The following is a 60,948-nucleotide window of genomic DNA, read 5'->3' as shown; positions in this document are numbered from 1 at the left end:
GGAAATCTGTCACATAAGTGCAGAGATACAACCAGAAGCGGCCTCCTGTGTTGTGTGTACAAAGAGTCTGTTTAAGACTCTCCAGTGTGGTTGTCGGTCTGCCCACGGTCAGGTTGAACAGTTAAGGAGATGAGGCAGTACTGGGAGCTACAGGGCAAACAGGCTCTGCCTCTCGCTGGAGACTCTCCGGAGTTACTGTGCTGGGAACAGAACAATACAGACACATGATTGCTGGGCTAAGGCATCCGCAATGAGCAGCCAATGCATCATGCTGGGCAGGAGGCCATAGACCAAAGTTTATAAAGCTTTATTAAACGTTTTGAACAGCTGTGCAATGAACAAACAATACTCTGGAAGTTTCACAACCTCATAGCTTGAACTTCCTCGGGACAGCAACAGCCACTTCTGCTGCTCTCCACTACCAGGCTGAAGTAAAGACAAACAGATGGCAAAGGGGAGGGAACCCTTTAAAGTTTAGAGACAGGATTTTGCATTAACCTCTAAGGTTTCTCACAAACCAACCTCTGCCCCAGGTCAGGCTCCCCGAGAGCCACGGCTGCCCAGACTAACGTATGCAGCACGGAGCTCTGCACAGCTGTGGCATGCAAGACTGCCCCCCCACCACCTCGGCTTCGTGACATCCTTCTGCCAGAGGAGATGGAGACACCAGGTGTTCCTCTAGCCTCCTCTTCTCCAGTCAGTAGCACCAGCACCTTGTCACCCCTGGCCCAAAACCACCACCACTGAAACGGCTGAAGCATTTACTGCTTCACGCCATGCCTCCACCTCGGGATCCTCTCCTGCCCTGCCCACACGCGGCCTTTTGGGCTAGCATGAGTTTTACAGGGTGAGGTTCACAGTGGCTTTCAAAACCCCCCATCTTGCAGCATTATCAGTTCTTTATCCCAACAGTCAATACCTTGGTAAACCCTGGAAATCTAGGAGGAAGGGAAGAGACAGTCTCCACTACCTGTGAGGCTTTATAAAAGCAGCAGCATAACTGAGGCTTTCAGGCTATGATCTCGGAGCATAAGTAGTTCAGAAAGCACTTGGGCAGTGCACACATCTCTTTGGCAGGCTGAGCAGGAGGACATGACTCAACTGCCTCTGGCTCCAGCAGCTTTTGGCCAAGTGCATCTGTGAGCTGTCGAGCTTGCCCTTCATCAGCAAGGTGGGAAGGCTGGCTCCCCACAAGGAGAAAGATGGAGAGAATCCTGTAGGTACTCGAGCAGAATCAGCGGGCCGAGAGCCCTGAGTTAGACCACCGCGGCCTAATGCAGATGAGTGAGTGACACACAACTCCACCATCGCGCAAACAGCTGGGCAGAGGCCAGCAGCTCGGTCCTCCACCAGTTCTGAGTTAGGAGGGCTGGTGTCCGCTCCCGGTCATACGGGAAGGAGAAAAAACCCAAATGATTTCTGCTTCTAAAAAAGCAGGTGGCGCTGCCAGAGTTCACACAGTAAACAAATCGAATTTCACAGGCAGAGTGGGAGGAACTTACCACTCTAGTCCACACACAGTTACAGGAAACAGGCTGGTTTTACTCCAGTCACATGCCTAACACCCCCTCCCTCCTCCCTAGCCCACCCCCTTTTTAAAAGCAAAACAAGAGCCCTCAGCAGACTGGAAGATTATTGTTCTCTAGGTGCCCACTATGCTGGGATCGTGAGCTGATTCCGGTAACTGGGATCCTGTGCAGTGATACAAGAAGCAGTTCCCCCAGCAGCTGTAGCAGATGAGGAATAGAGCTGCTAGGAAGACCAAGGCACAAATCGTGCAAGGTTTCCGTTCCAGGAGGAAACTGAGCAGGTAGAAGCCCATGAACATCGAGTGACTGAACCACAACGCTGGGTTGAGGGGCTTGGGTATGAGCAGGACAGGTAGCAACCACTGAAGGCAGTACATGGTGGCTGGCTGGCTGGGGCCTTGTGGCAGCAGCAATCAGATGTGCTCCAGAACAGTCTCCAGAAACTCCTCCAGCGGGCAGGCTGTTCTGTAGGGAGGGGTAAAAGGTCAGATTGTCAGAGAAACACAGCAAAACCAATCAGTAGACATTCTTCTCATACAGCTTCATTTACTCCCAAGCATCGTATACTGATGTTTGAACTCCCAGTACTAAATTCCGGTGTATCTCATAGTTAGTGGAAAGTTTCTTGCTTTCTGAACCCCTCAGCTGGGGACAGGATTATCTGTTGCTGGTGTAGAAGTGTATCCCTTATGTGCTCAGTTTCTCAGGCTTTTACCCAGTTAACAGTTGTGAGACCCTTTACTTTAGCACAGTGCAGGAACAGAAAGGGAGAGGGGAAAACAAGCTGCCACAGCCTTCCCTACACACATATTTATCCAAAGACTTGAGTGCTGGTATCAAGAAATGTAATTGAGAGGTGAACTCTTACGTGCTACAAAGAAGTATTAAGGAAGAATAAGTGTAAGAAGTGTCTAGGAAGTGTTAAGCGCACAAACCCATTATAAAGTCTTCCAGCAGGACAGCATAAATTTCAAGCTATACATGTAGCTACCCAGGAAAGCCCCGACAGCGTCCAGACTGCAAAACAAAGGGGAGGAGAGTCTCTGCTTAAGGGATTTATAATCCTTGCCAATCAGCTAAAGTCATCTGAGATAAAGTCTGTGAACAGAACAAAGAGGGGACAGTCTCAAAATGGTAATTTTCATAAGTGCTATAAACACAGGATTTCCTCACTTGAATTATTATAAACCCCTGTGGAAACGATGAGCTTTAAAGGCTTCTCTAGCCGGGGATGGCAGCGCACTACAAGTCCAGAAAACATACCACTACCCTTAGCAACCACATCAACTACGTTAAGTGTGAAGTTTTCTTCTTTCTAAGCAGTTAATCCATGAATTTCAAATGGCTTTAAAAATAATAAATGCCTTACAGGTGTTTTTACAGAGCCAGAACCATTGAAAGGGGGCAGAAGAGTGGAGTTCAGCAGTCTGGGATAGCAACAGCAGGTCAGGCTAGGAGATACCAGTATTGTTGGGAGGGAATAACTCAAGTTTTCCTTCAGTTCGTGCAGCAGGGAAACCATGAGAAGAAGGTACTCCTAGCTTATTACCCTCAAATGGCAAAACCAGGCTAGAAAAGGGAAGAGCCTGGGGAAGCGTGCTCTTCCCTGCTGTCCTGTAGGACACCATGAGGACATGCAGCAGCCCTGAAGGAAGTAGCTGCCAGCCAGGGCACAGACAGACAGGCGGGAGGACAGCCCCAGCCTTGCAGAATGCCGTGGCCTCCCCCCACTAAGCAGAGCCTGGTCAGAACAGCTTCTTGCAGCAATCCTTTTATCTGAAAATACTCAACCTAGTGCTCCGTCAGAAGGATGAAGAGCTGAGCCGAGCCTGTTAGGATTACAACTCAGGGGGTGGGAAGGTTAGTAGGATGAAGGAGTGAGAAGGTAAACAAACAGCACATTCCACTGGCTCCTGTTGGCAGGAGAAGGGATTTCCTGGCAAGGGGAGGGAAAATGAGGGATCGCACAGAAAAGCCAAGAGAAAACCGCACATGGTTCTCTTCCAAAAAAACACTGAGGTCAGACTTGTCTTACAGCTCTGTAAGCTCGTAGGTACCAACCGGCTCCGCTGTCAGAAGCAGGAAGCACGCTGCCATCCGCTGTGTTCTTAGCAGCAAGGTCTATTTTAATATTAGTGAGAGAGAACGCAAGCCAAAATCTCCACCAGGGCAAACAGATTAAGAGTATTTGTGGAAAGTATGTTGTGCTGGTGCTCCTGCAAGAGAGTGTTCTCCAGCAGAGAGAGGGCAGCTGGGGTTGAAAGAGTAAAACTAAGCTGCAGTTAGGAAGCTGAAGAATAAGGGAGAGGTTATTTTACGTTGCTCAGTTTTATCTCTTGGCTTTAATAAGGCCGCGTATTGCTATTGAGCCTTTAGCCCCCAAACTTTAGAACTGATTACAGTTTAAGAGTATAATTACAACTTGTGACATAGCTGCATTTAACTCCAATCTGGCTTCACCACGGCAAAGACTTAAGCAATAATGTTCTAAACAGTGAGTTGATTCTAAGTGTGTAGGCATTACCTAAACACAGACCTATCTGAGAACAAGTTACCCATTTTAAAATATTGATATTTCCAGGAAGAGCCAGTTGCTCGTAGCAATCAATGCAACTACTTTGCAGAATAAAGAACCATTTAATAGCGGTTATTTTTACTATGAAGTTTCAATGTCAGTGCCCTTTAGTCTGCAGACCTCTTGGACTTTTAATAAATGCAGATGTTCCAACAGTTATTCTTGAATCTGTAGTCAGTTTGCTTGTATTTTCATGTGCGCCTTTGCTATCCACCAGTTAAAGGTTGAAAACCCTTTGTCTGCCGCATCTTACAGCGGATAATGTACCTACTATTAGAGATTTCTGCAGCTCTATCTTTCTCAAGGGACTTTTCACTAGTAAGATACATACTCTTCACCGGAGTTCCCTTTATACAGCTGGCAACGAACTGAGTTCTCTTTCCATGCTATCAATCAAAGAGAAACAGCGTCTCCTACTACCAGCTCGTTACTGAGCAGGGAACTATCACTCTCCTTGGTGCCCAGGACGCCTTCTTGAAGCCGTAACAATACTCAGTTTTGCCTACATTCTCAAGCAAGGTGAAGCTTGCAAATGAAAAATTCCTACCTTGTTGTCTTTGTCCCCTCCTCACGATCCAAGCTAAAGATTACCATGTCCTGAAGCAAATAAGAACCCGTCACCCAACAGCACTTCTACCAGTTCCCTGTTTCACAACCGCATCCTGCTTTTCCTTAACCAGTTGCTCTTGTTCTTCCCTGCCTGACTCATCTCTTTCCTTAGCCAGCCCGGTGTCCTGCTACCCTCAAGACTGCTCTCAAGTTCCTGCTCAAGTCATCTGACTTGGCGGCCACTCGTGTTTACCAGATGGCTCCTTTTCATCACACCACCGCTGCCTCCTCTTGCTCTTTCGCAGCTCTTAGAGCCACTTGAACTTGCTTCAGGCCCCTCAGCAGCAGAGAGCAGGCAATGCTCCGGCTGCTCTCCCTGCAGTCAGCACTCGGCGGCTCCGTGTGCTGACGGAGCCTCCTCCCTGCCGGTTCCTGCAGGCAGAGGAGCAGCCTGGGGAGGTTCCCTGGGTACCTCATTAGTAAGCAAACACCAATACTTTTCCACATGCTTATTAATTGGCTTCCATCGTGTTCACAGCCCTTCCTTCTGTCATCTTCCCTCCCAAGACCATTGAAAACCAGCAGGTCCTACTGGCACATGTTTGTGGGGACGATTTTCAAATTCCGAGGCGAGCGTAGCAGCACACCTTTTCCAGCCAGAAACAAAATTTGAATTACGACAAGTCAAAAGCGAGTAGCACAGCACAAATCTGTAGTGCTTTGTGATCGATCAGTTACAGAATAAATCCATCTGAGGAGCTATCTGTTCTGGATATTCTACAAGCTAATTCAGCAATTAGGAGAGTGAGAGGTGTTTCTACACTATAGGTTTTACACATCAGTATGCCAACACAAAGTCTGTACCTTTCTCAAGAATGTCTTAATTCCTTAACAGTCCGTTTACGCTGACAGGGGAGAATAATCAGCCGGCTTTCACTAAGCACTTAAATGGTAAGCTTGTTCAGGCCTTACTAAGCCAGCTATTAAGCCAGTGCTGTCCGCAAGGAACTTCCCCAGCAGATGCTACAGAAACAGTCACCCAGGCTGGCAGCTGAAAGGTCTGCAATAAAAGACTGAATAACCTTTTTATTGGGGGGGGTGGTGCTGATCTCTCCCTTTCTCAGAAGCCAAAGTTTCTTCTTGGGAATGAAAAGCAACATGGTCTAGATAAAAATCTCTGCAGTTAAACAGTGCACACAAGGTTAGAGTAAGCCTCAGGGACTTGCACTAAGTTTCTTGCTTATAAGGCTCACCTGTAGTACAGTTTGCTGAAAACTGTTTAAATCAAAAACCCTGTCGCAGCCACATAACTTGAACTGAGGGGTGTGGGTGGTGCTTCATGCTGCCAGCATGTGTTCGAAACCAACTCTCAAACACCACGTAGCACTCAAAACCGCCGCTAAAAAATACAGACTATCCAAAGCACTGGCGGGGGGAAAGTGAAAGAGCTAAGGAGTAATGAGTTTGAGGAGTTCAGCTAAGAAAAGCAACAGCAGACCAGCTTTCTAGATGCCAACCCTCTCTCTTAAAAAACCCAAGAACCATAACTGTTCAAACTTTAAGACCTATTTCCAGTATCAGGGATTTAATTTCTTCAGGGATTTTTTTGGCCTTGCCACTATTTCTTCTATTTTTTAAAAGCTTTATCTGCCAGTATGACTCAGCTGGAAAAAGTGAGTCTTCAATTTTTGGCAAAGGCCTTACCCCAGTCTTTGATAAGTTCGTGCCTCTAACATTGATGTAGGCTCAGAAATGGTGCAATATAATTGCAAACAGTTTCCAAAAGAGCAGCAAATCCTTGACTGACCAAGCCTCGGGGTTACGAAGTGTTCTGATTTCTCAAGCTAGAGACAAGCCAAAGCAACTCCATGGAAAGCGGAGGCTCTCTGTGGAGCCACTCTTTTCGCCACTGCCATAACTGCCCTCTGAGGTTTGTTACTGACTGGGGATTGATTAGCCTGTATCCGCAGGTCTTGCAGTGCACTCACAGCACCAGAGTGAATAAACCTCCACCTGTGAGCAGGAAGGCAGCAGCATGATCTGTGTTTCTCTGCACACCAAATCACAGGAGCAGAATCTTAAGTCTAGTGGGAAGAGATGTCAACATCGACAGTTGTCATCTGAAGTATTGCTACTTTCATTTGTACTAATTTATTAATTCTCAGTGGTCCTCATTCCCGCCCCCTGCCTTTGTTTAACTGCCAAAGATCATGAATTCCAGGACCATTCCCTGAGTTCCCTCAAAAACATAATTATTTTTAGTTTTAATTTGTATCTCTTCTCTACCTTTTGTGCCTTCGACAGGCTTCAGAAATCTGAATACACCCTGATAAAGTCCAATTTTCTGTGTCCCAGGTAGAGAGAGGCAAAAAAGCAGTATTGGCAAAGGGTTCTGGGACGTTATGACACATGGATTGGAAAAGCAAAGGATACTCCACTATGAAAGCATTGGCAAGATAATTTATAATGTTTCAGTGCAGGGGTAATGATGTATAGGAGAGTTCAGTGAGTTGTGGACTGCATTTAAGAGATCTGTTTTTTGCCTTCACTTGCGTGTTTGGGATGCAACGATGTTCGTACAACAGATCAGCTTTTAAACTCGCTTTGCAGCTGGCCGAAGGCTTCGGTGGGGTGGTGCGAAGGGTGCCTGGCCGGGCAAAGCAGTGCTGTGGAGGGATGTGTTCTGGGCTGGACAAAAGGGTGTCAGAGAGCTGCCTTGCTCTGGGGGGAAGCAGGCCTGGTTTTGCTTTTGGAAGGTGCTAGGGACGTGCCTGGCTGAGAACAGAGGCATAGAGGGGAGGGAAAAGGGTCTTGGGGGGAAGCACACGGTGTGTTATCCCCATGTCAGGCTGGCATTACCCTAAACACAGCGAGGCTCGGCTGAAACCGGCTCCGTTGTAACCTACGTCCGGGTGGCTACGACAGCACGGCGCTACCGCCCCGGGGACACCCCCCCGAGCGCTTCCTCCGCTCCCCGGAGTCAGCGAACGGTCATCGCTATCCCGCTCCGGCAGCCTGCGATCGCTTCACGGGGCCCCGGAGCCTGCCTGGGACACGGCGGCCCCCTGGGCTCCGGAGCCTGCCTGGGCTACGGTGGCCTCCCGGAGCCTCCGTGGTCCGCAGTAGCATCCCCCCGCCTCGGGCCTCGGAGCCTGCTCGGGCTCCAGAGCCTGCGTGGGCCCCGGCGGTCGCTCGCCCCGGCCCGCTCCCCTCCGCCCCCCGTACTCACGGCGCGGTGCCTCCGCCTCACGCCGCTATCCCGGTGCCGCCTCCGCCGCGGGCCCGTCCGCGGCGCACCCTGAGGAGGGAAGGGAGAGGCCGCCCTCGGAACCGGCCGCGCCGCCCGGGGGACGCGCCCCCCCCCAAAGCCCCCGCCTCGCTCGCCGCCTGCGCCGCCGTCCCGACAGGACCCCGCCGCGGCTGCCCGCCGACCGCCTGCCCCGGGCTCGCACCGGACCGGCTCGGCCCGAGGCCGCCGCGCAGCAGCTCTGGCGCGGGGCCGCGCTCCGGAGGGGTCAGCGGGCGCCGCGCCGTCAGGCAGCGCTGCGGGCAGCCCCGCCGGACGGGCAGCGCGCATGCGCGGCGGTGGAGAAGGCCCTCCTGGCAGTGCGCATGCGGAAGTGGGGCGAGCGCCTGGTCTGGTGTATTTTGAGCGTTTTCTTGGTTTTTAAACAATTTCACGTATTTCTGTGTTGGTGGGCTTCTTGCAGGCTCGTGTTGCGTGGCGTTGCACGGGGTTTGCCTGCGGGGTTCTCTGCCTGTGGCGGCGGTTCCAGGCCTGCGTACCCGTGGGGGCCTGCTGTCCCCTGGGTTTTCTTGGCCTGCAGTTGGTGTAGAGTCATAGGACGGTTTGGGTTGGAAGGGACCTTAAAGAACATCCAATTCCACCCCCCTGCCATGGGCAGGGACACCTCCCACTAGACCAGGCTGCTCAAAGCCCCGTCCAGCCTGGCCTCGAACACCTCCAGGGATGGGGCAGCCACAGCTTCCCTGGGCAACCTGGGACAGTGTCTCGCTACCCTCAGGGTGAAAAATTTCTTCCTTAATCTAATGTAAATCTCCCCTGTTTCAGTTTAAAACCCTTCCCCCTCATCCTATCACTCCACTCCCTGATCCAGAGTCCCTCCCAATTTCTCCTGTAGCCCCTTTAGGGACTGGAAGGGGCTCTAACGTCTCCCTGGAGCCTTCTCTTCCCCAGGCTGAACACCCCCAATTCAGCCTGTCCTCACAGCAGAGGGGCTCCAGCCCTCGCAGCATCTCCCTGGCCTCCAACAGGTCCGTGTGCTGATATTCATGGCCCCAGAGCTGGAGGCAGCACTGCAGGGGGGTCTCCTCAGAGCAGAGCAGAGGGGCAGAATCCCCCCCCTCGCCCTGCTGGCTATGCTGCTGGGGATGCAGCGTGGGATGCAGGTAGCTTGTGTCCTTGTGCACCATTGCACGGTGCTCGCACTCTGTGGTACACTGTGGTGGGCTAACCCTGGCTGGATGCCCGGTGACCACCAAAGCCACTCTGTCACTGCGCTCTGCTCTGGCGCCTGGACCACCTCCTCCCCTTCCTTCTTCACTGACCCTGGTGTTTGCAGGGTGGTTTCTCTCACATACTCCTCTTTACAGCATCAGTTGTGAGTTGGGCTTTTTTTCTACTTCTTAAATATGTTATCACAGAGGCACTGTCGCTGATGGACTAAGCCTTGGCCAGCAGTGGGTCCATCTTGGCGCCGGTTGGCATGAGCTCTATCAGACATGGGAGAAGCTTCTAGCAGCTTCTCACAGAAGCCATGCATGTAGCGCCCTCACTACCAAAAGCTTGCCAAGCAAACCCAATATGCACACTGAGTCCATGCTTTCTTGTGTCCCTTTGCATACTATTTTTAGGCTTGCTTGCGTGCTGCCTCCTTGTCGCTCATGGCAGTGCACTTTTGTTGCTGACTTAGCCCCATCCAGACCCAAGAGGCCCCACTTTTCTGTGCTGCAGGAGGGTGGGCAGCCCTGCGCACCTCTCATTACCCACTCCCTTCCTGGCGCTACAGCTCAGATGTAGCGCAGAGATGGCTCCATGGCCTCTCCCCTTAAACACTTTTATTTTTGGCAACCCTCACTGGGCTGGCAGCAAAGCCCAAGCTGCTGCGAGCACTTCAGCCCCAGCCCTTCTCTCTGCAGACATCCAACAGCAAGTTACCAAGCACAGCTCAGTCGTGCCCAGCTCTGGCTGGGTTCCCAAGGAGGCAGCCCAGGGAAGGGAGAGAAATAGCCCAGGAAAAAAACCCCAAACACTAAGATCTTGGGTTTTCCCGGCTGTTTAAAACCCATGCAGCCGTGGTTGCAGGGCCGCCTGGAAAACCACAGGGTTTTCTGCTTGGCTGGCCCATGCATTTGATGGATGTGATAAGACCGACTCCCTTGATGGCCCCGCGGGTTTGAATCCAGCCCAGGATAGTTTCCCTCCTGCTCTGCCATTTTTCTGGGCTGACCTCTTCATGGACTGTTTAAATTCCTGGTTTATGGCACCACGTGGGAATGGCCCTGAAGCCATGATGCCATCTCCAGCACCCTTTGCCCATGGCGACTGCCGGTTGGCCCTGGCAGAGGCTGCCCTCATCATCCTCAGCACAGGGACCTTTTTTCCTGCAGAAGCGATGGTTGGGTTTGCAGCAGTGCTATGTTTCTTGTACTATTTTTGTCTGCTTTGGCTTGTGGTGCCAGCTGCATCCATGGGTGCTGGCCTCAGTGCTCGGAGGGCTTTATGGGATCCCACCTAATGCCTGTGGCACGCAGGCTTCGCCTGGGGAGCTGGGCTGGGGGCACCTTGGCCGTTCTGAGCTGCTCCAGCATGTGCTGATGGTTGCAGTCTGCAGGATTTATCCTGAAACAACTTGAGGTCTCCAAATTCTTTTGTAAACTGCAACATAGACCCTCGTGCCCGAGACTCCTGGCTGTGTCCCCCTGCCCCTGCGCTGCTGCGGGAGCTGTGCGCTTGCTCGGGTTTTGTTTGGTTGTAGTTCTAGCTTTCTGTAAAGAAATTCCGTTTTGCACTTGAAGCCTGGCTGGTGGAGCTGTAGCAGCAGTCCTGTGGCTGGAAGCAGCATGAGCTCCCAGCCTTGTGGTGTCCTCAGCAAGCAGGGATTGTCCCAAACTCACGTATTTGGGCAGCTCTGCAGGCTGCATGGAGCCATCCAGTGGAGTGGATCCGTAAGGAGCTGCAGGGAGAAGGGCATCTCCAGTAGGGAAGGGAAAGGTGATCCCAGGCCAGTGGGAACAGACTGTTCTGTGGAGGACAGGAGGAAACGGGGGGTTTATGGTCTTTCTGTTCAAGCAAAAGCTTTTGAAAGACCTCTGGCTGTGCTTTGCTTTGATTCTGGGGAATATTTCTTCTAATGGTTTCCTTCTGCTTTGTTTAGCTGCTTGTAGGCAGTTGTCTGTTCCTATCACAAAAGCCACATCTGAGATGCAAAGGCCATACCCCAGAAAACGGCACTGCTGGGGGCCGAGCAGCATCACCAGCGGCCTCTCGCTGCTCTGTGAATCGCAAGGCAGTACCTTGAACTGTATGGAAAGAACCGAAGAGCACAGTGGTGTCAGTGTTCCTGCATTCCCAGCCCAGGGAGGACTGAGGCTGCTGCCCACCAGCAGAACCCGGCCAGTCACAGCCCTGTGCTTGGGGTCTGCTGAGCCTGGGGGCTCCCCGAAGCTTTGGGGACACCGTGGGTGCATGGAAGCCATCGGGCAGACATTCAGAAATGATACCAGGGAGGCAAAAGGAGAATCTTGTGCTGCAGCAGAGGGGGGAGCTGCAGCATTTCAAAATGCTGCAAATAGAAGCTGGGAGCAAGAAAAGCTTTTTCTTGAGAAAGAAAATAAACCCTTGGTATGGCTGAGGTATGCCCAAACCCTTGGTATGCCCCAAAATTAATTTGCAAACTGGCTCAAATGTGGGGAAGCGTGGCAGGAGGGGGCCATGAAATGTGGCAGTTGTAGAAGGCGAGATAGTAGAGCAGATAAACCCATCTCTTCACTGCAGATCACAACCCTTGCCCTTCCCGTGTCTGCATCTCTTCCCAGCTGACATGGGTAGCACCTCGAGACTCAGCAGCTCACTGAGTCTTACGGAGTCAACTCTGCCTGTGGGGTTGTGGAAGTAAAACTAACCAGGAGCAGCACACATGTACAAAACACCTCAAGTTTACTTCTAGAATCATTCACAGCACATAAATTACCCCTCTCCCAAACAGAAGTCTTAACCCTTTCCCAATCCCGTTGCAGTGCAGTTCAGTAGTCAAGGGGCTTAGAACCGCTTCCCGTCTTAACGATGGAAGCGATCTCTCAACTTGTTGGATCCCAAAGAGAGATCCAGGCAGCAAAATGGAGCAGGCTTAAGACAAAAGGCAGCAGTGCTCTGCTCCCTGGGTCTCCTCATGGAGCCCCACAGCCAGCACCAGCTGCCCTGGTTTCTCTCAGAGGGGGGGCACCCCCCTGAATTTGCGGATGATGTTGGCCAGCCGCTTGGCCAGCCCACCGCGGCTCGGCTCTTCCACGTGAAACGTTCTGGTCAGCAGGTTGTAGAAGGAGCCGTAGCACACTGCCACCACAGTGCAGGTCAGGCAGATGACGTTATAGGGCATGCTGAAGTCTGGCGTCGGCAAGTTCACCAGCAGCGGCTCCGTGTACAGGCGCACAAAATAGCTGGAGCCATCAGAGGAAGGAAACCTGGAGAGTGGAAGCAGGAAAGGGAGTGTCAGCCTGCATGAGATCACTGCTTCGTGCTCACTAGTCTGGATGAGAGCGGCCGGCAGCCTGTAGGCACTGTGGTACGGCCCCACTCCCCAGCACAGGCACACTCACAGCGAGGTGAAGAGAGGGCTCTGCTCCACGTCCACGTCCTTCATCGCAATGACACTGGGCACCAGGGCACTAAGCACAGATGAACTGAGGAGACAAAGGACACGCTAGCATCAGTCCAGCCAGCAAAGAGTCAGCAAGAGTTTTTCCCATCCCGAGACCTGGGCAGCAAGTCGTACATGAGGCCCAGAAGGGGACGAGGAGCTGAAGTATGTTGTTACCTGACGTAAAAGCCGTGATTGGGGTCAGGCGTGTACTCTGTCCACTTCAATAAAGCCCTCTCAAACTGGATCGTGATCTTGGTGACAGAGTTGGCTGGCAGCTGGATCAGCATTTCCAAGAGGTGTGGCCGTCTCCGGTCCTGGGCTGGCTGGTAGTGGATGTAACCTAACCCCACAGAGACGCGTCAGTGGCACTGGTGGGACCTTTGTCCAATCTCACATTGCCCAGACACCTCCCACGGGATGGGTGCTTCTGCTTCCACTATCCTGGGAGAGGTTTTCTGGGCAAGTGAAGATGCACGGGTAGCAAAAAGCATGTGTTAAAGCTAAATTGGGCTGGTCTTTAGAGCTGATGACCTATGAAAAGTCAGGTGAAAGTCAGGTGTTCACAGGAAAGGTACGAATGCAAAATAAGACCCAGTCATCAGTTTTAAATCGAGTCTCCTTTACTATAAAAATCAATTCACTTTGGTTTAGACCTTTGTTGGATTATGAAACACTGTCCATGTGCCTCTTATAAAACAGACTTAATAAAGTCTCATCTGCTGTGAGTGCTGAACTGGAGGCTAGGAAAACATTCTAAAATGTTTTGTTTCCCAGTCCTGTTTCCCAGTGATTACTGGGGCCCAAGGGAGGGACTAAACCATCTCTGGAATGAGCCACTTGTGCCAAAGAGAATCAGGTGGCATGTGCTCCCGGGAGGGCTGACTTACTTGGCTTGTTTTCCTTCCCCTTTGTGATGATAGTCAGAGTGTGCACATAGAGTCGCAGATACCACGGCACAGTCTCCAGCAGGATGACGGGGAAGGCCCGGTATGGGTGAGTGTTGTAGATGAGTGTGCTGATCTCTCCGGTCTGCAGCCCATATCCACTCACATAGCGCTGAGCATGGAGTACGGGTGTTGGCAGGTCCGCTGCAAATGAGAAAGGGACATAGGAATAGGGGTCAGTGCCAGAGGATTTTTAGGCCTGGAACCCTGACCAGTGGTGCAGGTGGAGTGAAGTTCTGGTCACTCACAGCTGTCTTGGGGCCGCTTCCACTTCAGCTGCACGTTGAGGCTGCGAGATGTATTGAAGAGCGAGGGGCTCAGCAGGTCATAGACAGCATAGGTCCTCTTGTCTCCCTGGACAATAGCTTCATGTACAGATGTTGGAGGGGGTGTCACTTCCAGTAACTCCTTTTCCTGAGAAAGCAAATGGACCAGGAAAGGAAAAGTGCCCTTTGAAATAACTGGCAGCGCTGGGCAAAGCGCCTCCAGCTGGCCCTGAGCTTTCCCACCCAACAGACAGCTCAGCACTCTTACTAACACCACCACACTCAACCCTGCAGCCCTGCTCAGAGGAAGGAAACCACCCCGCTTCTTTAGCCCCGGAGGGCTCCTGGGTGGCCCAGCCATGCAGGGGGTGGAAGTGAGGATGTTTCAGAGCCACATGAAATAGCTGAACTCAGGGAGCAGGGTGTGTTCTCTTGTCCGTGAGCATTACCTTGTTCTTAGGGGAGATGTCAACATAGACCTTGCTCTGCGATGCCAGAGGACACGCATCAGTAAGTGTACGAGAAAACATCTTAAAGAGGGACCAGTCTGCGGGAGGCAAAGTCAGTGGCAGGCTGAGTGAAGTGCTGTGGACACTCAAGGACTACAGCACACTGCCACCAAGCTTACCTTTCTTTACTTGGCCACTGGAAAAGGTGTCAAAGACCACAGTGAGGGTCTGTCTGAGCTCCCAGGACACAGCCAGGCAGGAGGCATCCTGGACAACAGAAAGAGAGGCAGCTCTGATCACACCTTCTGGAGGGACAGAACACCAGAAGGGAGCTGGAACTCCACCAGGACTGCAAGAATCACATCAGAATGCGGGTGACACCAGAGAGCAGGATGACAACTGTATTAGACACAGTGAACCCACCGCAGAGGAGCTGGGCAAACCAGTGTGTCACCCTGCAGTGGTACAAGAAAGCTTTGGATTTTCTCTTGGGAGTGTTAAAGGAGGGAGCCCCGAGCCTCACGCTTACCCTGCAGATGGGGCGGATGTGCACTGCCTGCGAGTGGTAGCTACTGTGGAACAAGCGCTCGGCCTTCAGCAGCACAGCAAGCCCAGCCTGCAGGGAGAAAAGCAGAAACTCAGCCCCGGGTCGGTTCTCTGCTCCCACCGAGAGAAAGGTCCTGCTGAGGCTTCTCAGTGCACACTCCCAGGTCGCTGTCAGGAACCCAGCTCCATCGGGAGTAGCCTAACAAGGCTGCAGGATTTGCCATTACCTTGGAGCCACATGGGAGCAGCTTCTTCCACGGTGTGAGGTTCTCCGTGCAGACGACCTCCCGGGGCAGGACAGCATATCGCAGGAGACGGTGATCTGTCCCTGCGCAGGGAGGTAGAGGGCCAACGGGTTGGTACTGCTACAGGTACGAGAGCAGAAGCAGACCTCTTCCACCCCACCATGTACCCCACAGCCTACCCCCCTCTCAGTATCCCTGAAATGCCAAGAGCTCAATGAGGAACAGATCCCACTCTTTCAGAGTGATTTGGAAAGAATATGTACGCAGAATTTTTTCAGGAGTGCTTTCAATCCTGCAGTCCTCACTGTTTCATAAAATGCTTTTCAGAGACAGACGAGGGCCTGGGAGAATCTGCCACATACTGCTTGTGGGTTTCCTCTGTTCAAATGCACATGTCATTCATCAGGAGAGGAAATGCTTCCAGGAGGAGGTTAACAGACTCTGTTGTACGCAGCCAGATCCAGGCTGTGTACAGGCTGCAGGACCTGCCCCCGGACTTCCCACCGTGGCACAGGTCAGAACTAAAGCTAGAGGCAAGAGTGAGAGGGCAGACAAAAGCAGGCCGGGCTCACCGTTGGCTAAGCCCAGGGGTTTGAAGGATGCTGTTGGTATGACTGTGTTGGTCGAGTCAATGAAGTTGAGAGAAGCACAGAATATTCCAGAGAGGATGTTACTCAGTTCTTCCCAGGCTTTGTCAACACTGTGTGAGAACAGATACCAGAGACTACTCAGCAGCTCAAATCCTCCGAACAAGCATTAAGTCAGTAATATTCAATAAATACACTGGGATGACCACGCTGGCTTTCAGAAGCAGCAAGGAGCGTGCAGCCAGAGGCTGCTGGTCACACACTCTCCAGCTCTTTTGGTATTTTATTCTAACACATGAGATGTGGGGGACATTCACTGCAGGGCAGTCCCTGGGCTGGCAGGGCTTCACGCAGCCAGGAACCTGGTGATGGGTGCAGCCGGTGCGCGAGGAGAGGGGCTGGGAGAGCAGGGGGCACGGGGAAGAGGCTGTGAGACCTAAAGCAACACCTTGGTGCAGTTCTGAAGGCTGACCCAACCAGCAGACCCGGAATAGGCCAGGTGTAGGGAGGAGAAAACTCTGGGAGTCCATGCAGAGCCGCTGTGGCTCCAACAGGGGCTGTGTGTGCTATGGAAGATGGTGACAGGTATTGGGTGGGAGTCAAAGGAAGTGAGTCACAGATGAGAGGTCATGATATAACCCCTGCAGAGAGGGGTCTGTTATTACAGAGCCCATAGGGAATTACTTGTTCCTTTAGTGAACAAGGGTTTTCCCTCAGCACCACATCCTGCCCTGCTCACTGAGTGGGGCTACATTCTGCTTTTCCTTAATGCTGCTCCTAGGGTTGCAGGCTCTTTATTCCAGTGGACATTTTCCAATCCAGGAGGCCCCCACACACATCACGGCTGCCTCGTGTGAGAAGGGCAACAGCTCTCAGGAGCAGTGTCTGCAGAGGGGACCCAGAGGGAGAGACCCGTGGCTGGGGTACCTACTCGGTGACAGTGGGCTGGAACCAGACCCAGAGCTCGGCGCCAGCGGGTGCCTGCAGGGGCGGCTGTCCCCAGACGCGGGTGCGCCAGAAGCCCTGGGTGAGGGCGAGGTGGAGCTCCCGCACGCCCAGCGCCGCCACCAGCCGCCCCAGTGCCTTTGGGAAGAGCCTGTAGTGAGAGACTGCGGGCAGCGTTAGTCCCTGCCTTCCCCATTGCATCCCCCAGGGCCCTGCCCCTGACGTCACACCAGGGCCTGGCCACGCGTGATGTCATCCCTTGGCGCTACTCCTGCTTGCGTTGTCACACGCAGCCTGCTTGCATCACCACGCCGAGCCCCTTTGTGCTGATGTCACTGCAGCCCCCATCGCCTTGCCGTGCCCTGTTCCCGCTCACCCCTGCCTCTAACGTCATTCGCCCCACTGATGTCATCACCCCCATCAATACGTCATCACGTGGCGTCGTCACCCTCATGAAACAGCCCCACCCCCTGCCCCAGCCAATAGCGGCACGGCCTACCTGCGCCCCGCTGCAGGTCGGCGTCCCACCGCGTGCGGAACTGGAAGGTGGCGGCCACGTCGCCGTCGGGCAGCGGGCTCAGCAGCAGCTCCTCCCGCAGCGCGTCCCGCCCCGCCCGCACCGGCACAAGCGCCGGCCCCGCCGCCGCCAGCAGCAGCACCGCCGCCGCCAGCATCCCGCTGCTCCCGCCCCACAGAGCACTTCCGCTTCCGGTCGCCCGGCCAATGGCGGCCGCTTCCGGGGTTGCCATGGAGACGCGGCGCCGCTGGAGCCCCAGCGAGGCCTCGCTTCCTCCCTCACGGTGCGGGCCCGGCCCGGCGGTTTTCCTCCTCCATGGGCCGAGGAGCGGCTGCAAGGAGCAGGTCTGGACCTTGGAACCTGCCCCGGCCCCGCGGGGGAAGTACCCGCCTGGCTGTGCCTGCGCCTGGCTGAGGGACAGCAGCCAGCAGCCACGCACTCCAGCCTCAGGAGTGAGCGTGTCCATTTTGTGGGGTGCTCCCCCAGGGCTCTCTCCCCTGGCTTTTGAAACTGGGGAAGCTCTTGGGCGGCCTGAGCTTGGGTGGTCCGCTGCAAGGCTTTGCCGTACACAAGGACTCTGTGAGGTCTGTGCCTGTCCCCGGCATGACTTCCTCTTCTTGGCTCTTCTCGCTGTTGCCCTCTCTCCTTGAAGTCTCCTTTCCGGAGGCAGGGTCTATCTCCGGGCGCAGAGCTGTCCGGAAGCACCCTGCTTCCACCGGCTGCCACCCCAGGGCCCCCCCTGCCCTGGAGGAAGCAAACTGGAGCCACAGCAAGGCAGTGCTGGGGGTGGCAGTCTGATGGAGCTCACAGCACCTCCTGCTCTGGCTGGTCCTTCCCAGCTGGTCTGACGAAGGGTTGGCTAACACAGGAGGGAGTGCAGTAAGGCCTGAACACCCCCTGACAAACAGCCGGCATGCAGACCGGTCCCTGGCTCCTCTTGCTTATCTCCCAGGCTCCATTCCTCCTGGGGCTGACCACGGTTGTGCTGACACAGCCGGAGCAGGGACAGCACTTTCCTGGCCTGCAGCCACTGATAGCGGCAGCCAGCCTCTGGCCGGCTTTGTGCTTGACTCCTGCAGGGAACAAGCGTAGGAGGTTGTCTTCATTTTGATGGCTCATCCTTTACTCCTCTAAAGCAGCTTGCAGCCAGAGCTGCTGCCATCATGCTGTGCTGGGGGAGCCACAGCTGCTGATGCTGTGTGTGCTGATGTTCTCCACTCAGCCGATTTGCATGGGAAATCCCCCTTTATGCTGTGGCAGGTAGTTACAGGCCACCAGCAGCCATGCTGGCCCTCTCCCTCCTGGAGGCAGCACCCAAGTTGCTCAGTATGGTGATGTGCTCCACTAACAGCAGCCCTTCTCTGCTGAGGTACGTGCTGTCTGCTCCCACCCTGGGTGCAGGAATCGTCTCTATGCCGGAGCTGGGCTTTGTTTGCTCCTGCGTGGCACCCTGAGCATGCTGGCTTTACACCACACTCCCTCCTGCAGTTCCCACCTAACCCTCACCCTCAGTGCTGTTTTCTCCCAATAACACGCACACCCACTGCTTGTTTAGATCGGAGTGTTATTTCTCTGTATGCCATTGTTAAGTGCTTGTCTGGACAGGACCTTTGTCAGTGGGACATGGGGAGCTGGGATCCCAAGGAATGGCTTTCTGGGAATGGGAGGGCTGTGGGATGCTGAGCATTTTGGGGGGGTGAAGCAGGGAGTGTTAGCAGCAAAGCCTGAGGAGTTAATTTTGGGAGCCTACAATACCCCTTTCCTTCTCCTTTGGCTGCCAGGAGAACCTGCGAAGGGAGAGGAGGGGAAAACCACCTCTCTCCTCCTGCAGGGCAGCAGTCCAGGATGGGGTTTACTGAGTGCCAGCAGCTTTCCTTCCTCTGGGCTGGAAGGTCCGTACGGAGGAGGCTGGGAGTGGGGCAGAGCTAGCTGCTAGCTTCTTGCCACCTGCTCTTTGGGACTGTCCTCCTGCAGGTCCTCCTCATCCGACTGCACCACAGGGGTCTCGGCCCCCTCCTCGCTGGTGTCCAGGCTGTTCAGATCCGTGGAGACTGAGGACGTGGAGGAAATGCGTGACTTGCTCTCGGCTGCACTGGGCACTTGGAGGGTGATTTCCTCTGGGCACTGGCTGGCATCTGCCCCTGGAGGAGAGAGCGGTAAGAGAAAGAAAAAGGCTTCTGGAGGTTTATTGCTCCCTAAGCTTCATGGAAAGCCCCTCCAATGCATGTGTCTTGTTTCTAGGCAGGCTGCTCCCCATGTGACTGCCATGGTTGTTCCCCACCTCACGCCCCCGGCTTGGCTCTGGGCAGTGCTGCACATTCCTTCCCCATTTTTGGCAGTGGAGTCTTTTCTGTCTCGCGTGAAACACGGCTTGGAGCCATGCTGTGTGAGGCCATTGGCTGCAGCAGGCAAGGAGACGTTCAGCTTGGCCTCAGTGAATCACTACAGCGTGTGTGCATGGGGAGGAAGGTGCTGGCACCCTGGGCTTTCCCTGTGGGACCCAAGCGCAGCTCCCTGGGGTCTGTCTGGGAGGTGGAGAGGTCCTGCAGCCTTCCCCCTCAGCACAGTGAGCTCTGCAGCGTGGAGGGACCTGGGAAATCCTAACAAGACACTAGCTGCTCCAGAGGAGCTTCAGGACAAAAGAATTTGCCCCACAGACTATGGAAAGTGCCTGGGCTCTCCTGTCTTCTGCAGCGTAAGGTATTTACAGGGGTCTGTACCTCTGGGCTATGGAGGACCTCACATGGACCAGCCCAGGGTGAAGTCCTCCAACCTCACAGACCCCAGCATGTAATGTTTGTCTTTGTATGGGTGTGTGTGGATCTGCACGCAGGGTGGCCAGGGCTGAGGAAGAAGTCCATGTGGGCACTGGGGGTGGGAAGAGCTCCCAGCCTGGCCCTCAACAAGCTGGGGACTGTACGTACCTGGCAGGGGTCCAGCAATGCTGCTCTCCTCTGTCCCACAGCCCAGAAACACGTCCACGGTGTCCTGGTCTGACAGGTCCATCATGTCCATCTGCTCCAGCATGTCCACGTTCACCTCCATGGAGGAAATGCTGCCTAAGGGGGCTGCAGAGGCAGAGGCCAGTGAAAAGGCGAGTGCTAGTGCTAGGCAAAGGGCACTGTGAGCCCTGTGCAGGCAAGACCCCGAGGAGAGAGGGCAGGCTTGCCATGGGAAATGGAATTCTACTTGCTGGTAAGAGGCCCCCAAGAAAATCATGTTCCTTAAAACATCCCTCTGGAAGGCCCTGCTGTCTCGCTGCAGTCCCTGTGCCCACCCCAAACTGCTGCCTGGAGGAGCCTGTCTGAAGGCAGTGACTATGCAGGGCGCCAGCCTGGGTACCCATGTGCAGTGACTTCAGTTAAGTGGTGTGAGTAATCCACAGCACACCCACATGCAGCGTGTGTGGTCCTGTCTCAGTGCAGGACATGCGTGTCCCCAGCCGCCTTTAGACTGGAGATGTCCCACCAATCTCTAACGCCCGTGTCATTGTTCCCTTGAAACACCCCTATCCCCGTGATGGTGCCTGCACCACTTACGTCTCCGATGCTCTATCTGCAGGTGAGACATAGGGAAGAAGAAATCCACGTCATGCTGGAAAACCTCCTCAAAGAACTTCTGCCGGTCCCGTAGTTTCAGCTGCTGCTGCTGCATCTGCTCTGCATCCAGGCTCCGTTGTGCCTGCTCCATGTCGGCTGGGGAGAAAGGTGAGGAGGGTTGGACCAGGCAGGGCTGTCTGAGCCCTTCTGCCTGTCCCAGCTCACAGCAGTACGGCTGTGCTGGGGGGTTGGTGATTCCCTTCTGCTCTGCTTTACCAGCACACATTGATTTAGTCACCATGAATAGACGTTACACGCCGGAACGGCAACGTCACCAGCACTTGCTGTGCTGGAGCCTCAGATCTTGCTTCTGAGACGCAGGGCACCCAGGAGTGGGGAGCTCATATGCTGCATTCACGACTGCTGAAGTGAATTATCGAGGAGGGAAAGGGTGTTGTTATGAGATCAGCCATGGTTTGCACATGTTTAGGTTTCAGTTTTCTTGCTACAAAACAGAGGGTTGTCTGTGAACGCTAACAAGCAGGGGAAATTCCCAGTGACAAGAACTGGCGTTAGTGCTCCAGGCTTTCTGGGCTGAGGGATGCATAAGGAATAAAAGGCATCAGCAGCCCTGTCACCCCTGCACACGCGCACCCCTGCCACCACCGTCACTATAAATACAGCCGCACCCACGCTCGCAGGCTCCCCCGTTCACATCCTCTGCTTGCACAGCCAGCTTGGCTTCTGCCTGCACAAACATTTTCATTCCTGTAATTCCTCCTGCAGTTCAGCGCCGCTGCCTGTGTCCCTGGCTCGCACGGGAGGGAGTGATGGGAGCCCTCGGGCTGTTGCTGAAGGAGCTTGTTGCTGCATCCCTGGGCCTGGTACCTCCCTTTCAAGTTGGGTACCCACAACAGCAAGGACCCAATGGCACAGAGGGGCTGTGGCTGGTGGCCCCGGCTGTTCCCAGGCTGGTGTTTGACCTCAGCCATTCCAGATTTCCTCTGCTGCTTTTGGCCCAGCCAGCACAAGGAAAATGTGATTACTGGAGCAGGCAGTGCAGTAACCAAGGAAACCAAACAAACATCCTCTGCTCTGCCTAAGCATGGCCCAAACCCTCCGCTCCTCCAAGCTGGGGAGGAGGGAACGGAGCAAGCAGCATCCCCACCCTGTCTGGCAGGAGCGGGGGCGACGACAGCAGCGGGGCTGGCTGTCAGCAATATGTAGCAGCATAGGACCCAAACGGGAGAGAGGCGGTGGGCCTGGTGAGAAGTCCTGGAGGTCAATGGCACATCTTCCCGAGAGCCCTTCCAGGACTCCTGTGCACCCCGTTTCTGGGTCATCTTTCAGCTAAACCCCATCGTCTGCAGGCGCCTGCCCTGGGAGGCCAGGTTGCGCCTGCAGCACAGCATGGGGATGTACTGTGACTCAGGGCCAGTCACCATGCGCTTTCTGGAAGAGGCTCTGGTCCTCTTCTGGCTGCTCGGCGTCTTCCTGCAATGCCCAGGGTGGTGATCCTGGCTACCTGAAGGGGCCTTTGCTTTGGTATGTCTGACCCAAACACTGGGTGCCTGCTCTGGTGTGGAGGCTCGGTGTGCTGTGCAGTGCCTCGGCTAACAGCTATGGTGGTGGACGCACCGTGCCAGTGAAGCTTTTCTTGCAAGGCTGCATCGCATCACTGCTGGGGTAAGGCAAAAACTTCCTGCTTCCCCTGTGCTATCTGCAAAAGAGAATGGAGGCAGGGACAAGGAGGGGGTGACCAAGGCACTGATTATGGAGCTGGCTCCCTTCAGCAGCTGGAGTCAGCCCTGTCCCATCTGTTCCAGGCAGAGATCTGCCTCCCAGCCCAGCTCTGCCGGATCCATGGCAAACCACTGTGGTTCACCACACCACGGAGAGCCGCTGGACTCAGGACAGAGGCTGCACTGGCTCCCAGATTCAGGGCGACAGACTGGCTCTCCGTGTGGCATCTTGCCAAAGGGACCCCAGCGTGGAGGTAAGGAGGAGGATCTCTAAATCCCCCTGCAGTGCAAATACAAAATAAACCAAAATGCTAGTGGGCACTGCCCGAAGTGCCTTGGGCATGACTGATCTGTGCCATTAATGTTCTCACTGCCCATCTGCACGTGACCGATACTCAAGGTAAGGGTGCTTGGGAGAGTCAGGACGGGTGCTGGTGGCAGCATTCCTGTGGGCGCCAGGTTTTCTCTCGCAGGAGAAATTAGCAGGACCTGTTTATGAACTTGTTTTCGAGCTCTTGCCGGAGAGTCGGGCACGAGCACTGAGATCCCATTATGTAAGGAATGCCGACAGCGGGAGACGGCAGCTGGGCTGTGCCCGGCCCTGCCTGACCCGTGACCGTGGTGAGAGTCGGGGACGGAGCCTTCCCCCCTCCCGGGGCTCTTCCGGGCTTGGGGGGAGCGAACAGCCCTGCTAGTGTAGCCGCCTCTCAGCAACGCTTGCCGGGGAAATAAAGGAGAGCAGCGTTCCCTGCCGCGGCCCTTCCCCATGTGACGGCCGGTCACACTCCCCGGCTGTCAGTCGCGGGGATTGTCTCATCCGGCTGGCATGTTCCCACTGCTGGACACGTTCGCACACACAAAGCAGCCCCTGTGCACCGTGGGGGATCTGTCGGTACCTGCTGGTGGCCTGGCTTTTATTACTATTGTCATGGTTATTACTACAGCCTGCTCAGCCAAGGGGCTGGAGGCTTATCAGCATTCAGAGCCAGGCTCTTCCCTGCTGGCTGAACCGCCCAGCGCGGCTGCGATGGCACCGAGCACCCCGCTGCCTTCAAATCCTTCCGGCTCTCATGGCTCATTAGCCAGCGCAGCTCGGAGAGGAACTGGGGCCAAACGCTGGTGCAGAGGCTGGACGGGCAGGGCAGGATCTCCCCCAGGAGGTGCAGGCAGGGATTTCCTTCTTGCCTGCTCCCAAGCAGCTGCCTGCAGGGTGGGTTGCGGGCAAGGATGCCAGCCCCACTGGTCCCTCTGCCCTGCTGGGGCACGCCAAGGAGCCAACCTTCCCATGGTGTGGGCTCATGGCCACCTCTGTGGTAGGGAAAGGCACGGGAGGGCTGGCCGCGAAGCAAACCGCTACGAACTCTCCCATCCACCGCTTCGCTGAAATGAGCTGGGAGAGGAGCAACTCCTGGGGTGTGTTTAGCATGGGGCGAAGGCCAGGCAGGGCTTAAGGGTGCCGGGATCACCATTTTAGGGTGTTCTCTGACCCAGTATTGGGCTGGGAGCGGAGCACGGTTCAATTATCTGGCTGCGTTTCCGCTGGGAGGGAATGCGTTTTTCATTCCTCTTTGGCCTGTGGGATCCCAGTACAACTCCCCCTCTGTGCTGGTGAATAGGAGGGGCGTATCTGGGGGTGGGAGAAGGCTTGTTAGTGGAGGCACAAGGCCAAGAGGGGATGGGGACGGCTTTTTCTTGAGGCCATGGCTCTGCAGTACCTTGCAGAGATTTTGAGGGATTTAAAGAAGGTCCTGAAAAATAATCTGGGCAGTGGAAAGGGACAGGGGGTGATGGGAAGGTGAGCAGAGTTTAAGCGAGGGGTTCCTCCCAGGATGGGCCAGTTCCCTGGTGAATGAGACGAGCTGGGGCAGGCTGGCCCAGCCAAATTCTGCTCTTCTCCCTGCACTTTCCCAGAGCCTGATCCCCTGACTCCGCTCCTCCAGAGAGGCCCGGGGCACCCCACCGCTGCCCGGCTTGCCGGACTGCGCCTTGCCCTCCTGGCCCCTGCGCGCAGTGCTGTAAGGAGATCGAGTGGGGGAAGAAGACGCAGCTCCTTGGCTGCCATAGTATCTTCCAGGAAGCCCTGCAGAGATCGCAAGCCATTCCCTATCACGCTGCCCCAGCAAAACTGCTGCGGGACAAGGGTAAATCCCAAGGGCTTTCAGCTCCTTTAGCCTTCAGAGAAGCGGCTGGAGTGGAGAGCTGGGAATGCCCCAGAGAATCGTGCAGGGTCAGGCCATGCTAAGTCGGGATGCTTGCACATGCTGGCTGCCTGAGCGTTAATTCCCTGCACGGTCTTTTCTCGATTGGCACGTCTGACCTCGTGTTGCAGCACAGCAAAAAATAGCCGTAGCCCCAGTGAGAGGAAATGCACCAGGCGAGTGCGAGGGAGGCAGTGGTTTTGGCAGAGCTGCTTGCTGGGAAAAGCTGGGGGGGGATAGAAAACTAGAGAGGGAGGACATGGCACCTCGTAACCCCTGTCTGTGCAGCGGTTTCATCGCCTGCACTTCTCCAAGCAATCTCCAAATCCCCTGCGTCTCAGCACTAAAAATATCCCTGCCGCCCAGAGCTCCTTCCCCAGCAGAGGCTGTGTCATAAGACCCTGCTATTTACGGGCCCCTGCTTCGATTCGAGCAGAAAGAAGCCAAGGACGAGAAAGCCGGGAGAGCAGCGCGGCGCCCGAGGAACAGTGTCCAAGCCCCGGGCACGGATCCATGGCAGGCTGTCCCCCCACAATCCCCCTGTCACCCCGGCCGCCGCTCACCGATGTGTTTGCTCTGCTCAGCCTCCTCTTCCTCTCAACCCCACGGGGGATCCGCTCCTCCCGGGGGCTCCGAGGGATGCCAGTGCCACTCCGCCACAAGCCTGTGGCCCAACAGGTCCCCGAGCTCAGCCACTTCCCAGCAGGTGTCCCGGGGGGTCCCGAGCATCCCCATCCCAGGCACGGAGCCTCCCGGGGAAGCCCAAAGCAGCCCGGGGAGCGCTGCCGGCACAGCAGGTTGGTGCATCGGGGGCGTCCGGGGCTGGGGGTTCGGCGGGTGGAAGCGGGGGGGGGGGGGGTACGGCTGCTTTGCAAGGGGTGTTCCGGGGGGGGGGGATATGGGCAGCCCCAGCCCTGCACGCCCCCCCCGGTGCTGATCCCCGCTCCCCTCCCTCCAAGCGCCTCCCGCCACCGGCACTTACCGGGCAGCCGCCGGTTGCGGCTCTGCGCCCCGGGACCCGACATGCGGCGGGCGGGCGGCTGCTGCTGCCACCGGGTGGGATGGGGTCGGGGCTCAGCTCGGGGCTGCCGACCCCCCCGCCGCTCGCCGCCGCCGCCGCTCGCCCATGCTGCGCGCTGCGGGGCGGCGCTGGGCGCTGCGCGGGGCGGTGCCAGCGCGCCCAACCCCGCGGCATCGCGGCGGCGCCGCCGAACGGCTGCTGCTCTGAGCGGGGTTCCGGCCCACGGCTGCCCGCCGTTACCGGGGGCCACCGGGGCCGGCTGCGGGAGTCCTACGGCCCCTCCCCGGTCCTTAGGGAGGGTCTTTGCAGAGGGTCCCCGTGCAGGGTGGCTGGTCCCCAGGGTCTCCATGCACGGTACCCGGTCTTCACGGGGGCCATAGAGAGTCCCCAAGTGGGGGGTCCCTGGTCCCCAAGGAGGGGTCTCTGCAGAGGGTCCCCCCCCATCCACAGCAGCCCCAGGCAGAGCTGCGTGCCCCACAGCGCCGGGCTGCTGGTGGTCTGCCACCTGTGGAGGGGGTGGGCAGGGCTGGGGTCTCTGTGCCTGGGCAGGGAGCACAGTTACCATTCGTCCTTGCTTTTTTCCCCGTTTTTCTTCTTTAAACACCCAGATCACGCAGGAGAGACGACAGCACACTGCGTGGATGGGCCGTGGGCTCCCTCCCCAGCTCGCCCCTGGCCTCCTCAGACCCTCAGCCCCCAGCAGATGCCAATGTGGGATGTTTTCTCCCACGTTCAGCCCTGCACACCAGGGCTGCTCCTTGCCAGAGAAGTGGACTTGGCCGCCCGCCTCCTTCCTGTATCTCAGCAGGGTGAGTCAGTGCCTCGCCGTGCCCAGCGCCAGCTCTGCCCGCAGCATGGTCACCGCCGAGCCGGGACGCCGGGGGGGGGGGCATCCACTCTGCCCTTTTCTCTGGCTGAAAGGGAGTTTCCAGTGTCTGTGGCATGTCCCGTTCCCAATGCGTTTGTCTCACTGTCTGGATGACTAAAGATAACTGGGTATTGTTTGTGTCCCAGCTCTGTTTTGGCTACTGTTGCTTTGCTGTCCCCCCTTGTCTCCTGGGAGCTCCTGCTGCCCAAAACTGGTTTTGTCCTGGGGACCCGGTGCCCGCACCCTGTGCATTTGCCCATAGCTACTGGCATCAGCTCACGCACGTGGCAGTGGTTCCGGGGGATGAGCTTTGCTCATGTGAAAGTTTATCCTTATCCAAAAAACACCCTCAACCCTCCCTGACAGTTTCCACCTGAGCGTGGGATGCCGGCACTGTGGTTTGGCCCTGGAGAGCTGGGGGGGGGCGCCAGGCTGGTGTAGCAGGAGGCGGGGCTCGGTCTCTGAGGGGCTGCAGGAGTAAATTTCTGCTGGGTACCTGCGGGCTCCGGTTCACGCACAGCTCTGTGGGGTCTGGCATGGCCTCCGGGCAGCATCACCCGTTCGCCACTGTCCCTGCTGACCCCCTGCCCTGCCCTGCCCTGCCGGCGGGGAGGCGAGGAAACAGGGCCGGGGAATTAGCTCAGGTCTCTGCTATGTGACATGTCTGTGTCAATTGGCACCAGTTACTACCACGAGGCGTGGAGGCTGTTTCTGTGCATGAGTCCCCCGAGCACCCCGAGTTCCCTGGGGCTCGCTGCAGCCTGAGTCCCCACCGTGGGAACGGTGTGTGTGGGTGCCACCCGTGCAGAGTGACACGCTCCCAGGCCCCCCGCTGCTGCGGCCCCTCCATCTTGCCTTCCTGGGAGGGGGCTGGAAGGGCAGTGATATCATCGGCATGGAGCCTGACTCATCCAGGCTCTTCAGCACAAGCCGTGCCGCTCAGCGGGGCACCCATTTTATTCCAATTAAACGAACGCAGGCAAGCCAGCTCCACATAATGATTTTTTTTTTTTTTCGCTCATGGCCAAGCGTGCCTGCCCCTGGCCAAAAGGTGAGAAGGGACAGAGGTGACGCTGAAGACGGTGGAGAGCCTCCACTTCTGGTAGGGAGCCCTAAGATTAAGCCTTGCCAAATATCTGCAGGGTCTCCCTCGGCTGTTCCCAGCCTCCCTTGTGCCTCCAGCACAGGCTGATGGCACTGTCTTGTGTCAACAGCCCTTGCCCTAACCGCAAATGCCCACGTCCTTGGGTGGTGTCCCCTGGAGATCCGGGTCACAAGCTCAGGTAGGAATGATGCCTCTTCTCCTCTCCATGACACAGAGCTCAGCTCCTGCCAAAAGTCCCCAGGGGAGCCAGCATCAAAGCGCACCCGTCAGCGGGAGGAAATGTAACGTGACTTGTTCCCCCAGCCCTTCCCGCTCAGGTTTATTAGAGATTTGGGAGGTGAGTCAGGGAGCTGTGGGCTGTGGATGGAGCTGGGGAGGAGCTGGCTGCTCAGGGAAAGGTGAACCAGTGCCAGGCAGGTGAATCACTTGCTGGTGAAAAATAGATCTTATTCTCTAGGAGGCGTGCGTGGACGGGGCTGAGAGTGAGCTGCAGCTTGACTCCATCAGTAAATTGTGGAGTCAAGAGAAAACCAGGACAAGGCTGCTTTCCCAGTAAATGAGGCGATAGATTGCAGGGGAGCAGCCCGCAGCTGGCAAGGCTCCAGTGACCCGCAGTCCTGCGGCTCCCTTAAAAGGGGCGATTTTTAGCCTGGGACAGCGGGGAGACAGAAAAGCCATAAACACCCTCGAAGGAATGTGGCTGCTGAGCAATGAGCATCTCGGCAGGGACGGGGAGGGAGGCAAGGCGGGGGGAGCCGGGCAGTGCCGAGGTGCCGCCTGGCCGGGGTTCACAGCACCGCTCCATGCCAGGAGCCGGCTGACTCCTTGGCCATGTCCTGCCCGGAGGCAGGGGAGCCCAGTCCTGGCTCTAGTGGTCCCTGTGTGGTGCCAGGGGGAGGCTCCTGACAAGCCCCGGGGGTGTCGCATCCCTGCATCCTCAGGCTCCACACCATGCAGACATCCCCAATGGCCAGCTGCTGGCATGGGAGCTGGTAGAGCTAGGAGGTCATGTGTGGGCAGCAGGACACCCAGCCCCAGCCCTTGGCGAAGAAGGGGTACTCCTGGAGCACCTCTGCAGCCACCTGGGCAGAGCGAGGAGAGCTCCTGCATCAGGCTGGGGTGGGAGCAGCCCCCTGCCATCTGCTCTTGCCTGCTTGCCCCACAGTTTGGGCAGCTGGCTCCTTCCCAGTCATGCTGGTAACCATGCTCAGCCACTGGGCGTTTGCCCCTGGTAAACCCACCAGCCCCGCTGGACCCCACAGCGCCTTTTTATCGTTCTGCATCAAGGGAGATGACCAAGGCCATGCAGCATGTCAGTGGCAGAGCTGGGTTCACCCACTCCAGCCCTCCCTGGCCAGTGACCCCCTTCGCTGAAGGGACTGGGCCAGCCTGGCTTTGAGAACCAGCACCATCAGGAGGCCAGGAGCCGCTTAGGGCTGGCTGGTACCGCTCTGCAAGGACATTTGCAGAGCCCATGGAGTTGCTTTGGGTAACAAGAGCTGCGGATGGGTAAAGGACAGTTGCTTCTGTTGGTGACCACCACGTACCCTGCATGTTTGGGCAAGGTGGGCAGGGGGTCCCCTGCTCCCCCAGTGTCCTCTTTTCTCCGTAGGACAGTACCTTATGCACCTGCCTGTCCTGGTCCCCGAGGCAGACCTGTAGGCAGGCAAAGCCGGGGTGCGGGCTCCTCCAGATGCCCTGCACCAGACAGGGGCTGAGGTGCGGCTCCGCGCTTGCTGTGCACCCCAGGAAATCCTCCACCTGTAGGTCCTCCACCCTCTTCTGCCGGCCCCCGGGCAGCGCTGTCAGGGAGCCTTGCTGGAAGTGGGGCAGCGTGAAGGCCGTGCTCGCCATCGGCAGCAGCAGGGACCAGAACTCACCAGCAAGGGATGGGGTTCGGCGCTGCCAGTACGCGACCACAGGGCAGAGCGGCCGGGAATAGACCAACGCATGGGATGGTCCCATGGGAGACAGCAAGATGGAGGCAGAAAGGTGGGTAGGGGCTGGTGTGGGCATCCTGGGGATGTCCCTTCTGTTGGCAGGTGGCTTCTCCTTGCCCTTCCCATGTGGGGAAACAGCCCTGGGAGGTGGCTCCAGAGGGGCAGCGCCGGCTGAAGGCTGAGGTGAGGGGCTGGGGGGCTCCGAGGGGCTGGGGGGGTGATGCCTGGCTGCTGAGCAGGTCACAGGCAGCGTGACTGGGGCAGCCGCAGCATCCTGCAGCTGGCCCTTTCCCTGCCCAGCTCGTTCATACCCACTGCCAAACCGGGGGCAGGCAGTCCGTAATACACCTGTGCCTGCGTAATGCAGGCTGTGGGCAATGGTGTGGCTGGGAGAGCCCCCACCCAGCTCTGTCCCCCCCGTGGTCTCATCCCCTGAAGGTACAATAGGGCTGGCTGGGGACCAGTGCCCTGGCAGGGCCACCGCTGTCCCCAGCCCTCTGGCCCGCCTGCTGAGTGATGTCCAGCCCACAGTGTGCTGGCAGCTCCTGGTTCTGTGATAGTTTTGCGGGGAATCCTCAGGGTCGGAGGTGCCCCAGCCCCTTCCACAGGCAGCCGCGGTGCCCGGAGGCTGCCACAACCCAGTGCTGCCCCATCGGCAGTGCCCGCCACGCTGTCAGCATCCCTTGCATGCCCCGGCTGGAACTCGCCTGTGGTTGCTGCTGGCAGAGGGTGGCTGCCATGGCATTGCCAGAGATGGGCTGCTCGGGGCTGCCCTCGGCCAGGAGGGCTTTCCTCTCCATCAGCTCCCGCTTCTTTGGGGGCAGGCTGAGCCGTCCTGCGAGGGGTCTGCTCTCGCTGCCGTCGGGCAGCCCCGTGTCCTGGGGCATTGCGTGGGCTGTGGGCAGGTCCCAGCAATGCTGCTTCACCTGTCCCACCCCGAGAGCAGCATCATCTAGGAGAGTACCGAGCAGAGGGTTAGAGGGGATGGGGAACACCAGGTGCTGGCAGGGATCCTGGGCTGGCAGCATCATTCTCTGCGTCCTGAGAGCATTAGGCACGATGGCATTGGAGGGAAGTGCCCTTGGGACTGGCTTGTCCCTGCAGCCTTTAAGGGTTGCAGATGCTGTGGGGCTGCTGTGGCACCTCTGAGCCAGGCTGGTGCCCATCCATGGACGAAGAGGAGCAGGGCCAGGCTGGGCTGGCTCCTGTCCCCATCTCACTGTGACATCTTGGGGGCACTGTGGGGTATGTGGGGAGGGGTAATGAGGGATAAGAAAAGACGCTTCTAGGGGTCGGGGTTGATGTGACCCATGGCCAGGTCAGGCAGGAGGCAGAACAGATGCAAGGACAAGGGGTTGAACCCCCTTGTACAGGGGTACAGTGAGAGGAGGGGAGGGGAAGGGAGGGAAGGTGAGGTGATAGAAGGTGAGGCAAGGGAGGGAGGTGAAGCCATGGTGTGTCAGAGAGGCCCGGGCTGTTGCAGGGGTTTGCCTGGTGCTACGATACCCGTCTGGCTTTCTGAGCTTCAGCTGCAGTTCCCACCACCCCCACGGGTTTCGCCTCCTGTCTCTTTGCGAAGAGCTCCCGGCCCCGGCTGCCCTGCGGGTGCTCCCCACACTGGGGAAATCCCACCGGCTCTATTTACTGCCACAGCGGCTACAAACACAATGAGAGTTAATGCTGGAGCCCCTGACACGCAGGATGCTTTTTTCTGCCATAATCATGCTTTTTTTCCCCCCATCAGCTTTAAAACTCAGGTGGCTTTAACGGAAAAGCAGCGTGAGCCAGCTCTGAGCAGGGCTGTGCCATGGCCCTGCTCTGCAGCTCCGTCCTGGCTGTGCAGAGTCAGCCCTCGAATGGGGTCTGCAACTTCCCTGCTTGTCCGTGGGGGTCTCTGAAGGGAGAGATTCCTTCCCTGTGGAACGGGAGCTTTGCATCCTTGGCCCCAGCGAAGCCTGGAGCAGGGACAAATTGGTGCAAAGCCATGCGCCCAAGCCTGCTGCAGAGGTGGTGGCATTGCCTCTCCCTCCCGCTCGACCCGGCACAGTTCTGCCAAGCTCTGGGCTTCCCCCAAATGCGTGTTATTCCCTTCTGCAGGATGGACACCCCATTGCCTCCCAACTCAGTGAGCAAGGAGCTGAGCCACGTGCTCCCTGCACCCTGCCCCGCAACCGGGACCCCTCACCAGCATGGACAGACCCTTCCCACCTGGGCAAGGGGTCGGTGCAGCCCTTACCTCCTCGCCAGGCTGAGCCAGAGGGTGCGGGAGCTCGTCCCGTCTCCTGCGCTGTGCCACAGGCACTGAGCACTGTTGGAGAAGGTCACCCCACAGGGTAGCATGGGAGGCTGCTTGCACAGGCGCTCCCGCTCTCCCTGCCACCTTTCGAAGCAGCCGCAGGAGAGGAGGGGGGAGCCCGGCCAGGTACGCGCTGCAGCCCCTCGTCCTGGGAAACCTGAACCCATGGGGTGGGAAGAGGGCTGGAGCTGGAGGCGGCTGGGAACACAGGACTGGTGGGTTGCAGCCTTCCCCAAGGTGACTCCACCGATGCTGCTATGTGGGGATCCAGCAGAACAGAGGGTGGCACTGGGAAATTGCCCATGCAGCTGGTGCCGTGCAAGCGCTGGGCATCCCGATGTGGCTTCAGCCCCATGGCCATCTCAGAAGCCCAGGGTCCCGAGACCCCCCTGGGCCCTGCTCAGCCACAGGGGAGGTGAGAGGAGGAGGAGAGCCAAAAACACCACCTCCAACCCCTGACATTTAAGGCACATGCTCTGCCTCTGGTTTGTGGTTAAGCACGGCTGGGTGAAAACGCCTTCCCTGACTTGGCAAAGTGCTGCTCACAGTCATCTCGGTACCGCGAGCAGGGGATGGCAGCGAGGATGTACACCGAGACGGTGATGTGGGACAGACTGTCAGACTGCGGGCAAGCACTGGCAAGGTCCTACAGCCTCAGCTCAAAGGCATCGAGGGATCACTGGCATGGTGCTGAGGAGAAGACAGGGCTGTGAGAGATGCCCAGGGCCAGAAGCAGTGCAGAGGAGAAGAGGAGCTGATGACGTACCATGCAAGGTAGGGACAACCTCCTGCTTCTGCTGTGCTGCTTCTTGCCAGCCTTTTAGTCCTGCCCCAGGGCCAGCTTGGTTTTCCTCCTCTCCAAGAGCAGCAGGAAGGTGATGCCATTGGGAGCATCCTTTTCTCCCCTTCCCCAGGGACCCTGGTGGCAGGATCAGGGTGGTCGACTCCCAGGGATGCAGCCGGCAGCGCTTCCCCCTCTGCCTCTGCAGCAAATGCACTCCCTGGCCTTTCCTGCCACCACCCTGAGAGCCACTGGCTGCTGCTGTGAGTCACCGTGGGCACATCCCAGGGCTCAGGGAGCCGGGGCAAGCGGGGAAGGAGGGGGAGCTTCCAGCAGGGAAATGCCGGTGGGGATGGGGGGGTGCTGCTGTGTGCATGAAGTCTGTGTGCAAACGCACACAGGGATGTCTGAGTTCAACCCTCCTGAGCGGTTTTAGATCATTCTTAAAGCAGGCAGTCCTTGCCACATGCTCATGGCAGCACATCTTGTCCTTTCCTCGGCAGCCTTCGGTGTGTGTTGGGCACATTGGGCACAGCCATGTCCTACTGCCGCCTGCATCCAGAGGTCGGATGGGGATGAATTCCACCCCCCACAGCCGTGTGTGAGCTGGAGGAAGTTGGGAGAGTGTGGGATGGCTCTCTGGCTGCTCGTGGGATGATGGAAGAGTGAAGGAGATGGTCCTCGCCCCGTGGAGCTGGCCCTACGCCCTGGCCCTTCTGCAGCTTGGAGCTGCTCCGAGAGGAGGTGGTGAGGAGTGGACGGGGGGCTGGCAGGTCCCCTCTGCCCACCCCAGTGTCCTGGGCTGCCCCGTGTCCCCTTCCCTGGGCCCCACAAGGGGGTGTCGGGAGCTGAGGAGAAGGGGAAGCCGGAGCTGCCCCCTTGGGACTGCAGGGCTGGGGGTTGCACTCGGGAGGGGGAACCCCACTCCCAGGTGAGCCTTGAGCTGTGTCACCCTCCCAGGCTCATCTCTGAAGGGGAAACTGGGATTGTAACTGCTCAGCTGTGGGAACTTGTGACCAAGGAATGCCCTGGCGTGGAGGGCAAGGCGGCCCAGCAGCAGAAGGGGCTGCGCTGGCCGGCAGCAGGGATGGCAGAAGCAGCAGGAATCCCTGCAAGGGAGGGGGTTTTCCCTCGGGGAGGAGAGCAGAGGCAGCCCCAGCACTGTCCTGCAGCCATCTCGGGCTGGGGGTGCTCAGGAGCCCCATTTGGGCAGCAGAGCTGGGCTGGGGGATGGACCCATGGCCGGGCTGAGGTGCCCCATGCCACCACTGAGGGATGGGTGCTGGGACAAGTGGGGATAAGGGATCTGCTGGTGACACATCTCTGGGGATTCGATGAAGAACCAGTGATGGCGGCAGGACTCTGCCCAGCACCGTGTTCATTCATTTTATTTTATTTTTAAGCACAGAAGTGTGTTGAATTTGCCTTGAGGGGTAACAAAAATTCCCCAACATTCCCCATGGATCTGCAGCCCATGAAGGCATCATCCTCATCCCCACTGTGTAGCTTGTCACTGGAAATCCTGTTGCCATGGCCCGTGTTCCAGCTGCAAGAGCCAGCCCCCGGCGACGGGCACAAGGAATCCCCTGTGCCCTGTGCCCAACACTTACCTTCTGCCCCGCTCCTTCTGCCTTGAACCCGCAGCCCAGCCCTTCCTGCCTGATCCCGACCTTTGAACCCACAGCCCTTCTGTCATGCGCCTGGTGCCTTGAAACCACGCCCGAGCCTTTCCCGCCTGATCCCAGCCTATCAACCCACAGCCCTTCTGCCACGTGCCTGCTGCCTTGAGACAACGCCCCAGCTTTTCCCGCCAGATCCCAACATTTGAACCCACACCCCTTCGGCTCTTCCTTCCTTCCTGAGCCCATCACTGTTGTCTCTCTACCTGCTGCCATACCACTGGCATCATGAAGGTGCTGAAGAAGATGCTTGCGCTGGCAGAGGTACGTCCCTGCTCCCCGGAGGTGGGCACCAAGCAGTGGTCGGGGGCCGGGAGCTTGTCTCGCCCTCTCCCCCCACCCCTGCAAGGCCAGGGGCTGGCAGAAGCCCTTCTGGGCTGCTCATGCCCTGCTGGGATGCAGCATCCCTGCGCCGGGGGGACACGTCCCCACACACAGCCCAGGCTGCCCCGGGCTGGTGCCGCAGGGATGCTCGGCGGGAGCAGGCGGGTGCTGGCCGGAGCCTGAGCCGGTGCCTGCGCTGCCCCTTTCCAGGCTGGAGCCGTGGGAGCTGAGCCCTGCCAGCGGAGCAGCGCCGAGCCCAAAGGCCACCTGCACCGAGTAAGGAGCTTCGGGGCGCCCAGGCAGGCGCAGGGCCGGGGTCTGTGCAGGGGGGGGGCCTTGGCCGGGCTGTGTGCTCAGGGCCCCATGGGGCAGGGAGCAGGGCCACTCACCCCTGCCCTCTCTGCACCATCAGATCCAGAAGACCATGAGAATCACCAAAATGATGAAGACGCAGAAGTACAGGAGCCTCCAGCTGCAGGCACTGGGGCGCCAGTGCTGGTGGGTGCTGGTGGCCAAGGAGCTGCCCAGGTCCAGCCAGCTCCTGCTGGGGCTGTGGCCACGGCTCTCCCTGGCCAGCGAGAGGGGCAGGGGTGTGGAGAGCCCTGTCCCACGGGTCCACTTGGCTGGGCAGGGCAGGACCAATGCACTTTTCTGCTTGCCTCTTGTCTTAGGATGTTAGAACTTGTGCTGGAGGCTGCGGAGGAGACTGTGAAGATGGAGGAAGACATGGAGGTTGACGAGAAGGAGGAAGTGGAAGAGATGGAGGTGGATGTGGAGGAGGAGGAGGCGATGGATGTGGACCAGCCATCAGGAGGACAGGCACGTGCTCGCCATGCACTGCCCGGAGGGAGGGAGGGTCTCCTGCCACTGGGCTGGGGCTGGGGCTGGGGCTGGGGTGGGTGGTCCCCGCTGCAGGGACACGGCAGCCGCTGCCCTCGTGCTGGTGGCACAACCGCCCCCACCGCGCTGCCCTGAGCCCCCGTCCACTTTGGGCTGGGAGCGGTTCCTTAGGGCCGGGACAGGCAAGTGTGTGCCCGAGCCCAGGTGGGGCTCAGCGCTGGTGGCAGAGTCCCGCTGTCCCCAGCGTGTCCCAGGGCTGTGGCCATCGAATGCCCATCAGGGTGAAGCCCGACGTGAAGGAGCTGCTGCCGCTGAGCCGGCTCGGGAAGCCCCAGCTCTGCTGGGTGAGGCGCTGCTCGTTAGCCAAACGGCCGTGCCGCTTGCTTTTCTTCCAGGGGCAGCAGACGTGTGGGAGTTCGAGGCAACATACAAGAGCTACGAAGAGGAGGAGATGTATATAGTTGTATTTCTCTAGTTGTATTTCTCTAGTTGTATGTATATAGTATTTATATAGTTGTATTTCTACAGTTGTATTTATAGTTGTGTTTTGTAGTTACTTGTGTTTTTGTCAGTAGTTGTAGGTAGTTGTGTTGTTGTTAATAAAGAGTTGTGTTCATGTTTTTCACACCCGTTCTCTTTGCCTTTGTTTGGGCACCCGCGGCGTTTGCAGAGTTGTGGTTCCAGTGTCTCGGGGATGGCGGGGCTGGAGGCGGCTGGGGGTGCTGGCACGGGCGCCCCGGGGGCAGGGGGTCCCTGTGCACAGATGGGATGCGGCTGACGGAGGGGACGTCCCTGGGCACCAGCGGGGTTCGTGGGCTGCTGGAGAGTGGTGGCCCCAAGAGCAAAGGGGTCCCCAGCCAAGCGTGAGCTCTGCCAGGATCGACCCCTGCCGTGATGCCATCAAAGCAGGCGGGAAACCTGCTGCTGGCCTTGCTGCTGGAGGGAAAGGAAAGGGAGGGACGGGGCACGAGCCAGGATGGGGCCGCAGAGCTGCAAAATGCAAACTGATCACCCGAGGGCCATGACATCCTTGGGAATGGCAGGTACAAGGATGAGGGGAGAAGGTTTTGGAGCTGTAGGTGCTGATGTTTAAGGCTTTGAACCTCGCCACGCTCAGGTCTTTGCTTCTGGTTCTGCCTTGCTTTAGCCGGGGCCGTGCCCAGAGCTGAAGCCCGGAGCAAAGCCCTCCTTGCCCTGTGTCACGTCCCACTCCCAGGCAAGAGGGAGAGTAAGTGACTTCAGATTCATAAATTCTCAACAGTGCGGACAAAGGTGAGATAAATCTCAAGGTCCATATAGAAATATTTATTAGCTTCCCCAGACGGTTAGTATAGGTCTTAATAAGTCCACAATAATTGGTTAGGTATATGACAAATGATGGCAAGTGGTGGGGTATGCATTGTGTTACTTAACAACAGGTACAGGGCAACTTATGGCAAGCGGTACTTAAGGTCGTACTTAAGGTCGTTACTTAATAGCTGTAAGAGAAAAGAGAAACTGAGAGAGAAAGGAAAAGACAGAGGTAAAGAGATCACCGTTCCTGGTTTCAGCGTCTTTTTCAGGGGATCTTCCCAGGCATGATCTTCTTTCTTGGAAAAATCTTCCCAGGTACGGTCTTCTTTCTTGGGAAGAATCTTCCCAGGAGCAATCTTCTTCTTTTGTTTCTTCTTTGTTCCCCCTTAGGGGCACTTATTTTCCCCTTTTCTGTTTGCTGAATGAGCATGGTCCAACCCCCCTTGCTGAGGACAGCCTCGGCTCAGGCTTCTCCCTTCTCCCAGGTGAGGTGTAGCTTGGTTTGGGTGGAGAGACGAGTGTCATAGTCATACGTGTTTAGCGTGATCTCTATAATCTTCATTAGCATATGCAGGGTGTGCGCTTTCATATGCATTTTGCGGATAATGAAGCAAAGGTCACTTATCGGATGCAATGGCCTCGAGAACTGAGAACTAGTGAGCTCACCACACGAGTGGCAGAACGATCCTGTCTTCACAAGACAGTTCTCCCACACTTTCAGGTGCCAGAAGTGTTGGCCTTACCAGTTCCTTGAAGGCCGGTCCTGCATTATTTATTTCCTTGCGAGCGTTTGAGGCATTCCACTGAAGGCTTGGAGAGCCTTCTGCCCCTCGGCAGGGAATTTCCAGCCCGTCTCTTACACCCTGCCGGCATTCCCGCTGCTGGCAGCGGCCCCGGGCCCTGGTCGCCACTCGGGGCGAGCCGTGGAGGGGGCAGCGCAGGCTGCGGGGGGCTTTGGGGAGAGGGAGCTGGTGCAGGGGTGCGGTGGGCGCAGGGTGTCGGGGTGCGGGGAGCCGTGGGTGCCGGCAGAGTGGTGAGGGGGGGCGATGCTGTGCGGGCCGGGGGTGCGGGATGCGGGGAGCCGCGGGGGGCCGGGGCTGCGGGCACGGGGCTGCCCCCGGGCGCTCGGGAGCCGCGGCCCCGCCCGCCCCCTCATTACCCGCGGCTCATTAGCGGCTCATTAGCGGCGGCCGGGGCGTGGTGCCCTCCTCGTGGAGGTGGTCGGGGAGCGCTGCCGACCATGGGGATGCGGCCAGCTGCGGAGCCCGAGCCCGAAGCCCGCTCCCGATGCCGGTGTGAGTCGGTGTCGGGATGGGTCGTCGTCGGGGCGCGGCCGTGCTGCTCCTGGCCGTGGATAGAGCTGCCCGGGCGGGGGTCGGGCTGTGAGGTGCCCGGGGGGGGCTGTGGGGTGCCGGGCTGCGGAGGGGCCGCTCCCCGGGGTGCGGAGGCGGGGGGCGATGCGGGGTCCCCTCTCTGTGTGGCTCTGTCGGGGCTGTGCGTGTGTGTCCGGTGGGTGTCGGCTGGCGGTGCCGAGCTGCCCGTGCCCCGCCGGGTGTCCGTGCCCTGGGCTCCGGGCCGGGGGTGCCGGTGCTGGGGTGCCCCGGCTGCCCCCGCATGGGCTCCCTGCCCCGGCGGAGCGGCGCTTTGGGGCTCTCCGCAAAGGGCGGCGGGGCTGGGCAGGGGCGAGGGACAGCATGAGGTTGGTGTGTGTCCTGCGGGGAAGGGGCAGCTCGCCGTGCCTGGGTGGCAGCGGCACGGTGGTGGCCGTGGTGTGCCCGGGTGAGCCCGGGGGGGAGGTGGGCTCTGTCCCCCGAGGTGTGGGCGCTGACGCCGACCCCGTGGGTGGCTGGCAGGGCACCTGGCCGGGCTGCTGGCATCGGGCACCGCCTGCGCCAGCGTTTACCAAGGCTTGTGGGACTGCGTCCTCCAGCTGGGGGAAGACATGGCCACGTACGAGGAGGCGGATGGTGTGGAGCTGCAGAGCTTGCACCGAGTCTGTGGGTGAGTACGGCCCCACGCCGCGACCCCCTGCCTGTTCCACCCCGTGGGGACAGTCCCCGGAGGGGGGCGGGTTGGGGGTTTATCCGTGGGGCACGGCCAGCGTGGCTTTTTGGCCTTGCCCCTGTGGTGGGTGCTGCTGTCTGACCTCTTCTCTTCCAGCACTCCTGGATCTCACCGGTGTGTGCAGACACACACGTGCTCCCCACCTTGCTCTGACTGAGCCCTTCCCTTCCTCCCAAAGCCGCAGTGCTGGCAGCGTCCCACATTTGCTGTCCCCTGTTGGGAGTGCACCGCTTCCTGCTGATAAAATTGCCTGAGCTTATATATCTTGTATTAATATCGTCATTAATACTGTTTCTTTAGTGTTATTGTCAATTCTTTGGTCTTATCCTATTAAATCTATTTATATTTCAACCCTTGTGTTTCCCTGCTTTCCCCAATTCCCCTTCCTGGGTGGGGAGGCTCATCGGGTTATAGAATAATTGTCTAAACAACACTAAGTTGTTATGGCTTTTCTCAAACCACAGTAGAGATTGTAAAGGGGAGCTGGGGAAGCTTCTCTATGGCTTAAAACTCCCCTTTTCTCCCAGCTCAGTTCCAAGCTGGAGTTGACTTGGTGGCTCCTCACTAATTGTCCTGCGAGAGCCGAGGAGGCAGGAAGGACCCCGCTGTGAGCGCAGCTGGAGGATTTCCAGCTCCCTGCAGTAAACCGGCCTTGGGGGGCAGCCAGAATGGAGGCATCCAGAAGAGGGGCAGATCCCCCGGCCCTTGCGCGGCTGCCACCGTCAGTGGCCGCACCAGCAAAGTGGGGAGGATGCAGCGTCGCGGCACCATCGCTTTGCTCCAGGTTGTTCTTGTGCGCCCATTGCTCAGGTATTTGTCTCTTCTCAACGTTATTTGAGACAGCAACGAGAGCAACTGAATGCTTTAATGAAGTCACTGGGGTGATGACTACATGGTTAAAATTGTTGTTCCTGAAGATATAGCCAATACTGAAAAAGGAATGTTAAGGAAATTTAGATATGATGGTTTTATTTTTTTAATAGATGACATAAATTTAGGGTTACTATAATTCATATGCATTTTTATTTAATGCAATAGCTCTATGTTGTAGTTTTGTTTTGTCAGAAATGAAGGTGTAAATGACTGAAGCTTGCTAACAAATGTTGAAACCTTCTTCTTGCTAGGACAACTCCTCAACAAAATGATACAAGCCCGGGAGAAGACGACAAGTGGCGCTGCACCCCCTAAACCGTGGGGACCATTTGAAAACGGACCATTTGAAAAGCATGGATTAACAAGGAGCTCCTGGACAAGCTCAAAAGCAAAAAGGAGGCGTACAGAGGGTGGAAGCAAGGACGGGTTGACTGGGTGGAATCCAGAGAAACTGTCCGAGTGGGCAGGAACCAGATTAGGCAAGCTAAAGCCTAGACAGAATTAAATCTGGTTAGGGACATCAAGGGTGACAAGAAAAACTTCTCTAAGTACGTCACGGGCAAAGGCCAGAGTAGGGAAGGTGTGGGCCCTCTCCAGAAGGAAACAGGCGACCTGGTCACCCAGGATCTGGAGAAGGCTGAGGTACTCAATGATTTTTTCGCCTTGGTCTTCACCAGCAAGGGCTCCAACCACACCGCCCAAGCTGCAGAATGCCAAGGCAGGATCTACGAGAATGAAGAAGCGCCTGCTGTAGGAGTAGATCAGGTCTGAGACCATCTGAGGAACCTGATGGTGCATAAGTCCATGGGACGCGATGAAATCCATCCCCGGCTCCTGAGGGAGCTGGCGGATGAAGTCGCTGAGCCACTTTCCATTATATTTGAAAAGTCGTGGCAGTCGGGTGAAGTTCCCGCTGACTGGAAGAGGGGACACATAACCCCCATTTTCAAAAAGGGAAAAGAGGAAGACCCGGGCGTCGTGGTTTGGCCTCAGACAGCAACAAAGAGCCACGTGCTGCTCTCTTGGGCTTTCCCAATATGGGAAGAATCAGAAGAAAAAGGCAAAACTCTTGGGTTGAGACAAAGGCAGTTTAACAGAACAGCAAAGGGAACAAGAAAACAACAACAATAACACGGATAGAGGAGTATACAAACATGATTACCGGACCACCGCTCACCGCCCGCTCACCAACCCGGCCCGGGACGCCCCCGCCCCCTCCAAGCGGCGACTTCCTGCTGCCTCCCCCGGCAGCTCGGAGTGGGCATGGCTCCCATGGGATAGAATACCTGTGTCCCTGCCGGAGCGTGGGGAGAATGAATCCTCTCCCCACAGGAACCAGGACACCTGTGCCCGACACAGACCTTGTGCCCTGAACCTTCTGCCTTGAACCCACAGCCCAGCACTTCCTGCTTGATCCCAACCTTTCCACCCCGAGCCCTTCTGCCATGTGCCTGGTGCCTTGAGACCACGCCCCAGCGAGCGTTTCCCGCCTCAGCCTTTGGACACACCGCAGCCCTCCTGCCCTGCCTGTGCCCATCACCGTTATTTCTTTGCCTGCTGCCATAGCATTGTGAGAAAAATTCTCCAACATTCCCCATGGATCTGCAGTCCATGAATGCTGCCACCTTCCAGGCTGGAGCCGTGGGAGCTGAGCCCTGCCAGCGGAGCAGCACCGAGCCCAAAGGCCACCTGCACCGAGTAAGGAGCTTCGGGGCACCCAGGCACACGTGGGGCCAGGGTCTGTGTGTGTGCGGGGGCTGGGTGTGTGCCCGTGGCCCTGCAGGGCAGGGAGCAGGGCCGCTCACCCCTGCCCTCTCTGTGCCATCAGATCCAGAAGACCATGAGAATCACCAAAATGATGAAGACACAGAAGAACAGGAGCCTCCAGCTGCAGGCACTGGGGCGTCAGTGCTGGTGGGTGCTGGTGGCCAAGGAGCTGCCCAGGTCCAGCCAGCTCCTGCTGGGGCTGTGGCCACGGCTCTCCCTGGCCAGCGAGAGGGGCAGGGGTGTGGAGAGCCCTGTCCCACGGGTCCACTCGGCTGGGCAGGGCAGGACCAATGCACTTTTCTGCTTGCCTCTTGTCTTAGGATGTTAGAACTTGCATTGGAGGCTGTGGAGGAGACTGTGAAGATGGAGGAAGACATGGAGGTTGACGAGAAGGAGGAAAGTGAAGAGATGGAGGTGGATGTGGAGGAGGAGGAGGCGATGGATGTGGACGTGCCATCAGGAGGACAGGCACGTGCTCCCCATGCACTGCCCGCAGGGAGGGAGGGTCTCCTGCCACCGGGCTGGGGCTGGGGCTGGGGTGAGTGGTCCCCGCTGCAGGGACCCCGCGCACGATGCCCTCGTGCTTTGTTAGTTGTTAATATTTTTGTTAGTTGTTAATATTTTTGTTAGTTGTTAATATTTTTGTTAGTTGTTAATATTTTTGTTAGTTGTTAATATTTTTGTTAGTTGTTAGGAGTTGTAGGTAGTTGTGTTGTTGTTAATAAAGAGTTGTATTCGTGTTTTTCATGTGTTGTGGCGGGGTGCGGGGGGCCGTGGGTGCCGGCAGAGTGGCGGGGGGGGGGTGCAGGATGCGGGGAGCGGCGGGGGGCCGGGGCTGCGGGCACGGGGCTGCCCCCGGGCGCTCAGGAGCCGCGGCCCCGCCCGCTCCTTCATTAGCCGCAGGTCATTAGCCCCTCATTAGCGGCGGGCCGGGCCGGGCGCCCTCGCCGCGGAGGGGGTCGGGGAGCGCTGCCGGCCATGGGGGTTGCGGCCAGCTGCGGAGCCGGAGCCCGCTCCCGATGCCGCTGTGAGGGGACGGGGACCGGGACACGGCCGTGGGGTTCCTGGCCGGGGGTAAGGCTGTCGGGGCGTGGGTCGAGCTATCGGGTGGCCGGGGGGGGCTGTGGGGTGCTGGGCTGCGGAGGGGCCACTTCCCGGGGTGCGGAGGCGGGGGGCGATGCGGGGTCACGGCCCCACGCCGCGACCCCCTGCCTGTTCCACCCCGTGGGGACAGTCCCCGGAGGGGGGCGGGTTGGGGGTTTATCCGTGGGGCATGGCCAGCGTGGCTTTTTGGCCTTGCCCCTGTGGTGGGTGCTGCTGTCTGACCTCTTCTCTTCCAGCACTCCTGGATCCCACCGGTGTGTGCAGACACACACGTGCTCCACACCTTGCTCTGATTTCATACCGATCTGCTGAGCTCCTTTCCTCACTCCCTCCATCTGTCTGGGGTGCCTGGCTCCAGCAGGATTTCGCATCCCTGGCCCTTAGCAATGGCTCCCACCCACTGGGCTTGTCCTGAGACCTCCTGCGCAGGCGGGGTCTCAGGGCTTCCCTTGAGCAGCTGGGTGGAGTGGGGCTGGTGGGACCTGAGCCCTTCTGCCCCCCAGGAAAGGCTCCCCTGGACACAGGGGCTTCAGCCAGGGACTCGCAGGTGTCCGGGCTGTCCCAGGGTCAGGCGCTGCAGGGAGCAGCCTGCACCCGGTCTCCAGTCGGATCCTGCTGCCCAAAGCAATCCTTCTCCCTCCCTGCTGAGACCCTTCCTGCGAGAGCTTTCCTCCTTGTGGCTTGAGTTGAGCTCACCCCTGGTGTTGGTGAGTTTGTAGCGAGTGCCCCAGGATGATGGTGTTGGGAGGGCATTAACTTTCTCAGAGCTGTAATAATCCTAGGTGAGCTGGGTAACGAGGGTGGTGTTGGGCGGGTTTGGGGAAAGGTCTGCTTAAAGAGCAATCGAGCAGAAGGGGCAAGGTGGGGGGCAAGTGGGAAGTCAGTAATAAAATGTTTGCGGGGATGACTGGGGGCATCTTTTTGTGCCCGGCAGTGAGTTTTGGGGAGCGCAAAGGAGTTGCAAGGAACTGCAGGGAGCAATGAAGGGAAAGCCCCGGTGCCTTGGTTCGGAGGAAAGGTGCCAGGGCAAGGCGGGGGCTGAGTGCCCGGTGGGTCAGGCTTCCCAAGGTGCTGCCAAGCAGCCCGTGGGCTGGGAGGGGAAGGCATCGCCCTCAGCGGTGGGGTGGAGGCTGTGGGATGCGCTCCTTGGTGCCAGTCCCGCTGGCTGGCATGTGTCAGCGCTAAGGCGGGTGGGGGGCAGCCGGGATGGGGCGGGGGATGGCGGCAGGTGGGGGTCTCAACAAGCTGGGACGAGGAGCCGGTGCCACTGCCGAGGCAAGCGGAGGGTCCTCAGCCCTGCTGCCTGCCCCAGCCAAAATGTGGAACTTTGGTTGTTGCCAGAAGGGGAAAATACTTCAGCAAAACTCTTTTGCTCAAGGAGAATGGAAACTCATTTTTTAAAAAATGTTATTTATTTGGTGCATGCATTCTTCTGCCAGCAAACGTGCCGATGGGAGGTTGTCTGCGACCTGCTCTTTATTGCCCCTTCTCCACGGGACAGGCTGGCTCGGGATGAAAATTCTCTCTGGGCTGAGGCCCCAGAGATGCAGAATCCCCCCCAGGTTGGTGTCGGGAGTGGGGTTGCTGCCCACTGGCGGAAAGGAGGAGGTGAGGGAGGAGGAGGGATGAGCACTCTCACCGTTGGCTGGGGAAATGGTTTGTTTAGTTTTTGCTCACAGGTGCAGGAATGAAGAGTTTTGGTGCCACCGCAGCAGCCCTGGCCGGCGAAGGGCTGAGATAAGGTGCAGAGCCCCGACTGCGCTGCAGAGCCGGGGGTCCCAGGCTCATCCACCAGCGCAGCAGGAGCTTTGCTTCCCCAGGTTCAGTTCTCCCGACCCTGCTCTGCACAGGCTGCTCGCCCCCACGGGCTGCTCAGGGGAGGGGTTTAAGGCTGCAGAAGGTGGGTGTGCTCCGAGTCCTGCCAAACGGCAGAGAGCTGCTGATTCCTGGGTGTAGTGTCCCCTGACAGGAGAGGTCAAGAAGGGGACCCTTTCCACTGCACAAGGAATGCAGAAAGTGTAGGCAGCCCTACAGGGAGGCCCCAAGGCTCCTTGTGCCCATCGGCCGTTACTGGGAACCACTGGAAAGAGTCTGTCTCCATCCTCTTTAAACCCACCCTTTAGATACTTGTCAACATTAATAAGGTCTCCCCTCAGCCTTCTCTTCTCCAGGCTAAAGAGTCCCAGCTCTCTCAGCCTTTCCTCATAAGGGAGATGCTCCAATGCCTCCATCGTCTTTCTTGCCCTATGCTGGACTCTCTCCAGCAGTTCCCTGTCTCTCTTGAACTGGGGAGCCCAGAACTGGACACAGTATTCCAGTTGTGGCCTCACCAGTGCAGAGTAGAGGGGGAGAATGACCTCCCTGGACCTGCTGGCCACACTCTTCCCTCTGCAGCCCAGAATTCCGTTGGCCGCCTTGGCGACAAGGGCACATTGCTTGCTCATGGATAATTTACTGTCTACCAAGACCCCCAGATCCTTTTCTCCAGAGCTGCTTTCCAGCAGGTCCACCCCTCACCTCTACTGGTGCCTGACATTCTTCCTCCCCAGGTGCAGGACCCTACACTTGTCCTTGTTGAACCTCATTAGTTTTTTCTCTGCCCAGCTCTCCAGCCTGTCTAGGTCACGCTGGATGGCAGCACGGCCCTCTGGGGTGTCAGCCACCCCACCCGCTTTGGTGTCATCGCGAACTTGCTGAGCATACGCTCTGTCCCCTCGTCCAGCCCCTTGATGAATACGTTAAACAATACTGGTCCAAGGATTGACCCCTGGGGGACACCACTGGTTACAGGCCTCCAACTCGACCCTGCTCCATTAATGACGACCCTCTGAGTCCTGTCACACAGCCAGCTCTCAGTCCACCTCACTGTCCCCTCGTCTAGTCCACACTTCCTCAGTTTCCTAAGGAGGATGTTATGAGAGACAGTGTCAAAAGCCTTGCTGAAGCCAAGGTAGACGACATCCGCTGCTCTGCCCTCATCCAGCCAACCAGTTATAACATCATAGAGGGCTCTGAGATTGGTCAAGCATGATTTACCCTTGGGAACTCCATGTTGACCACTTCTAATAACTTCCTGCTCCTGAACGTGCGTGGATATGACCTCCAGAACGAGTCGCTCCACTACCTTCCCAGGGCCGGAGGTGAGACTAACTGGTCTGTACTTCCCCGAGTGCTCCTTCCTGCCCTTCTTGAAGACTGGAGTGATATTGGCCTCCCTCCAGTCCTCAGGCCCCTCTCCTCTTCTCCATGACCTTTCAAAGATGATGGAGAGTGGCCAAGCAATAACATCTGCCAGCTCTCTCAGCACTCGCGGGTGCATCTCGTCAGGGCCCATGGACTTATGGATGTCCAGTTTGGCCGAGTGGTCTCTAACCTGATCTTCCCCTACTGGGGAAAACTCTTCCTCTCTCCAGACCGCCCCCCTTGCCTCCAGGGCCTGGGATTCGTGCAGGTCGGCTTTAGCAGTGAAGGCTGAAGCAAAGAAGGCATTCGGTAGCTCTGCCTTCTCTGTGTCTTCCACCACTAGGGCGCCCATCTCATTCGTTAGTGGGCCTACGTTTTCCCTAGTCTTCCTTTTGCTGTTGATATACTGAAAGAACCTCTTGTTCTCTTTAACCGTGGTGGCCAAGACGAGTTCTGCTTGAGCTTTGGCCCTTCTGATTTTCGCCCTGCATAGCTTCACTACATCTTGCTATTTTTCATAAGTAGCCAACCCCCTTTTCCAAGGATCATAGACTTTCTTTTTTTCTCTGATGGCCAGCCTAAGCTCTCTATTTAGCCAGGCTGGTCTTCTTCCCTGTCTGCTTGTTTTCTGGGACTTGGGGATGGCCTTCTCCTGAGCTTTTAGGAGTTCCTCCTTGAAGTAAGACCAGCCTTCCTGGGCACCTTTGCCCTTCTGGACTGTCCCCCAAGGGACACTCTCAACCATGCTCTTAAGAAGGCCAAAGTTCGCCCTTCGGAAATCTTCGGGAACCGCTCTCGGGAAACGTCTAAATTATCCCTGGCACCCTCAGAGACACCCCACTCCCACAAGGAGTCAGACAAGGAGTCAGACAGCCGAAGGTGGGGGGGTTGAGACAGGAGGCAGCTTTCAACCACTTTTAAGCTGTGCTCCTGAAGCGGTGTTTGTGAAGATGGTTATGGGCTTGGAGGGGCTTGGTTTGTGGATTTTTTTTTTTTTGCCTTAAGTGTATTACCCTTCAGGGTAACGCTTTCTGTGGCAGCTGGAAACAGTCCTTCTTGTACACCAAACCTAACCCCGTATTTGGAAGGGGCATTTTGTCTGCTGCGACGTGTGTTTTCTTCCCTGGATGACACTTGACCCCAAGCATACAGAGTCTTTCACTTTGGCACATTCTTGTCTCCCTGGCTGAAAGATTCTGTGTTTTCACGGGTTGAATGCTTCCTCAGCCCACCACAGGCCATAATGACTGTGCCTTTACAGACCACTTCCCTTGCTCACTGCTTTCAGATTTGAGCATCGAAGCCATGGAGGGAGCAGGAGAGCAGCAGCTGGATGTAGAGCACAACCTGTTTAAGCAGCGGTTGGATAAAGGTGGCAATCGCGTGACTCCAGGGGCCGAGAGACACGGTAAGATGCTCTTCTGCCTTTCTTGGGTGGATGCTCTGGTCGTCCTGCCATCACTGTGTGCCTGGTTTGGCTTTCACGGGAACAAGGGACAGCTGACGAGCATTTAAACACCTTAAAGGTGTTTAAAACTGAAACACCTTAAGGTTAAATCTTAAACACGTTTAAGGCACGCAAGTCTATGAAACGTGCAGATCAGTCCGACTGCTTTTATACTGGCTACTTTTGCGGGGCAAATCTTTGCCTAGTCCCTCTGAAATCATGACAAGGACTCATGGATGCATTTCAGGAATAAAGCTCCCAAGGTAATGGTCTTTTACGACTAGAAAGGAAGCAGCTGTTCTGGCCAAACTTGGCTTTGGTTGTATCTTTAAATCACAGCGGGCTGACAAATGGCATGACCTGGTTAGAGGAAAGAGCCTCTCCCCAGGGAAGGTTCCGGCGACTCAAGCCTTTCAGCCTAAACGTGCCCCTTACTGCAGGCACTTTGTGTGTGTTCATGCACACCTGAGAAATATATTGTAGCTAACAGGAATACTGTCCTGACTTCTCCTTTCCAAAACATGATCTCCTGACTCCCTTTTCTGGGAGACAGCGTCATTCTGTGTGTCAGCATAAAGGGAATTTGTTGGTTTGTGTCACTTGGATGTAGCTTTCTGGTGTTGAAGCTGAAAGGCTAAACTAAGGCAAGAGCTGAATGAGGGGGAGGTACGAGGATTTCTCCCGTTGTCGCGGGAGTGTGGTGATAGTGCTCTCGCTGCGGTGTCCCTTGGCAGCCTTTCTCTATTCACAGGTTGTGGCATTGCAAATGTAATGCCTGGGGACAAGAAGTATTTAAAATGTTGCGTAACGGGTCCTGTATCAGTCCCAACGTACTGACTGGGTCTACTTTAGACCCAGGATGCAGCAGCAGCCGGCCCGCTCAGGCTTTCGTGCTTCCCGGGGTGACACAGGGGACGCCCGCACCGTGATGGAAGGGGAAGGATGAGCACTCTCACTAGGGAACTAATTCTCTTTTGTTTGCTTGCAAGTGCCCGACTTAAGGGCTGTAAGTTATGCAAGCTCATGACTTGAGTGGCGAATAAGTGAATTCCCAGGACGGAGGAGGCTGGGGGGCAAAGGGGGCTGAGCCCCGTTTGTCGTGTTTCCTCCTGAGCCCATGAAATAGCGCTTTATTCCCGGGGTCCCTTGCCCTGGAACTCGGAACCTTTCCCTCCCGCCCCGGCTTCCCCGTTCCCTGCTGGCGGCCCGGGCCCTTCGCGCCGCCCGTCGGGGAGGACAAGGTCCGGGAGCTCCCCCCGGGCACGTCGGGGTTTCGCCGCGGGCCGGGCCCCCCGCTCCCGCGGCAGCCCGGGCCGAAGCCGGAGCCTCCGGCAGAGGCTCCGGCGCTGCCGCCGCCTTCCCCGGGCGACGGCCCGTCCCCGCGGCCCCGGCTCTCGCCCGCCGTCTCGGGGCCCCCCCGACAGGCGGCTCGCGGGGACCGTTTCCCCCCGCTCCCGCCCCCAGCGTCGGCCGGGGCCGGTAACGGTCTCCGAGCGGAGCCGGCCGGAGCGAACCGCGGCCGGAGCGGCCTCTTCCCCCGCGGCAGCCCCGCAGCCCGCAGGAAAGCGCCGCCGCAGAGCGGCCCCGAGCGAGCCCGTCCCTCCCGCCCCGCGGCTCCCGGCGGCGCCCGTCAGGCGGCGGAGCCCGGCCGGCGAGCGGGGGCATGGCGGCGCCGGGCCCGGCCTCCCTGCAGCGCCGGCTGCAGAGCTCGCAGGAGGCGCGGCACCGGCAAGCGGTGCTGGTGCGGAAGCTGCAGGCGAAGGTGAGGAGCGGGGGCGCCTGCCCGGGGGGAGCTCCCCGAGGCCGGGCCGGGGTGCCCGCGCCGTCCGCGGACGGGACTCGGCGGCGGAGCCCTCGGGGGACGAAGGCGCGGCCCCGGCGGGGTCCTGCCCGGGCCCTGCCCTGCGCTGCCGCGGGCGGGACGGCGCCGAGCCCGGAGCTCGGGGGAGGGAGGGAGGGAGGGAGGGAGGCCCCGGGAGCCGCCCCGCCCGTCCCGTCCCGTCCCGTCCCGTCCCGTCGGCGGTCACCCCCGAGCCGCTCGCCGGGGCTTGGCCGGGCTCGGGGGAAGCGAAGCTTCCCGGTCCCGAAGGGACTCGGTGTCGGAGCGGCAGCGCCGTGGCGCGGGCTGAGCTCGGGCTGCGGAGAGCGAGAGAAAAGCCGGTGCCGGAGGAGCCGGGTCCGTCCCCGGCTGCAGTCGCTCATCTTCATGCCGTGTCTGCGCCCAGGTCCTGCAGTACCGGACCCGCTGCCGAGAGCTGGAGCAGCAGCTGGAAGCAGGAGCGGTGAGTGCGCAGGGCGCGAACTGAAGAGAGCGGCCGGAGCGTTCGGGAGCGAAAAAGCTCCCCGGGCCATGGCGGGGGAAAGCAAGATTGCGCTCGCGGAGGGTTTCAAGAAGCGCTGCGAGTTTGCCCGCCCGTGTTCTGCCCAGTTGCCGCTCTTAGGGCAGCCAGCAGTCCCAGAAATGCAGGATTGGAGTTGTGTGCGGGAGTGCTTTATTGGTGGAGAACGTTTCGTCCTGGGTCTCGGGCGAGGGCTTTGCTGCCTGTTCGAGGGCTGTCTCTGAAATAGAATGGGTGGACAGACAGTGTTTTGGAAGGCGAGAATGCTGGCGTCGGGCAGAGAGAGCTGTCTCTGTGCTTTTCGTTCTGCTTGCCGGCTAAAGCAGATCTAGGAAAGAAAGGGTGGGAGCGTAGGAGAGCATTCCTGGGCTTCAGGTGGAAGAATTGGACTAACCATTTGCTTTCTTCTTCAGGGATGCCTCCCAGGCAGGTGGGAAGGCACAGAGGCCCTGGAGAAAGCCCTGCTTCAGGTGAAAGAGGAGCAGCAAAGGTACAAGGAAGAAGCGTTCCCTCCTACTCGGTATCCTGGATGCTCACGGCAGGGAGGGAAAACCTGTCAGTGGTAGGCAGTCTCCGCAAGGGGAGTGTTGGGGCAAGCCCTTTGGAAAGGAGAGAGGTGCACCACCTGTTCTGTGGGGCAGTAATAGTGGTGTGTGCTGACCGCTTCTGTTTGGAGCGGGGCGTTCCTGCGGGTGAGCTCCAAGGGTCCCTTTCCAGCCTAAACGCTGCCCTGGTGCAGTAGGTGAGGGACTGGGGGCAACGCTAGAGAAAGGTGATGCGTCCAGTGATGAGGCAGCACGAAGGGGAGGCCCAGCCGTGGGCATCGTCCGAGTTGAAGAGGAAGGAGAAACCCAACCTGTAGGTGGAAATGGAAGGCTTAAAGCAAGGAGAAGCAAATGAGTTGGCCATCAGCGAGAGATCTTAGTTGACCCTAGAAAGCGCTTTTCCTGCCTCTCAGTTTGAGAAGAAAGTCAGTGTTGGGGGAGCCGGGAAATCCCGGGGATGGTGCTTGTGGACAGGGGTTGTTCAGTGACCTCATGGCTGTTCCTCCCTTTGCAAGGTGCGAGGATCTGGCCGAAGCGAACAGTCTGCTGCGGGAGCACCTGGAGAAAGCGGAAGAGGTGAATTCAGCCCTCAAAGAAGATGTTGGAAAGCTGACGGTGGATTGGATGAGGGCGCGGGAGGAGCTGGAAGCGAAGGAGCGCGAATGGCGCCAGGAACGTGAGGTGAGGCTCAGCTGCGGGAATGTCAGAGGTGGTGCCAGCGTGGCATGAGAACGCATTTTGTTTCTGGCCCAGAGAACTTGCTGCGAGAAGGTTGTGGCTCTGCTGAGGATGTGTTGGTGTTGACGAGCAGAAGAGAGGGGTTGTCGCAGATGGAGCGATAGACTTCACCCCTAAGAGAGAAGCAGCAATATATTTATTGATATAAACGAATGATTTGACCAAGTCGACAGTAGGTGCGACAGTTTTAAGGGGGTGCTATAGCAAGGTCCACTTGTTTTTTTCCTGCACAGAGGACGGGGTCAGAGAGAGCTGTCAGGGAGACCCTCCCGTGGAGTCAAGGTTCAGAAAGGACCCCTGGCTTTCTAAAGGCCTTCTGAGAGAGGAGCCTGGGTGCGGCTGGACCCAATCCTAGTCGCAGACTTGGTCAATGGTTTTTGGCTAAAGGATTATATGTGCACAATCAATGCTTTCTATCACAGAATGTCAAAGTTCAGCATGCTATAAACCAATTTAGCGAGGATCTGTTGCAGCCAGGAATCTCGTAACCTGGAGGAGTAATCCTGAGCAGCGTCCCTGCTCACGGGGAGATCCTGGCCGCAGCCCGCTGCCGAGCAGGAGAGCTCCAAATGCCCTTGGGCTCTTGACTATTTATGGGGGGAAGATGACGAATTCCAGTCGAATCTGCACATTGACCACAGTACCAGGATTGCGGTGAGGTGGGCGCATTGCTCACGTCACTCCGTGGCTGTTGTGGTGTTATGCGTCTCCCTGAGACCCCCTGTGAGCCCCGGATGCCGCCATCACGACGAGATGCACCCATGCTGACCTGCAGGGGTGGTTATCGCTTGGGCAGGGTTATGGGAGCCAAAGATCAAGTTGGTGCGTGGGAGGGGGAGCTCAGCGTGGCAGGGGTGGGAGATGGAGGAGTGTCTGCAAATCGTGGTGATGGAAGAGGCCCACCTGCTGTGGCCGTGCTGCTCGGTCCTAAAGGCAAATGCTTGCTGCTGCTGGGCGCTGTAGGGCAGTGACACAGGAGCGCTCGTCTTTTTGATGGTTCTTAAATCTCCGTCTAGAGCCGTGAGAGCAGAGAGGTCTGCGTGTTTTGAGATTCAGAGTAGCCAAGGGAAGGACAAGACAGGCCTCCGTCACCGCTAGCAAATGGGACAGTGGTCTTGGAGGGGCTTGTCTTTGTCTTCCTCCACCAAGAGTGTGAGACGGCTCTGCAAGGCGAGGTGCTGACTCGGGGTCAGCTTGCTTTGCTGCTGTCCCCTCCCGCAGGAGAAGGGTGGATGTTGCCTTCTTTGAAGGCAGGTGGCAGGTCTGCTGGGGCTGCTCCTGTGGTGCCTCTTCAGTCCTTGGTGCCCTGTCGGAATAGTTATTCAAGGAGAGCTGGCGATGGTGGTTGTGCTCTCTGCCAGCGGAAAGACTCGTACAGTGATGGCGGAGGCTGAACTGGCATTTCTTTTTGTCTTTGCATCTTTAGCTCTATGAGAACTACTTCAGGGGTGACCGTGACCGTCTGCTCGGTCTGTGGCATCAGATGGTCACCTTCCGCCGTCATTTCCTGGAAATGAAGGCTGCCACGAACCGGTGAGTAGAAGGTGAGGCCCCATCTCTGGCAGAAAAGATGTACCTTCCCTTCACACCTCTCTGAGGTTCCTTTCTCAGAGTTGCCTCCTACACAAACAAGAGCAGCGTAGCCGTGATAGTGCCTGCTGCTGGTGTCGGCAAGTGATTTCAAACTCTGGGTTACTGTCAGCCGTTTATCTTCCTGGATTATGAACCTTCCTTAATGCGTTGAGCGTGCCTTGGTTCTTGTGTTCTTTGTGCTTTTTTGTTACGCCGTTTTAGGCTTATTCTTCCTCCACCTTCCTGAAAAGTTTATTATGTGGCTGTTGTCGTGAGCCTCTGAGCAGTCGCTCGCCAAGGTGTGTCCTGACCCCAGAGTGTCAGGGGAATGATTTGTCCCCAGCCGAGATGTCATCTTTCCTGCCAGCTTTTCCTCTTTGCGCGATTACGTGCGTGAGAAGCGAGTCAGCTGATAGAGATGGTGGTGTGAACGTTGGCTCTTCCTTTGTTCTTCTGCAGAGATTTGTCAGAGCTGAAGGCAGAGCAAATGAGGCTTTCTGGGTCTGTAATGGCAAACTGCTCCCGTCTAAACTGCAGCGTGATGTCCTCCCAAGCCAAGGGGGAGCTGGAGAAGAAGGAGCTTCAGGACAGGTAAAGGTGTTTTAAACTTTGCTGTTAGCACCATTCTCTTCTGGGGCTGCCTCTTGCGTTCATAGATGGGCTGTGTTCACATTGCAAACACGCCCGTTCTGCACAGCCTTGTTTCTGTCCCGAGTCAAACGGTTGCCTTCAACAGAAAGGACGGCAAAAATCGTCTGACTGCCAGAAGCTCCTCTGGGTAAGACCAGACTGGCAAAGAGGTGGCGTATTCCAGTGCTTTTGCTGTGAACTGGTTCTTGGTGAGCAAGCGAGAGCAGCCTAAAGAGAGCTCTGTCTCTGGTACAGCCCTTTTGCTCCCCGGGGCGGTGCTAGAGGAGTTGGCAGGAATTTGCCCAGCACCATCCTAAGCACTGTAGCACCTCTGTGCTGACAGTTCCTTGCCAGACTGAGTGCAGAAGGCCTTTGGGGCAAGAGGGGCCATTTTGCAACATGCAGCGTATTAACCTGGACCCTCCTGTGGTCCCATGATCATTGGATTGGACATTCATAGCCGTCTCCCCAGAGAGCTTGCAGGGCCTTTGATTCATTCACTGCAGAAGGCAAAAGTAATTGTGGGAGTCGTAGTCTGGACTTTCAAAGTCTGTTTTAGCCCAAGAAGAACTTGTGCAAGGCTTGTATCCAACGTATGAAAGAGGAGAGAGAGAACTAAGAGGCAGGAAGCTGTTGCGAGTACCTGAACGTTTTGGAAACGTTCTGTGATGACTGGAAGCTTGATTTACTTTCTCAATGACGAACGTTTCATCCATGACAAAGAGTGATGCAGCTCTAGTCAGGAAATGCCGGTGGTGTTTAGGTGTAGGTCCAAAGCCGTTGGAAGTCATTCCAACTGCCATAGCTGGGACACAGTATGTGCTCCTGGTTTTGGAAAGGAGAATGTTTTTACGTTGACAACTTGTTTGTCTTTCCCCTTCTCACAGACTGAAGGACTTAGTGGCACTGGAAGACAAACACTGCTTGTTACAGCATGAGTTGTTAGTTGCGAGAGAGGCGCTGGAGGAATCGCACCTTGAGAGGGATGTGCTGAAGGAAGAGAAGCATGAGCTTAGAGTGGCCCTGGAGAAGGTATGGTCACCTTGTGGTAGCAAGACCAGCACAGATGCTTTTTTCGTGTCAGTAGAGGCCAGGGAACGTGCTGTTCTCCTCCTTGGGAAATGGTGATGAGACCACGCAGGCTCTTTGGGGTAGTTTGTCCGCACGTGCTTATTGGGAGCGCTGACCTGGGAGTATGTCAGCGAGACGCAGGGGATGTGGAGTTGCTGCTCGAAGGCAGGGATTTCCCTGCCCTTGTTGTCATGTTGTTCTTTTGTCTCTTCAGGCCGAGCAGTCGGTGGCAGAGCTGACAGGGGCTCCGAATGAGCTGAGTGCTGAACTTGCCGATCTACGTGTTGCAACAGCAAACATGAGCTGTATCAATGAAGCTCTTGCTTTGGACAAAGTGCAACTGAACCAACTTGTGCTGCAGGTGAGCAGAGTTGCCAAAGGTCTTGGCAGGTGTTTGTCTCCAGCTGCTGCTTCTTCTCAGACTTCTTGCCTTCTGAGAGTGTGAGTGACTGAATATGGAAGGGTTCCTTTTTCTGTCCAAGCCCAACCTTCATAGGAAGTCTAGCAAGAGCGCCACAGATGCTGTTTCTGGCAGGGGAAGACAGGGACAATCGTAGACTCGTAGAATTGTCTAGGTTGGAAGGGACCTTTAAAATCATTGAGTCCAAACACGAACCTAACACTGCCAAAACCCCACTAACCCATGTCCCTGAGCGCCACGTCTACCCGTCTTTGAACACCGTGTTGCTCCCTTTCCATTCTCCTATTGTTGCTTAAATGCAGTGTCCTCCTTCTTCTTGGGAAATGGTGATGAGACCACGCAGGCTCTTTGGGGTAGTTTGTCTGCACGTGCTTATTGGGCGCGCTGAACTGGGAGTATGTCAGTGAGACGCAGGGGATGTGGATTTGCTGCTCTCCTCTTCTTCAGAGTAAGTCTTGCTGTATTTAATTTCCTCTGTGCTTCTGTGATTGCAGCTGGAGGGAGAGAATGACCCTCTCTTGTGTAAAGTGGATGAGATGGAGAGAGCAAAGATCTCTGCCCAGGAGAAGCTGAGCTTGTGTAGAAGAACAACCAAAGAGCTCTGTGCAGAGAAAGGCCACCTGGAGCAGCTGCTGAAGAAAGCAGAGGAGCAACAAGAGGAGCTGCGGGTAGAGCTGGGGGTCCTGGCAGAGGAGAAGGAAGAAGCCCAAGAGAAACTCCTTGAGGTGAGACCAAAGACCTGGTGCTTCTGGGTGGGCATGTGGCTGCTTGGCTGGGTGAAGCTGTGCGTGTTGGCCTCCTTTTTGGCTTCTGGTAAGTTGCAGAGAGAGGACTGCATCCACGACTCTACTGTTCTCCCATGTGGCAAAAGCAGCAAACTGTGTAGCTCTGGAGCCTTTGTCTTGGGCAAAAGCCAGGGCTGCACGCAAGGACTCTCACTGCATTTTGTCCCGCTTTCAGGTTTCCCGCCAGCAAGAGTCGTCTCGCAGTGGCCTGGAGCAGTTGCGCCAGGAGTCCTCTCGCCAAGGGCACGCACTGGCCGAGGTGTGCGCAGAGAAGGAATTGCTGGTGCGGGAGAAGGCTGCCCTGGAGGTGCGGCTGGCAGCCATGGAGCGGGAGAGACAAGGCCTTTCGGAGCAGCTGGCAGAGGCCAGGTAAGGGCAGGGAGGAGACCCTGGGCAGGACGTTCTTTAATGTCTGTAATGGTAAAGGTGACAATGGTTACATGGGGATTGATTGCATCCTCTGTGCTTTTCACATGTTTTCGCTTCCATGGACAGAAAACGGAAGAATTTCAAGCAAAAAACCCAAAGTCTACCTTGATTTGAAGGTTATTTTTCTGACAGCTGAAGCTGGCCAAGCTGTCCTGAGCGTTGAGCTCCTGTTTATGCCCCCTTACATGTTCCTCTGTGACGTCCACAGCAAGCCGAGTGGGCTCTCAATGGAGCCATGATTAAACCACACATAATTAAACTAAGCTAACTGGTGTTAGTATGGTGCAGGAGCTAGAGCTGGTGACACCAGCAGCAGGGAACCCTCTCTTGAATTGTCGCCAGCCTTCAGGGGTTCCTGCCCCTCACTGATGTCTGTTAAAATGGACATAGTTACTTTGGCCTGCCAGAGACTGGTGTAATCGGAACTGTGTGCTTGTTCTCCTCCTTGAAGATACATCCTCCGTTGTCCATCCAAGTTTTGCTTGCTGGCACAGGCTTGGTGGGCGCAGCTACCCGTGTGTCGTGGATCAGACCCCAGCAAGTGAAGATTTGGCTATTGCAGTCCAACTTGGCTGGGCTTTCTGTGTGCTGCCAGGTGACACGGGAAGCCTGGCCATTCCCTCGCAGGGGCCCGCATTGCTATTTTAAAGGGCAGAAATAGGCTCTCTGTGCAGGAGTTTCCACGCGAGCCTTTTTCCGTAGGCAGGGGTAGGGATCTTGCACCACTTCTTCCTGGAACAACTCCCTGTTGGGTGTCAGGAGCAAGCAGCTCCTTTCTCTCTGTATTCACGCTTTGCAGGTCAGGGAAGGAGACCGTGGAATGCAGCCTGTTGGAGGCTCAGCAGCACTTGTCTGAGCTGGAGATCACCAGGAGTCATCTTGAAACCCAGCTTCACGCGGTGGCGCAGGCCAAGGAGGTGATCCAAGGTGAGAGCCTCCCGTTTCTGGTGAGCCCGTGCCCGGGGAAGGTGGTATGAAAGCAGCTCTGTGTCCGCAGTGCTTCTGAGGAGCGAAGGAGCTGGAGACAGACCCCTCCTCCACGGAAACTCAAAGGGCGTAAGGTCAGTAAAGTCAGAGCCGCTGTTTGTGCAGCCTCTGACTCTTGCCATTTGTCGTGTTTGCAGGGGAAGTGAAGTGCCTTCAGTGGGAGCTGGAAGCAGAGAGGTCTCTCCTGAAGCAGGAACGGCAAAACATGGCGCAAGAGCTCCTGCAGAAAGAAGAGCAGCATACCGACACCCTCAAAGTTCGGGAGGCCGACCACCAAGGGGAGATAAACAAGCTCCTGCAAGACGTGGTAGGAAACACTATGCTTCTGAATGCTTCAAGCAAGCTTTGTGGGCTGGCTTGAGGAGAAGAACAGCCTGAGCGTGTGAAATGGCAGCAGTGGTCTGTCCCGGGCGACACGGTGCCGGGCCAGGCAGCAGAGCCAGTGGCTCGTCCTTGAAGGAGCGTGGAGACCCCCAGGACTCTGTTGGGACAGTAAATGCAGGCACGGGTTGCGTGTGGGCGTAAGAGGAGTTCAACAGAAGGTTGGGTGGTCCCCAGCCAAAGCACGGCAGCAAAGGGCTGGGATCTTAGCAGCCTCCCGCCCGCCATGGAGTAGACTCCTAACGCTGCTGCCAGCTGCAGGCGGGGGAACTTTGTTCCTTCCTTTCTGTCCTTTGGCGGCTGACAGAGGTATTGGAGCAGACGGAACAGGCCCCTTGTTGCTGGTACTGGCATTCGCGGCCTGTCTTGTGAGGAGGGCACGAGGGTCTGGTCCCTTTCTGACCCTGCAGTCCGTCTGCACCTTTTCCTTGATGAAAAGGGAGCCGAGCTGTGAAAATGGAGGCTGTGAGCCTACGCTGTTCTGAGGAGCTTGGCTGAGATTTTCTGTCTCCGAGTCTGACCAGCACGAGATGCTGGCGTCTCAGCAGGTGAGACCAGGATCTTACTTGGTGGGAGGAGGCTCTGGCCAGATGGAGGAACGATGGCAGCAGCCCCCCAGTATAGACCGGCTGAGGAGCAGGAAAGCTCTCATCCAAAGCCGCTGTGGCTGTGCTGGTGGGCACAGCTCTGCACAATGCTGTGGCCTGAGTTTTATTTGGCCATGGGGAAGGGAGACGGGCAGGCAGTGGGAATACCCAGTCAGATGCGTCCCTTGGCCAGGGTGACTCTGGGAACCTGCGACTTCCATTCCCCGAAGAGCAAGTGTTTGTCGGGGCTGGCGTTAGAGGGTGCGTCTTCCCCGAGAGCCGGTACCGTGGAGCTAGGGCTGGTCCTACCAGCGTGGGCTTGTCTGAGCTCGGCCTTTGGCCTCTTTCAGGTGTCCCTTCTGCAGACGCAGCTGGCGCAAGAGCGAAAATAGAAGCGGGACTGGATTGCGTGCTGTGCAAAGGCCGGCCAGGAACTTCAAGACCTTGAAGGCCAAAGCTGCTGCTCCGATGGCAGAGACTCGGGAGCTGCGCTGAACCTTGTCCTGCCGCGGAGCAGCTGCAGCGTCGCAGGGTTCCCGTCTTGGGCCCTTCCCTGGACTGTGTTTGTTTTCCTGTGGGCAGGGGGGGTGCATTTGTTCTGTTTAGATTTTGCAGCATGTGCTAGTGATAGTGGGGTTTTTTGTTTTTGTACTAAAAACCATTTTGTACTATTTCTGAAGGAAAAAGGGAGAGGGGTTTTTACCATTTTTGTAATAAAAGCCATTTTGTACTGTTTCTGAAGGAAAAAGAGAGTGCTTGGTACATTCATGGGTCAGGAAAAGGTTAGAGTAGGGATGTCAAAAGAATATGGTTAAAAAGTTACAGGAGCGCTTTGTATAGAATTGTAGTAGAACTTGGATGGAACCTGAGCTGAACTCCTGAAATTAAACCTTAATTGGCCTAATTAGGGGGATCTCCCAAACCCTTCCAAACTTGGACTTGAATGCACGTGTGTGATGAGGGCTGGTAAGGGAACTGTAGCTCACTCATGGGCTGTATCTCATCACTGTGAACCTGGGACTGTCGGAAACGTGTGGTGTGCTGGCTGTTGTTAAACGCCCGGCACCCGATTCTGCAGAACTGAAATAAAGCCAAATATCTCGACTCAGTGTGTTGATTGGTTTTTGCCCAGCGGGTGAAGAACCCTGATTTAGGGCCATCTCCTCCTGCCCTGGTTTTTCCCATTCCCCGCCTGCAGCTCTCTGGGTGAGCCCTGGCACCGGCTGCTCGAACCTGCTCCGCTGCACCGTTCTGGGCCTCCACAATAGACCTGCCTCCCCGCTGCGCAGCGAGGAGACCCAAAGGCCATGTGGCAGAGCGGTCCCCAGGGGGAGACGCCAGCGTCCGTCCCCGGAGGGGCGAGAACAAGGGTTTTGTGCAGGGCTGCTTGCTCTGAGGAGAAAGAGCCCTGGAGAAAGGATCTCAACACAAGGACCGCCAGAACCCAGGCTCAACAGAGCTGGGCCAGTCCCTCTGATAGCCCGGCCACAAAGCTTCCCAAAGGAGACAAAAGCTGGGTCTTTGTCTGACCCAGGCTGTGGGAGGGAGGAAGAGGAGGGAAATCATTGCAGGGAAGATACCCGGACAGACACAGTATGGCCTGGCCTGAAGGAAGGAAGGCACAAGGCACCCCCTGGGAGCAAACGTTTTATTGTCCGCCTGGTGGAGCTGCGCGGGGGCTCCTTGCCCCAGGAGCCGCACACCTCCTCAGGACCAAACGCTGCCCAAAGCTCCCCAACATGCTCGCCACAATCTCTCGAGCCACCAGTCCCAATTCCTCCCATCGCTCCGCAGGAGAAGTGTCCAAAGGCTCTGCCTCTCTGGCACTGGCAAACAACCTCCCGCCGACCCCATGGGGAGCCCTCCTGAAGACGTGGAGGGGCTGATCCAGCGCCTTCCCCCATCCAGCACTTCCCCGACCACGGTCTCAGCCTCCTCTTGAAGCTCCTGCTCTTCGGCCAGCGTAGCCCGCAGCAGCGTAGGCTGGATGCTGTTGGGCACGTATTCTCTGGCACGCTTCTGAGACTGAACTGAGGAGCAGCTTGGCATGAGGGGATGGTCAGGCATGAGGGGATGGTGAGGAAGAGCCGCTTAAGACAGGACTGAAGTGTAATGTGTTGGGATTCTTAACTTTGGGGGGTAGGTATGTATTAAGCTGGCCCCCCTTTAAGGGGGCTCGTCCCCATGCCCACTGCGTTCCCGTTGCCATGGCCCGTGTTCCATCTGTAACTGCCAGTCCCTGGCGACGGGCACAACGCATCCCCTCTGCCCTGCGCCCGACAGCCCTTCTCTCCTGCTCCCCACACAGCCCTGCTCTCCTGCTCCTCACAGCTCCTACCCTCCACCCAGCCCTTCCCTTCCCATCCCACCTGCTCCATTACCTTTCCCCTAGCGTTGTGATAATGAAGGCGACGAAGACCAAGAGGCTTGCGCTGGCAGAGGTACGTCCCTGCTCCCCGGAGGTGGGCACCCAGCAGTGGTCGGGGGGCCGAGACCTTGTCTTGCCTCTCCCCCCACCCCTGCAAGGCCAGGGGCTGGCAGAAGCCCTTCTGGGCTGCTCATGCCCTGCTGGGATGCAGCATCCCTGCGCCGGGGGGACACGTCCCCACACACAGCCCAGGCTGCCCCGGGCTGGTGCCGCAGGGATGCTCGGCGGGAGCAGGCGGGTGCTGGCCGGAGCCTGAGCCGGTGCCTGCGCTGCCCCTTTCCAGGCTGGAGCCGTGGGAGCTGAGCCCTGCCAGCGGAGCAGCGCCGAGCCCAAAGGCCACCTGCACCGAGTAAGGAGCTTCGGGGCGCCCAGGCAGGCGCAGGGCCGGGGTCTGTGCAGGGGGGGGGCCTTGGCCGGGCTGTGTGCTCAGGGCCCCATGGGGCAGGGAGCAGGGCCACTCACCCCTGCCCTCTCTGCACCATCAGATCCAGAAGACCATGAGAATCACCAAAATGATGAAGACACAGAAGAACAGGAGCCTCCAGCTGCAGGCACTGGGGCGCCAGTGCTGGTGGGTGCTGGTGGCCAAGGAGCTGCCCAGGTCCAGCCAGCTCCTGCTGGGGCTGTGGCCACGGCTCTCCCTGGCCAGCGAGAGGGGCAGGGGTGTGGAGAGCCCTGTCCCACGGGTCCACTCGGCTGGGCAGGGCAGGACCAATGCACTTTTCTGCTTGCCTCTTGTCTTAGGATGTTAGAACTTGCGCTGGAGGCTGCGGACGAGGCTGCCAGGAACATAAACATAGAAGAAGAAATGGAGGTTGACAAGAAGGAGGAAGTGGAAGAGATGGAGGTGGATGTGGAGGAGGAGGAGGCGATGGATGTGGACCAGCCATCAGGAGGACAGGCACGTGCTCGCCATGCACTGCCCGCAGGGAGGGA

General features: G+C 57.3%; 4 protein-coding genes across 5 annotated transcripts; 1 reads left to right on the top strand and 3 right to left on the bottom strand.

The window, feature by feature from the left end:
• Positions 1-291: 291 nt before the first annotated feature.
• On the bottom strand, positions 292-8,196 carry BLCAP (BLCAP apoptosis inducing factor). Its single transcript, XM_063350161.1, has 2 exons — positions 7,883-8,196; positions 292-1,994 (listed from the first exon to the last, which is right to left on the bottom strand). The coding sequence occupies exon 2, from the start codon at positions 1,904-1,906 to the stop codon at positions 1,643-1,645; it is 264 nt and encodes an 87-aa protein (XP_063206231.1). The 5' UTR covers positions 1,907-1,994; positions 7,883-8,196; the 3' UTR covers positions 292-1,642.
• Positions 8,197-11,816: 3,620 nt separating this feature from the next.
• Positions 11,817-17,408, bottom strand: PIGT (phosphatidylinositol glycan anchor biosynthesis class T). Its single transcript, XM_063349846.1, has 12 exons — positions 17,018-17,408; positions 16,505-16,682; positions 15,559-15,686; positions 14,969-15,069; positions 14,725-14,811; positions 14,375-14,462; positions 14,196-14,293; positions 13,729-13,894; positions 13,424-13,624; positions 12,711-12,876; positions 12,493-12,576; positions 11,817-12,357 (listed from the first exon to the last, which is right to left on the bottom strand). Exons 1-12 carry the CDS (start codon positions 17,265-17,267, stop codon positions 12,105-12,107), a joined length of 1,800 nt encoding a protein of 599 aa, XP_063205916.1. The 5' UTR covers positions 17,268-17,408; the 3' UTR covers positions 11,817-12,104.
• Positions 17,409-18,582: 1,174 nt separating this feature from the next.
• DBNDD2 (dysbindin domain containing 2) lies at positions 18,583-25,632 on the bottom strand. Its single transcript, XM_063349847.1, has 4 exons — positions 25,497-25,632; positions 20,575-20,730; positions 19,960-20,103; positions 18,583-19,176 (listed from the first exon to the last, which is right to left on the bottom strand). The coding sequence occupies exons 1-4, from the start codon at positions 25,537-25,539 to the stop codon at positions 18,968-18,970; spliced, it is 552 nt and encodes a 183-aa protein (XP_063205917.1). The 5' UTR covers positions 25,540-25,632; the 3' UTR covers positions 18,583-18,967.
• Positions 21,583-34,572, top strand: LOC134522303 (uncharacterized). Of its 2 annotated transcripts, XM_063349850.1 has the most exons (6): positions 21,583-22,260; positions 22,401-22,570; positions 24,951-25,311; positions 26,144-26,344; positions 31,546-32,518; positions 33,029-34,572. In XM_063349850.1, exons 2-5 carry the CDS (start codon positions 22,438-22,440, stop codon positions 31,751-31,753), a joined length of 903 nt encoding a protein of 300 aa, XP_063205920.1. In that variant the 5' UTR covers positions 21,583-22,260; positions 22,401-22,437; the 3' UTR covers positions 31,754-32,518; positions 33,029-34,572. The 2 variants fall into 2 exon arrangements, with proteins under 2 accessions (XP_063205920.1, XP_063205919.1); XM_063349849.1 differs by lacking the exons at positions 21,583-22,260; positions 22,401-22,570; positions 24,951-25,311 and having other exon boundaries at positions 25,576-29,500.
• The last annotated feature ends 26,376 nt before the right edge of the window (positions 34,573-60,948 follow it).

Source organism: Chroicocephalus ridibundus, chromosome 12, assembly GCF_963924245.1.
Source record: "Chroicocephalus ridibundus chromosome 12, bChrRid1.1, whole genome shotgun sequence".
Taxonomy (NCBI): Eukaryota; Metazoa; Chordata; class Aves; order Charadriiformes; family Laridae; genus Chroicocephalus; species Chroicocephalus ridibundus.
Note: the sequence above shows the minus strand (reverse complement) of the source record. Positions and strands in the feature narration are given on the sequence as shown.

Coding starts and splice junctions, on each gene's coding strand:
- BLCAP (XM_063350161.1), bottom strand. CDS start 1,906: ATGTACTGCCTTCAGTGGTTGCTACCTGTCCTGCTCATACCCAAGCCC.
- PIGT (XM_063349846.1), bottom strand. CDS start 17,267: ATGGCAACCCCGGAAGCGGCCGCCATTGGCCGGGCGACCGGAAGCGGA. Junction 13,895..14,195: donor ACATCTCCCCTAAGAACAAG/GTAATGCTCACG, acceptor TTGCTTTCTCAG/GAAAAGGAGTTACTGGAAGT. Junction 12,358..12,492: donor AGCCCTCTCTTCACCTCGCT/GTGAGTGTGCCT, acceptor TCCACTCTCCAG/GTTTCCTTCCTCTGATGGCT.
- DBNDD2 (XM_063349847.1), bottom strand. CDS start 25,539: ATGTCGGGTCCCGGGGCGCAGAGCCGCAACCGGCGGCTGCCCG. Junction 20,731..25,496: donor CCGCAACCGGCGGCTGCCCG/GTAAGTGCCGGT, acceptor CTTTCTCCCCAG/CCGACATGGAGCAGGCACAA. Junction 19,177..19,959: donor CATTGCTGGACCCCTGCCAG/GTACGTACAGTC, acceptor TCTCTCCTCCAG/GGGCAGATGCCAGCCAGTGC.
- LOC134522303 (XM_063349849.1), top strand. CDS start 25,576: ATGGGGTCGGGGCTCAGCTCGGGGCTGCCGACCCCCCCGCCGCTCGCC.